Here is a 71,760-nt window from a genome sequence, read left to right as displayed (position 1 = left end):
AAGGAGTCCAAGAGCTGCTTCAGGAGGCCCAGAAGTCCTGATAGCATGGGAGCCTTGGACAGAGACCTTTGTCTCTTCTGGAAGAGGGTGGCAGATGCCCACATAACATTCTTGACCCCCACCCTGATTTCCTTCGAGTTCTTTGAGGACCAGTTGGAATTCCAAATAGGTTAGGACGCTACATCTTTGTCTTGACATTGCTTCTGATATTGTTTCTGGGCGTCTTGTGCGACACACACAAGACTTTGGTTTTATCTTTTCTGCATATGCCTGCTCTTGCTGTCTCATTGTCTTGTACACTTACCCCTTTCTCCTTTGAGCTAACTTATGCACTTTCATTTCATGCAGACACCATGTTGGGTAAGAACATGCTCGCCGATTTAAAGGCGCTCGCCCGCAACCACGGGTTGGCGACCGGCTCCCAGACGGTTCCCAACTCGGTGGTCGAGAAGGCCATCATCCAGGGGCGATCACCGCCTAAGGCGCCCACCCAACGAAAGAAACTGGTCCTTAAGAGGCCAAAGCGGAAAGCCCCCCAAGTTGTCCAAGAGGATGAGGAAGAGGACGACGAGGTCACAGAGGATGGCCTTGTCACGAAAAGGAAGAGGGTGGCACCACCTTCTCCACCTGCCCCGCCCCCTCTTCCAGCTTCAACACCACCATCAACACCCGCTCCTCCTCCTTCATCATCAGCACCACAAGCCCCTTCACCACCAGTCCAAGCAGTTCCATTGGCCACTACGCCACCTGCAACTGAGGCTCCAGAGCCAAATTTCTTGGAGGACCCCCCGAGCACCTCCACACCACATATATCAGCAGGAGGGGGCCCTCCTTCCAACACTTCAGCTGCAGGAATCGTTCCAATCGGGGATGAGGTCGCTCACACCTCTCCAATCCTAATCACCGAGTCCCCGATTGCGTCGCCACGCCAGGAAACAACCACTGAAAATGTTGCTAAGGAAGGTGGCGACGAGAACCCTCAACAAGCCCCCCTGGCGCCTCTCCAAGCCGCGAACCTTTCCCTCGAGGTTACAAGGATGTGGGAACCTCTGACCGCCAAACTCAAAACCATAGCAGAGGATATCCCATCGATCATAACGAGGGCTGTGGAGAGCTCCACCAGGCGGCTCCAAGACGATGTCTACCACCTCAAGACCGAAAACAGCACAATGAAGGTTGAGGTAGAGAAGGTGGCATTCAGCCTGACGCTCGCGGAAATGGAACATTCCCGAGTAGAGGATGCCCTAAGCACCGAGCTTAGGCTTGCGCGCAAGGAAGCTGCTGACCTTCGCCGCAAAGTCCATGAACTTGCCCAAGAAAAAGTTGAACTTGAAAGCAGAATCGTGCCTCTGCGCACCAAGGCGAGCGACCTGGAGGCTCACATTCAAGCTAATGCCGATAAGGTACAAAAACTGGAGCAAAGGTCAATCGACCGCGAGAAGCTGCTTGGGCAAGTTGAAAAAGCAAGGGATGACGCCATGGCTGATCTCACCGAGGCGAACAAGGAAAAAGAGAAGATGGCTGCCGAGTTGACCCAAGCTCGAACAGAATCCAAGAAGGTTACTGACGACCTTCTCCATGCTCAAGAGACTAACAAACAACTCCAAAAACAGATTGAAGAGCAGGGGCAGCAGAACAAGGAGCTCAAGAAACAAGCTGAAGAGCTGGGACAGCAGAACAAGGAGCTCAAGAAACAAGTTGAAGAGCTTCAAGGACAATTTGAAGAACTTAAGCTAAATTCTGCTCAGATTCTGACTGCTGGATTCGAAGCCGCTCGGGAGCAATTTGCATGCCTATTCCCTGATCTCGACCTCAGCATGGTGTCATTAAACAATGAAGTAGTAGATGGAAAGGTCGTTCCCGTCGAAGGCTCAACCAATTCCACCCCATCTGCTTCTTTATAAATTCACCTGTATTTACCTTGTAAAAAACTCTTGCACATGTGTTTTGAACAGTTATTCATTTCAATAGCGAGACTTGGATATTTCTTCTGACTTCTTTTGAGCGCTTTACTTTCCTTGTATGTTTAACTCTGCTGCGTTTAACTTAGCGATTTTGCAAACATGACCTTTGGCGTAACTGCTTCGAGCCGATTCTAACTTAAGCAATAATCGCTTTAAACAACTTGTACCCTTGAGGCATTAACCTGATCATAAGAAAAGTTCCAAGCCACGAACTGTGATTCAATCATCGGTTCAAACAACATCCCACTTGACCCGCTTTATCAAACAAGTCTTTCAACCTTCTCGCCGTGTTTGAACTTTTCGCGATCACCTAGACCTCTTGGTAACACCAGCTTTTCTTAGCCTCAGGCTTTGGCAGTCATTTCTTTATCTGAGGCAGAAATGCCCTTTGGGATCTTCCTTTACCTCCCTGAACCTCAGAGCTAGAGACTGGCTGGCTAGGCGTTCTCTTCGAACCTACCTTAGCCACCTTTCAAGCTTCTTCCACCCTCTTCGCCATACCTGAACTCGTTCAAGACGAGAAGGATTTTATCTTGCCTATACTCGCACACAAGCGAGAAGGTCTTTTAACTCGCCTGAACTCGCTCATCGGCGAGAAGGACTTTAAACGGCCTTAACTCGCTCGACGGCGAGAAGGACTTTGTCTGGTGCCTCAACTTGCCCAGGGTGTACATCTCCTCCCCCCCGGATGCACTGAGGACCTTTTCTTTCTCACGCCTGCACTCGCTCGACGGCGAGGAGGTCTTTGATGGGCCTTAGTTCGCACAACGACGATAAGGACTTTATCCGGTGCCTCAACTTGCCCAGGGCGTACATCTCCTCCCCCCTGGATGCACTGAGGACCTTTCTCGCCTGCGCCCGCACGACGGCGAGGAGGTCTTTAACTTGCCTCTACGTTGCCCCGGGAGTTACATCTTCTCGCTCCCAGAAACACGGAGGACTTTTCCTCTTTCTCACCTGCACTCGCTCGACGGCGAGGAGGTCTTTCATCTGGTGCCTCCGATCGCCGATAAACGATGAGGACTTAAAAACTTAACTGGTGCCTCTAATCGCCGAAAAACGATGAGGACTTTAAAAACTTAACTGGTGCCTCTAATCGCCGAAAAACGATGAGGACTTTAAAAACTTAACTGGTGCCTCTAATCGCCGAAAAACGATGAGGACTTTAAAACTTTAGAAAACACGCGACATATCTTTTCGTGCCTTAAATCATGTACGAATGACAAGGTCTTTCTTTGAAACTTTTGGAAATAACACATATGCAATCTGAAAACACCTTATACTTCGAAAACTCTTCTTTTATTGGGTGGCCTCATTAAAAACCCTCCTTAGGGAAAAAAGAGTGCCCCCTTGAAACTGTTTTAACAGAGACATTGCAATATAACATTTGTGTTTGTCTTTACTTACAAAGCTCTTAGCTATAGTACAACTTCAGGTGTGTGGCGTTCCAGGTACGAGGGATCGCCCCCCCTTCCAGCGTCTCCAAGCGATAGGCTCCGTTCCCGAGTGCCTCGGTTATTCTGAACGGTCCAGTCCACTTGGGTGATAGCTTATTCTCCATCTCGTACTGGTGGGCCTTCCTCATCACCAGATTGCCTTCTCTAAACTGCCTCGGCATCACCTTTGAGTTGTACCTTCGCTCGACCCTTCTCTTCACCGCCTCAGCCTTCAGCCTTGCCTCCTCCCTGACTTCGTCCAGCAGATCCAGGTTCAGCCTTCTCTCTTCATTCGAGTCTTCCTCCACGAAGTTCTGGAATCTCGGCGAGCTTTCCTGGATCTCCACTGGAATCATGGCGTCACACCCATAGACCAAGCTAAACGGGGTCTCATGGGTTCCGGACTGCTCGGTGGTGTGGTACGCCCAGACTATACGGGGCACCTCCTCAGCCCAACTTCCCTTGGCTTTCTCGAGCCTTCTCTTCAAACCTCTCAGCAACACCCGATTAGCTGATTCCACCTGGCCATTAGTCTGAGGGTGCTCGACGGATGCAAACATTGCTGAATTCCAACCCCTTCACAAAGCTTTTTCAACAGGTGGCTTGCAAACTGAGTCCCATTATCTGACACCAGGCGCTTAGGCACTCCAAACCGGCACACGATGTTCTTCCATACAAAGCCTTCGATCTCGTGTGTGGTGATCTGGGCCACTGGTTCCGCTTCAATCCACTTGGTGAAATACTCAATCGCCACCACCAAGTACTTCATCTGCCTGATCGCCAGTGGAAAAGGTCCCAGGATGTCGATTCCCCAAGTATGAAACGGCCAAGGGCTATAGATCGACTTCAACTCCTCGGGAGGTGCCTTGTGACAATCGGCGTGCTGCTGGCATTGTTTGCAGCACTGGGCATACTTCTTGCAATCTTCTCTCATGGATGGCCAATAGTAGCCTGCACGGAGAGTCCTCGCGGCCAGAGCTCGACCCCCGACGTGACTTCCACATATTCCTTCGTGGAGCTCTGCCATAATTCTCGTGCACTTCTCGCCGTGTATACATTCCAGGAGTGGGTGAGTGAATCCAAACCTGTACAGATCGCCATCAATCAATGTATACTTGCTGGAATTTTTCTTTACCTTCCTAGCTTCTGTTGGATCTAGCGGGAGGAGGCCATCCGCCAGGCACCGCTTGTACTGTGTTATCCAAGTGTCTGGCTCATGGGTGGCACAGACCTGCATCACGTCCACTTTCTCTCCTCGACATGCTCTAATTCTCGGCGATCTCAGAGTTTCTTGCGTCAAAGACTTATGGCTTCTCGCTGCTCTCTCCGTCGATTTGCTTATCTGAAGGACCAGGTGATCTGCTACAAATGCCCTCGGCGTCTTCAAAGTTTCTTGAATCACTGTCCTCTGCCTACCCCCCTTGCCTGAGCTGGCGAGCTTAGCAAGCAAGTCAGCTCGGGCATTCTGTTCTCGGGGCACATGCACCACTTCAAAAGAGGCAAAGGAACTCTTCAATTCCTGCACATACGCCAAGTAAGCCGCCATTTGTGGATCTTTAGCCTGGAACTCGCCCGTTACTTGCCCTGTGACTAGCAGCGAGTCACTCTTAGCCATCAGCACTCTGGCTCCCATTTCCTTAGCCAGCAGAATCCCGGCGATCAGCGCCTCATACTCTGCTTGATTGTTGCTGGCTTTGAAGGCGAATCTCAACGATTGTTCGATCAGCACGCCGTTGGGTCCTTCCAATATGACTCCAGCACCGCTACCCTGCTGGTTTGACGATCCATCCACCAAGAGTACCCAACGGAAATCGTCTCCTTCAACCCGCGTCGCCTCTGAAGAGAGCTCGACTACAAAATCTGCAAAGATTTGCCCTTTGATCGGGCCTCGAGGCTCATATTTAATGTCAAACTCTGACAACTCCACTGCCCACTTCACCATTCTTCCTGCAACATCAGGCTTCTTCAAGACCTTCTGGATGGGCAGGTCAGTCATCACCAGTATTGTGAAGCTGTGGAAGTAGTGGCGCAACCTCCTCGCCGAAAACACCACAGCCAGCGCAGCCTTCTCCAGGGCCTGATATCTCATTTCTGGGCCCTGCAACACCTTGCTCACAAAATAGATAGGCTTCTGAGCCTGATCTTGGTCCTGGGCGAGCACCGCACTCACCGCCCTCTCAGTCACAGCAAAATACAATCTGAGAGGGATTCCCGCCAGTGGTTTGCATAGAACCGGCGGGCTCGCCAAATATTCCTTCAGCTTGACGAAGGCTTCCTCGCACTCTTTCGTCCAAGCGAACTTGTTATTGCGCCGTAGACACTGGAAATAGGGATGTCCCTTTTCTCCGCTTGCTGACACGAAGCGAGATAGGGCTGCCATCCGACCTGTCAGCTGCTGGACCTCTTTCACTGTAGCCGGGCTTCTCATCGCCAAGATGGCGGCACACTTGTCCGGATTGGCTTCTATTCCTCTTTCAGTCAAGAGAAAACCCAAAAATTTTCCAGCCTCCACGCCGAAAATGCATTTCTCCGGGTTGAGCTTCAACTTGAACTTGGCGATCGTCGTGAACAATTTTTCCAAGTCTGCAACGTGCTTGCTTTTCTCCTGCGAGGTCACAACCATGTCATCGACGTAAGCTTGCACGTTCCTTCCCAGCATTGGTGCAAGTACTCGGTCCATCAGCCTCTGGTACGTGGCCCCCGCATTCTTCAGCCCAAACGGCATCACCTTATAGCAGTAGCACGACCTCTCCGTCATGAAGGCTGTTTTTTCTTCATCCATGGGATGCATCTTGATCTGATTATAGCCCGAGAAGGCATCCAGGAAACTCAGCAGCTTGCACCCTGCAGCACTATCAACCAGGGCATCGATGCTTGGTAAAGGATACGAATCCTTTGGGCAAGCCTTATTCAGATCGGTGAAATCGACGCACATGCGCCATTTCCCGTTACTCTTCTTCACCAGCACGACATTTGCCAGCCACTCAGGGTACTGGACTTCCCTGATGTGGCCTGCAGCGAGGAGTTTCTGGGTCTCATCCTTGATCGCCTGCCTTCTCTCTTCATTAAATTTCCTCCTTCTTTGCCGCACCGGTCTCACCATGTTGTCCATCGCCAGATGATGGCACAAGAAGTCGGGATCGATCCCGGGCATGTCCGAAGCGGACCAGGCAAACGCGTCCAGATGCCGTTCAATCACCTTGGCGATCTGGTCCTGGAGATCGACATCCAGAGATCTTCCGAGCTTGAAAACTTTCCCCCCGATCTACTTCTCGAGCCACTGCTCGACGGGCTTGGGCCTTGATTCTCTGGCGATCACCGCCTTGGTGATTCCGAGTTCCCTTGCTTCCTCCGGGCGATTCCGCGCCTCTTCTTCCTCCAGGCCAGCATTTCTCTCCCCCAGCTCAGCATCTACCATCTCCACGTCCCTTCCGGCGGCCTCCTCCATTATCGGCGGTCTGGGCTTCACACCGGGAGGTGGGGTGGTTGTAACATAGCTCACTGATCTTTTATTTTTCAGGCTATTTTCATAGCACTTTTTCGCTTCCTTCTGATCAGACTTTATCGTGATCACCACCCCTTCCATGGACGGCAGCTTCACCTTCATGTGCCGAGTCGATGGAATTGCGCCTATCCTGTTAAGAGTGGGCCTTCCCAGCTGGATGTTATATGCTGAAGGGGCGTTTACGATGAGGTACTTGATTTTCTCCGTCCTCGACCCAGCCTCATCGGTAAACGTGGTTCTCAGCTCAATGTACCCCCTGACTTCCACCTGGTCGCCAGCGAACCCATACAAGCACCCTCCATAGGGCCTTAGCTGGTCAAGGGGCAATTCTAGCTGCGTGAAAGTCGGCCAGAACATCACGTCTGCCGAACTTCCTTGGTCCACCAGAACTCGGTGAACCTTCCTCCCCGCCGTGATCAACGAAATAACAATGGGATCGTTGTCGTGAGGCACAACGTCCCGAAGATCCTGCTTGGTGAACGTAATGTCCACTTCGGGCGAGTGATCTTCAAACATGTCCACTGACATCACCGATCGCGCGTACTTTTTCCTCTGCGATGCGGTGCATCCAACACCTGAGAAACCCCCTGCAATGGTGTGGATCTCCCCATGGATAGGTATCTCGTGTTGCTGGGCTTCTCCACCTGCCGGCTGGGAACTCGACGCTCCTCCGGTTCTTCTGTCCAGCAGATAGTCGTTTAGGAACCCGCTCTTAACCAGATCGTCGAGCTGGTACCCTAAAGACAAACACGAGTCCAGGTTGTGGCCAAAGCACTGGTGAAACTCGCACCAGACATCCGGCTTCGACCCTAGCACCTTGTCGCCCACCTTCTCGGGCGCCTTCAATCTAGCCGATATGTTAGGGATAGCGATCAGGTCCGCTAGTCCCATGACGAATTTGTGCTTAGGCGGGCGATTGTATTCCCGGCGTGCTGGTTGTTGGCGTGCTGGCGGTTGGCGCGCTTGGCTCCTTCCCTTATTTCTCCTATCGTAAGGATAGCGAGTCCTTTGGTCCTTTCTGGCCGCCGCTGCCGTTTCCAGCACCCTCTGTGGCTGGATCCTGGTCTGGGCGCGTGGCCTGGCGGGAGCCACGCTGCCTCTCTTTTCGGCGACCTCACTCTCGTCGGCGATGTGGGCCACCGCAAGTCACCTGACTTCAGCAAACGTCGCTGGATGAGCCCTGATCAAGGCTTCGCAGAATGGCCCTGGCTGCACGCCCTTCTTGAAGGCATAGACCAACATTTCTTCATCCTTGGCCGGCGATTTGACCATCTACGCTCCGAAGCGATTAAGGTAGTCTCTGAGGGACTCCCCATGGTACTGCCTTATATCAAACAGATCATAGGACACCCTGGGCGGTGCCTTGTTCACAATATACTGCTCGACAAAGATCTTCGAGAATTGTTGAAAATTAGTTATGTGGCCATTAGGCAGGCTCACAAACCACTCCATCGCCGTTCCCTGGAGCGTGCTCACGAACATTTTACAATAGACGGCGTCCGACCCTCCTGACAGCATCATCTGTGTGTGGAACGTGGTCAGATGAGCCTCTGGATCCTCCACGCCAGTAAAAACAGCTTTAACCGGGACCACGCTCGTGGGAATTGGCGTGTCGGTAATCGCCTGAATGAAAGGCATTGGGAAAACACGAGGCGGCGTCGACGGTGCCACCTCTTCAGCGGAAGAACGAACCTGCTGCTCCTGAAGAGCTCGACGTAGCTCCTCAGCTACCTTGCTGAGCTCCTCGTTCCTGGCGCGAGAGGCGACCAGGTCTTCATGTATCCTTGCCTGCTCGACGCGCGAGGCTTCTACAGTGGCCTGCAATGAGCGCATCATTTCTGCCATCTGCGCCATGGTCATGGCGGCGTCGCCTTCAGCTGCGACGGGAGCCACGGGACTGGAACGATTGCTTCTCATCTTTCTCATTAACTTCAGCGAACCACAGAAATACAGCAAATGACACTTCAACCACGATCGAATCAGCGATCAACCGGAGAAAACTCAAGAAACTGCGCAAGAACTTTAAGAACACCGCAAACCTTCGAAGAAAATCGCAGCTTCACCGAAAACCACCGTTTCCCCGCGAACCAAACAACCAAACGAAAGAACTCGAATCCACCGATCGAAAAGCCAAACGAACGGTTTAAAACACAAACTCCACCGAACGAAACTCAAAGAAAACAAGAACGACGGTTGCACCAGCACACAACCGCGCAGAAAACCTCGAAAACCTCCACGAACTCACGCTGTGGATGGGAGCACGTTTTACACGGCCCCACGGTGGGCGCCTGATGATCCTGCCTGTTGACCGGAGCGCTGGAGAATGCCTCGTCAAAGGATCTACGTGCGCGCCGCTTCTCACCTCCGTTCCTCCTCTGGATCTATCTCAAGAACCTGCAAAGAAACGATACGGCGCCGCTGCGGCCGATCGCACTCCGATGCTCAAGTCAGTGACGGTATCACCAAATACTAAGAACTGGAACCATGCAAATCTCTCTCACAAACAGCTCTGTCACTCGCAAGCGTAAAGTGTATGAACTGAACGTGCGTACCTTAGAAAATTTGTTAGGAACTCTTATATACCTGGTGGTTTTCTCTCTCCTGGCAGTTACAGACTTGGACACGTGGCTCGTATCCAACTGTACACGTGCCATCATCTGGGGCTCCCTGACTTGGCGCTGCTTCTACTCTCATTTTGGCTAAGTTACCTATGCATGGTACTGCCCAGTGCATAGCTAACTCAGGAGTGCAATCTCTACTGAAACTGGCGAGGCAGGGCCTTCATACACCTTCCCTGTGGTCTCGCCGGCCGCCTTCATAATCTGCTTCTCCTTCATCTTCGGCGATGTGCTTGTTCTGGCGATCTCCGACTGCCTGGTCGCCTGAGTCTGCATCTGGCGACTTCATCCCCAACCTGGCGATCGCCTATTCTGGTAAGCTGGAGATCGGAACATGCCAACTTAACTATCGGCGACTACACGTGCCTCCCGACTTCCTTCCCGACTGTCAACCTGGCGCCTTGTCAACACGCCTATACTGTAGCAGGATACCACGTCATCGCACCCGACCACCAGGGCGGTACATATACCAATTTTAGTTTTCTTCAAAGGAATCACATTTCTCAGTTGTTAAACAAATTTTGAAGTATATACATGGGACTAAGGAAGTAGGATTGTGGTATCCTAGTCACGTGTCTTTGAATTTAATTGCTAATGGCACTTGTCACCTACTTGGCTCAAGTTTAAATTCATGAAATTGCAAAAAAACATGCTTGTGTAGCTTTGTCAACTACAGAAATTTAGTACATAGTTACAGGAAGTTATTGTACATAGATTTTGTTCCCGCCGGTTGACCGGGATCGTCTTTGCGCGTGACTTGTCCCTGCGAGCTAGGGCACCTTCTTCTTGCTCCGTCTGTGAGTACCTGAAAGAAGTGAACAAAGGGGCGCCCTCGCGGCCGTTTGCACTCCAACGATCAAGTCAGCTTAGCGAGAAACATCAAAAGGGGACACACCCTTGAGAGGTTGTCGAAAAAACTGTACTGAATGACCGAAATCGTGTGACTAGAACTATGTCGCCCTAATTGCCTTGTGCTCACTGTGAGTGCGCCGCGAAGAAAACTAGGGTTTGCTCTGTGTATCTGTGTGTAATAGGTTAAAATCTTGATCCCTTTCAAATGCTCCCAAGGTCCCTTTTTATACACCTCTCATCTTTAAAGCGCGTTAAAGCGCATTGAAAGCATATAAAAACATTCCTTTGAACATTCGAATCTTAACTGAATTAACGCGTACCTTGGCAAACTTTCACTGAAACCTTTAATGAGCACGTGTGCCTTGCCACGTGCCCTTCTGACTTGATCGTTATTCTGTGCAGAGGGTCCCACAGCGCCGCAACCCAACTTAGGGTTATTCCATCATGTGAGCCCTCTTTCCTGCGAAGTGCTTCTGGCACGTGGGTTGACTTTCTGGGTGCCAACTCATGCGCCCCAATCACTAGTTACTTGCCCTGGGGGTAGATCTACCTTTCCCTCGTACCATGCACGTGGTTCTCCCCTGGTTATGGCCCTCTCATGGGTCGTATCTGTTCCAGGGTCTCCCAGCGGTGGCATGGGTACTTCACGAGTCAGGATATCCCCTTTTGGTGCTAGACTTATGGCCTTGAAGCCACCTTTCTCTTCTCCTTACTACTATTCTGTATGGTCGAGGCTCGAAGTCTCTCGGGCGATGTCTTTACTCGGAGATGTCTCTCTTTAGGCGATGCCTCTCTTGGGCGACACCTCACTTAGGCGACGCCTTTGCGAGGCGATGACTCGAGCGGTCAACCTGTTGACTTCTCTTCCTTGGGTCCCTTGAGGGGCCCCACCATGCGTTGACTCTGACCTTTGGTCAACGCCCGAGGACGGGACGGTACACAAGCCCCCCAGTCTTGAGTTGACACTTGTTTCAGCGAAAATACTAAGGCCTCGCCCCATTATCCATGTGGCATTTCTTGCTGACGTGACATTCCTTTGTTCAGTGTGACTTGACACTCTCTGAACATTTGACGCGACGTTCTCTACGCTTGACGTTTTAAGTTATGCTCCAATCTCTTGACACGTGGCTTGATCGCACGGCTATTACTTAGCGCTTCTCGCACTCCTCAAGTTAATGTTGCATCTTTCAAAAACACACGCTCCAAGCCACTGTTTCATTCACTCTTCGCATTCTCTCCACTGTTCATCTTCCCAAGCTCTCTCTGCAACCCTTGCTTTCTCTCTCGCACTTTCGGTCTTCGAATCTTTCGATACTAAAAAAGGTATGACCTTTCTCCTTCACTGGCTCTCTCTTTAACTTTCGTCTTGCTACAACTGCCTGGGACTGTTTATTTTCCCTGTATTTCTTGTATTCCCTTTCTCATTTCTCTGTCTCCCCCCCCCCCCTTTTGAACTTCTCAAGTGGGTAGGGGTTTTCGTAGGGTTTTTCTCCCCTTTTCTTCTTGACCTTGCTTGTTGAACCCTTGTCTCTTCTTCGTTCTTCAGCTTCGTCAATGGCACGTATAAAAATGACGGTCAATCCCCCTCCCCTCAACATCAACTATAGAGACCTATACTCATGGGCTCCGGTCGAACTGCTCGACGAGTGCTCGAGCCTAGTGTCCACCAAAGCTTGGAGGGACCACATAGGGGAGCCAAGTACTTACGACCATCGTGCCTTCGGGAAAAGGCACGATGACGACATTGCAGTGCTCCCTTGCACTCTAGGGGAGCCTGTGTGCAGGGACGAGCGGGCCAACAACGGGGTCCCCTTTTTCTACTTCTACCAAGTCGTCTTCAAGCATATTGGGATGCGCCTTCCATTCTCCCGATTTGAGAGGGAGTTGTTGACGGAGATTAATATCGCCCCGGCCCAATTGAACCCCAATGGCTGGGCCTTCGTCAAGGCCTTCGGTGTCTTGTGCGGGTTCTTTGGATGCACGCCCTCTGTTGATATTTTCTTGCACTTCTTTGAAGTGAAGAAGCAAGGGAAGAGCCTCTGGGTGAGCCTTAGCAATATCCCTGGAAGGGTCCTCTTATCCCTCTTCCAACAATCCTTCAAGGGGTGGAAGGGCAGATTCTTTAAGGTTTGCTGCTCTAACTACGACCCCTCTGCTCTTGACGGCTTTCCCCTATACTGGGTGAAGGAGGTTAAGACCATGAAGTCTAAATCGCTGGACGAATTGCCCTCGAACGATCGAGAGGCTTGTCAGATCTTGACCAGTGTGGGGGGCTTCGAAACCGCCACTCTGATAAATCTAGAGTTCAATGCCGACGCTCTAGCAAAATATATAAGTACGAATATCCCTCCCTATAACTTTCTGGCCTTTGTTTTTGTTAGATTCTTGTTTGATGCATGATTTGCCTGCTTCTTTGTGCTTCAATTTTAGCCTGTGCCTAACCTCTGCTATGTTTGTCTTCTTGGTGTAGATGGATAGGCAACGACGGTTGCGACTGGTCCAGGTGTTGAAGTCCAAAGATGGGGCTTTGGCGTCTCCGCCCTCAACCTCTTCCGCACCTCCATCTTCTCCTAACCCCCAACCTCAACCTGCAACAACACCAACAACCCAAGCTTCTCCCCATCCACTTCCAAGTTCACCACCACCTATCGCAGCCGTGCCTCTCGCGCTAGTCGAGGCGGGTGCTTCCTCAGCCCCCCTTGACAAGGGTAAGAGGGTGGTGGAGGTCGTTTCTGATGATGAGGACTCTGCTAAGGGGCAAGTCTTCAAGCGACAGAGAACCCAGCATGCCCCTCAGATGGTTGCTTCCGCTACCTCCTCCTCTCATGGGGCTGAGTCCCTAAGGAGGATCCACCGAGCGCCACTTCCTCTCCTCAAGCAGTGCATCAGGAGAGAGGGTCTGAAGCTGAACCCGTAGGCGTTCTTCCACCTGCCCCAGAACTTCTTCTTCCCATGCAAGAGTCATTAAGGGAATTTCTGAGCATGGGATCTCCTGGTAGCCATACTGAAGAGCCCCAGAGGGAGAGCATGTACTATTACATGGGCCTCTTCATGTCTTGCGCCTACACCTGGCATAAACAATCCAGGGCCAAAGCCGCCCAAGCTTCTGCCTTTCGAGCACTGGAGAAGGAGGTTTCTTCTCTAAAAGAGGAGAAGGAGAAGTTGGCTGCCCATTGGGGGCGTCAAGAGGGTGCGTATAAAGAGTCATTGAGGGTGGCGCAGAAGGCGAGGGAGGACGCTAATAAACGGCTGCACGAGGTGGCACAAGCCCAAGCAGGGCTTCTCAACGAAGTGGTCCCCCTTCGCACAAAGATCGTTGATCTTGAGGCGGCTGCAGAAACCTCTAAGGCATATCAGAAGAAACTTGAGGACCGGTGTGTGGATCGGGAGCAGAAGCTGGGGAAGACGGAGGTCGCTCTTACGAACAAAATTGATGAGTGTTCCCGATTAACCACTGAGAATGCCTCCCTCCAAGCCAAAGTCCAAGAGTTGACCTCTGCCCTGGCCTCCAAGGACCAAGAGATGACCGCTCAAGCTACCAACTTCAAAATTGCGGAGGAGAAGCTGATAGGGGAGGCTGCCACCGGTTTCGTCGATGGGTTCGCAGAGGCCCTTGTTCAAGCTGCCTGTGCAAACCCCGACATCGATGTCTCTGGGTGCAACCCCTTCAATGAAGTGGTCGACAGCAAGCTTGTGCCTTTGGAGGCCCCCGAGGAATAACCTCCTCCTTGTTTCAACAAAAACATCTGATGTGTACATAGTTACCTTTTGTTTAACTTGTAATCGTTATGAACCTTGTCTTGTAATTATGACCTTTGATTTACTTTAATGCCTATTTAAACTTTATCTTCACATTCTTGTCCGCTTCTAACTTCTCTTGCACTTTCATCTGTTTCTGCTTTCTTTTCTATGTCAAAGGCCCAACTAGGACTTACCTTTAATTTATTTCTTGGTTGCTTCGCCTTTACTCTTCAGGTAGCGCGTGTCTCTCCCTCTTATCCTTTCTTCTTAATCTTCGAATTTCTTTTTTCCTTTGAACTTGTGAAATCTTCAACCTGCTTCCTACTTACCTTTCTTGGGCGCAAGGCCCTCGTAGCCGAAGGCAGTACTGACTTTCTCATCGATTTAGGATGAAAAGGGGAGTCTCTTCTTTTTTGGCCTCGACATCGCTCAAGGGCGAGGAGGACTTATCTGTTCTTCTGTGGCCTCAACATCGCTCGAAGGCGCGATGGACTTATCTACCTGTGTTGGGTGTCTATGCTCGAGGAGAGACCTGCTCTGGGTGTCCTCAGCGTGTCTAGATACTTTGGGACAAAAGTCGCGCTCTAGTGCCCACGCCTAGGGGGAGGTCTAAACAATAGTACCTTATCGTCCATGGAGTGTCTAAAACACCAGGGCAACTCAGCCCTTATCTTTTTGCGTTTGGTGCCCACGACTGAGGAGAGGCCTGCTACCGCAACACCGTATCGTCCTCAGGGTGTCTGAAAACACCAAGGTGTAACATTCTAAACATCAGACGCTGGGGCTAGCTGATCATACTTGAAGAGGGGGCGTCCCGAAGGAATCCCTTAACCCCTGATCAAGGACTAGGCACCCAGATTTTAGCTTGCATCTATCGCCTGATACTGGGGCCAGCTATTCATACCTGAGGGGGGCATCCCGAAGGAATCCCTTAACCCCTACTCAAGGACCAAGCGCCCGGGTTTCTAACTTATGTCTAACATCTGACACCGGGGCCAGCTGTTCATACCTGAGGAGGGGGCGTCCCGAAGGAATCCCTTGGCCCCTACTCAAGGACTAGGCTTCCGGATTTTAACTCATACTGATATCTGGTAATGGGGCTAGTTGTTCATACTTGAGGAGGGGGCGTCCCGAAGGAATCCCTTAACCCCTGATCAAGGACTAGGCTCCCGGATTTTAACTTATACTGATATCTGGTACCGGGGCTAGCTGTTCATACTTGAGGAGGGGGCCTCCCGAAGGAATCCCTTAACCCCTACTTGAGGACTAGGCTCCCGGATTTTAACTTATACTAATACCTGGTATCTTGCTCTGGGCTTTGACATCTGCTTGACTATCTGGTGGCGACGCCTTGTTCTGGCGACGCCTTGTTCTGGCGACGCCTTATTCTAGTGATATCTTGTTCTGGCGACGCCTTATCTTGGTGACGACTTGTTTTGGTGATACCTTGTTCTGGCCACGCCTCAATTTTGTCTTTGTTTCTTCGATCTTTGATTTTACAAGAAGGGGAAAACTAAGGCAGATATATCTTAAACTTTTCTTTTCTTTATTTGGGTGACCTCATTAAAAAACCCCCGGGAGGGAAAAAGAGTGTCCCCTTTACAAACTTCAACTGGAATAACATCAACTGAAATAAAATTTTAAATTTGCCGCATTCCAACTACGTGGGATGGGGCCCCCTTCTAAAGTTTCTAGTTTATACGAACCATTCCCTTTGGCTTTGGTTATTCTGAACAGTCCGGTCCACTTGGGAGACAATTTATTTTCTAGCTCGTAAGGGTAAGCCTTCCTCATGACCAAATCACCAACCTAGAATTATCGCAGCTTCACTTTGGAGCTATACTTCCGCTCCACTCTTCTCTTCACAGCCTCAGCCTTGATTTTCGCCTCTTCTCTGGCTTCATCTATTAGGTCCAGGTTCACCCTCCTTTCCTCGTTGGATTCTTCTACCACGAAACCTAGGAAGCGGGGCGAGCTCTCGTGGATTTCCACCGGGATCATGGCGTCTGATCCATACACTAAGCTGAAAGGTGCCTCCATGGTGGAGGATTGAGGCGTGGTGTGGTAAGCCCATACGATCCTTGGCACCTCTTCAGCCCACGCCCTTTTAGACTTCTCTAATCTGCGCTTCAAACCTCTCAACAAAACTCTGTTTGCTGACTCGACCTGCCCATTCGTCTAGGGGTGTTCGACGCAAACACCTACTTGATTCCTACTTCCGTGCATAGCTTCCCCAATTGTTAGCTTGCGAACTGGGTGCCATTGTCTGAAATAAGATGCCTTGGTACCCCGAAACGACACACGATGTTCTTCCAAACAAAGTGTTGTACCTTGTGCGCGATGATCTGTGCTACTGGTTCGGCCTCTATCCACTTGGTGAAGTATTCGATGGCAACGATCAAGTACTTCATCTGTCTTATCGCCAATGGGAATGGACCTAGGATGTCAATCCCTCAAGTATGGAAAGGCCATGGGCTGTATATGGATTTCAGTTCCTCTGGCGGCGCCTTGTGCCAATCAGCGTGCATCTGACATTGCTTGCAATGCTGGGCGTATCGCACGCAATCCTTTCTTACTGTTGGCCAGAAAAACCCTGCACGTATCACCTTGGACGCCAAGGACCTTCCTCCCACGTGGCTCCCACAAATACCTTCGTGAAGTTCAGCGATTATCCTGGTTCACTCGTCGCCGCTTACGCACGTCAAGATAGGGTGCGTAAACCCATGCCTGAACAATATCCCATCCACTAAGGTGTACCTGGCGGCGTTCCTCTTGATCTTCTTGCCCTCCTCTGGCTCTGCTGGGAGGATTCCATCCGCTAGGTATCGCCTATAAGGGGTCATCCAAGTGTCACCTTCCTCCAAAGTGCATACCTGTACACCTTTTTCTTCATATGGCGAGGCTGCGTAAGTACTGATGCAGGGTGCCCTCGCTGTGTCTTGACTCAGGGAGCGATGGTTACGTGGATTTCCTCTTGTTGTGCTGACGTGAAGAACATCTACCCTGTTGTCTGCAACAAACTTTCGCGGCGTTTTGAGGGTCTCTTGGATTACAGTCCTCTGCCTTCCCCCCTTGCCTGAGCTGGCCAGCTTGGCAAGCAGGTCAGCTCTGGCATTTTGCTCCCTGGGGACGTGCACCAGCTCAAACGCAGCGAAGGCTCTTTTCAACATCTCGACATACCTTAAGTACGCGGCCATCTGTGGATCCTTCACTTGATATTCTCCCGTTACTTGCCCTGTGACCAATTGTGAGTCACTCTTTGCCAAGAGGCTCTGAGCGCCCATTTCTTTAGCCAAGAGCATCCCAGCAATCAGCGCTTCGTACTCCGCCTGTTTGTTGCTTGCCTTGAAGGCGAAGTAAAGCCTGCTCGATCAATACTCCATTGGGCCCTTCTAAGATAATTTCAGCCCCACTCCCCTACTAGTTGGAAGAGCCATCCACTGAGAGCATCCACTGTGCCCCTACTTCCATTTCTTGAGAGTCTCCTCCTGGTGAAAGTTCTGCCACGAAATCGGCATAGACTTGCCCTTTGATGGACCCCCTGAGCTCATATTGGATATCGAACTCTGACAACTCGACCGCCCAGCGAACCATCCTCCCCGCTACATTTGGCTTTTAAAGCACCTTCTGGATGAGGAGATTTGTCATTACCACCATTGTGAAACTGTGGAAATAGTGGCGGAGCCTTCGTGCTGAGAATACTACTGCTAGTGTTGCCTTCTCTAGTGACTGGTATCTCAATTCTGGGCCTTGCAAGGCCTTGCTTACGAAGTAAATGGGCTTCTGCACCTGGTTTTGTTCCTGGACCAGCACAGAGCTAATGGCCCACTCAGTCACCGCAAAGTACAAGCGGAGGGGGACACCTACTTGTGGCTTGCAAAGCACAGGTGGCGTCGCCAAGTACTCCTTCAACTTGAGAAACGCTGCTTCACACTCGTCTGTCCACGCAAAACGACTATTACTTTTGAGGCATTGGAAGTAAGGGTGGCCCTTCTCTCCTCCAGCTGATACGAATCTCGATAATGTTGCCATTCGTCCTGTCAGTTGTTGAACTTCCTTCACTGAGGTTGGGCTCCTCATGGCGATGATGGCTGCACACTTGTCAGGGTTCGCCTCAATCCCCCTCTCTGTGAGCATGAACCCTAAGAACTTTCCTGCCTCTACGCTGAAGACGCACTTTTCTAGGTTTAACTTGAGGTGGTACTTGGATATGGTAGCGAACAACTCTTCTAGATCAGTTGTGTGCCGCCCTCTCGTGCGAAGTTACCACCATGTCGTCCATGTAGGCCTGTATGTTTCTTCCCAGCATGGGTGCAAGGTGATGGCATTTTCATGTGTTCTTCTTGAATCAAAGTAGAAAATAAGGTGCGGAAGCAATGGGTGAGATGATCAAGACCCTCCTAGGAGTTGTGTTGGCCTTGTAGGTGCATGATGAGTATGGTGTTTGAGTGGTTCGGCCAGCTCAAGGGAGAAGCTGAAAGGATTGAAGTTTAGAGCCTAGATTTCTAGGAGAAGTAAAGCTTGTGCACAAAAATGGCAGCATAACCTTACTCACAATAAACTTGAAAATACAAGGTGTAGGCTCCTCCTTTTATAGGCTAAGGAGGACCATAATGCAACCCTAATGCTAGCCAAATGAAATGTAAATGTGAAGCACATGGGTGCACATGGCACATGGGTGCACAAATGAGCACATGGGGAGGGGTGTGTCTAGTTTTTATGCTCACCCCCTCCATGGGCTTTCTAGACCGGCCTTGGTAAATTTAGAGGATTTTTTAGAAACTCTAAGTTTACCTAGGTTGGTGTTTTAGGTGCCAAAATTAATTCTAAGAAAATTACAAATAAAGTTCCTATGCTAATTTTGACAAGAAGTTAAAGTCTACTCTACACTAGAGTTTATGGCATTTGAACATGTAAAAGAACGTCTTCTTGGATCCTCTTGGCCATAACTCTATGGTTGGCCCAAATCTACCCTTTGGTGGGCTTGCATGTGGGCTTGTGCTTGGGCCTCTTCCATCATCCCCTCCCTCTTGAAAAGGATTTGTCCTCAAATCCATTGCTTCTTCTTCTTCATGGCTAGGGGAATGGATGTGGCTGGATGGTGTCCATCATCTCCTCCTTCTTGAGAAGATCTATCCTCAGATCTACAGACTTGATCTCGGATAGCAACCTTTTGCTTCGCCAAAGCTTGTCCTCCTGGATCAAACGTCCACCTATAGAAATAATCAAATAAGGCATAGGTGTTAGTTTGCAAATTAATTTTACTAGGTTGCCATTTTTGTTTTTCTTTTGGTTTTGGCAACCTTGGACAAAGTTTCTCTTTTAATGGTTGTGTGTGGTCTCTAATCATCTTATGTATTTTAAAATGTTCATTTGTGGTTACTTTCTCTTTAGGCATAAATCCTATAGAAGATGGTAACAACTTAAAAGGAGAAAGATGATTGAACCCACACATAACTTTAAAAGTAGAAATATAAGTAGTTTTGTGAACTACTTTATGGTATGTTTGCTCACCTCTAGAGTTGTGTGTGCACTTCATGATTATTCTAGGCATAGTAGAAAGAGCTAGATTTTCAAATATATTTTGACCATGCGTTTGAGGATGATAAGAATTTAAAGTGTGCAATTTAGTTGCAAGTTTTCCAAAGGAAATCCTCAAATCATGGTTTGCGTAATTTGGAACTCTATTCAACACTATGCTTGAAGATAAACCATGAAGATGTATCACTTCTCTAGAGAAGAGTTTATCCATAACCATGAAGATTGAATCACAACCTTTTGTTGTCCTAGGGAGTTTTAATATGAAATTTATATCTTCCCAAGGATCATTTGCAAAAGGTGAAGGAGTATAGAGTTTATGAGACATTGCCTTGGGCGTAGTTTGAAAACAAGAATTGTACCTAAGGTAATGTATTTGAACTTCTTTTCTCATGGGGGACAAAAGTTTTCCTTTTAAAAGCTCTAGAGTTTTATCAACTCTAATTTGTCCCATGAGTTCTCCTTCATGAAGACTTTTTCTCTTATGTGTAAGGATAGTCTCGTTGTGACAACCATTGTTTATAAGGATTTGTACACTTTGCAATGGTTGTCTCAATAAGACATGACAAGTTTCTTTAGGCACTACTTCACATAAAAAATTGTTTTTGTAGATGCTTATAAAAAAACTTGACATTCACTTGGTGATATCCTAGCACATATGAGAAATAATCTATTTCATTTTTATCTATGCAAGCTTCTTTTAAAGACTCTTCTTTTTCACTTAGGCTTGCAAGTGTTCCTTTACAAAAGGTAAGGCTTTGAGGTTGTTCAACAAGACACATATTTTCAAAGGTATTTTTAAATCTTTGGTCTTGTTGAATGACCTTGTGGGAAGGAACACTCTTCTCCCACGCCTTTTGTTCTTCAAGGGTCTTCTCATGCTTTTCTTTTTCTTCTTTTTCTTTAGCTTCCCTTTCGACTTCCCCTCTCTTCTTTTGTGTTTTTCTTTCCTTTCTTTCTTTATGGGAAGCAAACAATTTTTCTACCCTCATTTCCCAATCTACGCATGCTTCTATATTTTCTTTTCCATGGAAATGGGGTTGGTCTACCCTAACCCCTCTTGGGTTTTCTTGTTCTTTTCTATCTCTTCTATGTCTTCTAGGGGGTGCTTGATAATAATCATTTACTCTAATGCTCCCCTCCCCAAAAGAATCATGATCTTTAGAGATATATGCATGAGAAGGTAATTTTTTTAGAATGTGAGACTTCTCATCCTTTGCTTTAGTCAAAACATTAAGTTTAGTCTCACTCTCCAATTGTCTATAAGCAATTGATTGCACAGTTTGTGAAACTTCTTTCAAAAGAGTTTTTAAAGATTTTAATTCACTTCCAATAGACTTTGTAGAATGAGAACAAGAAGACATGGCTAAAGCTTTGTGTATACAAGTATTTTACCTTGAGAAAACTTAGGAAAGTCAAAGAAGGTAGTTTTCCAGGTAAGGGAGGTGAGTCACAAAGGACTACTTAAATACCAAGCCTTTGCCTTAGCCAAAAACTATCCCTCAATGTCTTCACACAAAACTTTCTCTTAGTAAACCACTTAGAACACAATTAAGTTGAGAAATCAAATTTTCAAAGAAAGAAAACAATGCAAGCTACTAATCAACAAAGCTAGTCGGTTTAACACAAACTTAACAAAATAACCATGCAAAGCGTCACTAACTAAGCAAAAGAAAAGGCAATTACAAACAAGTAACAATTACTAATCAAGAATGCTATACTATTCGGCCCTAGGTGAGGCTTCTTGGACACTTTGAGCCCTTGAAGACACACTCACCGTCTAAACGTAATTAACAAGGTAATTAACAATAAACCAAGTTGCAAAGAAAATAAGAGAAAACTCCCTTTGTTGTTCCTCCTTTTGGTTAGTGCACTTCTTTGTTGTCTTGATTGTTGATCTCCTAAGTGTTTGTAGTGTTTGTTTCAAGAAAGCTTGTTTCGGCTTTGGCTTTGTCTCCTCCTTAGAATGTTGGCTTTAATTCTCCAATTTCCAGCACCTATTCACAAGGGCTAAACCTTAAACCAAGTCAAATTCCATGCACATAAGCACCAAGGGAGAAATTAAATTCCAGCACCCAAAAAGAGAGGTCAAGGAACAAAAGCAAGAAACAAATTTAATTGAAAGAAAACAGTACCGCCAAAAGGATTTATAATATGACAACTTAGAAAGAGATTCAAGAAATTAAAGCAAACAATTAAAGGTACTCAATAAAAGTTGGCACACAAAAGAATTCCTAAAGAAAAGCACTAGATTAGATGACCAAATAAAAAAAACAGCACCACTGGAAAATGTTGTGGGCCAGAAAACGTGTTTGTTCCCCGATTTATGCTTATCTGTATTTTTGGAATTTTGCTCTGAAATTTGTTATGCAAGAGATTCAGGATCTTATCTAAAATCTGGCTTTGGATTCACTCAAAACGGATGCACCATTGTTTTTTAATAAATTTTGCAAAATTGGTGTTCGGTTAGGCCAGCTGGAGCGCTTCAGATTTGCACTCTGATCTTAAAAGATTTATCATTTTTTTTCTGTTGCTTCTTTTGACCTAATTCTTTTTTTGTCTTTTCTATAACACTTTAAACTTGCATTTTCCAGAAAATCAGAATTTTCCTATGGGTGGAAATATTTTTCTGGGTTAAAACAGCCAAAACAGAGAAGGTGTAAACAGGGAATCTGAAAACTGGAAACAAAAACAGCAAGATACCAAAGTTTAGACACAATGGAAATTTGTGAAATAGAATTGTGTATGATCTAAACACAATATGAACTCAAACTAAAAATAAAAAAGGCACCAAAGGATCAAAGAACAGCAGATTCAAACAAATTAAAGAGACCCAAAAGCAAGAAACAATCAAGCCAATAATAGGACTACTAAGAATTGTTGACAAATATGGATTCACATGACTTGACACAACATTTATAGATTCAGAAAATAAAGACTCAAAGCATAAAATGAAGCAAAATTAAGAAAGCAATAAAGGACTCAAATTCCTAAAAGAAAACAGCCACTCAATGGTGTAAGGAATCCTATCACAAGCTGCACAGAATTTGTTCAAGATCAATTGAACAATTGTGCTTTGGTTGGATCTTCCATAAGCACACCAAGAACAATTTAAAAAGTAAAAAACAGCAAGACAAGTATGGAATTTAAATGACAATATGAAGTAAAGAAGAACTGAAAATTTAAAAGACCAAGCTACTCATCTTGAAGAACCAAAAGCTCATGATACCAAATGATGGCATTTTCATGTGTTCTTCTTGAATCAAAGTAGAAAATAAGGTGCGGAAGCAATGGGTGAGATGATCAAGACCCTCCTAGGAGTTGTGTTGGCCTTGTAGGTGCATGATGAGTTTGGTGTTTGAGTGGTTCGGCCAGCTCAAGGGAGAAGGTGAAAGGATTGAAGTTTAGAGCCTAGATTTCTAGGAGAAGTAAAGCTTGTGCACAAAAATGGCAGCATAACCTTACTCACAATAAACTTGAAAATACAAGGTGTAGGCTCCTCCTTTTATAGGCTAAGGAGGACCATAATGCAACCCTAATGCTAGCCAAATGAAATGTAAATGTGAAGCACATGGGTGCACATGGCACATGGGTGCACAAATGAGCACATGGGGAGGGGTGTGTCTAGTTTTTATGCTCACCCCCTCCATGGGCTTTCTAGACCGGCCTTGGTAAATTTAGAGGTTTTTTTAGAAACTCTAAGTTTACCTAGGTTGGTGTTTTAGGTGCCAAAATTAATTCTAAGAAAATTACAAATAAAGTTCCTATGCTAATTTTGACAAGAAGTTAAAGTCTACTCTACACTAGAGTTTATGGCATTTGAACATGTAAAAGAACGTCTTCTTGGATCCTCTTGGCCATAACTCTATGGTTGGCCCAAATTTACCCTTTGGTGGGCTTGCATGTGGGCTTGTGCTTGGGCCTCTTCCATCAGGACCTTGTCCATCAGCCTCTGGTAGGTGGCGCCTGCATTTTTCAAACCAAACGGCATTACCTTATAACAGTAGCTGCATGTCTCCGTCATGAACGCCGTTTTGCTCTCGTCCCTGGGATGCATCTTGATCTGATTGTAGCCTGAGAACGCATCCAAGAAACTCAGCATCTTGCAACCCGAGGCGCTTTCCACTAATGCGTCGATGTTAGGCAGCAGATACGAATCCTTTGGGCACGCCTTGTTCAGATCTGTGAAGTCAACGCACATCCTCCATTTTCCGTTTGCCTTCTTTACTAGAACCACGTTGGCTAGCCACTCAGGGTATTGTATCTCCCTGATGTGCCCAGCGCTGAGCAGCTTCTGTGTTTACTCCTTCACAACGAGGCATCACTCTTCGTTGAACTTCCTCCTTCTTTGTCTCACAGGGCGAACCTTTGCGTCCATGGTGAGATGGTGGCACAAAAAATCTAGGTCGATCCCTGGCATATCCGCCGCAGTCCACGCGAAAGCATCTAGGTGGCGTGAGATTACTGCAGCTACCTCTTCTTGTTCTTCTTGGCTCAGCAAGCGTCCTAATTTGAACACCTTACCCCCTATTTGTCTTTCTACTATGTTATCTTTTGGTCGGGGTCGCTCATTCTGTACATTCTTTGTAAGAGACTCATTCGTGGAGTCTTCTTCCATAGGCGTCGCCCCAACGGATGCATCGGGCATCGCCTCCTCTGGCTCTCCTTCTGTGGGCGAGGCCTCTCCGTGTACTCCTTCCGTCGGCGAGGCATCACCGTTTCTTCCTTCTGTATGTGCTTCTTCTATAGGCGTCGCCCCTGAGGTAGCTTCGACCGGCGTGGGCTTCGCGGGCATCACCTCTTTCAATGGTTCTAACTCCAGTTGCGAATTTGAAACAGATGGTCGCTCAATCACCATGACCACACCTCTCTTTGTCTTTAGGCTATTTACATAGCACTTACGGGCTTCTTCTTGATCCTACTTGATCACAATTACCTTACCACTAAGATTTGGTAGCTTCATCTTCATGTGGCGCGTGGAGGACACCGCCCTCAATCTGTTCAAAGCAGGTCTGCCTAACAAAATGTTGTAGGCTGAGTTGGCGTTGACCACCAAGTACCGGATGTTCTCGGTGCGTGATACCGCTCCATCAGTGAACGTTGTCCTCAGCTCCAAGTAGCCTCGTACCTCTACTGGATTATCTACAAACCTATACAAGCATCCAGTATAGGGTCTCAAAAGGTCGGGGGACAGCTGTAGCTTGTTGAAAGTTGACCAAAACATGACATCTGCGGAACTGCCCTGGTCAACGAGAACCCTATGCACCTTCCTTCCTGCCGTGACTACTGAAATAACCACTGGGTCATTGTCGTGTGGGACCACATCCCGCAGGTCAGCCCTTGTGAAAACGAGATCTGACTCCCATGGGTCGTCTGGAAATTCCTCTGCAACCGTACTCACTGACCTCACTTATTTCTTCCGTTGAGAGGCAGTGGGCCCTCCTCCAGAAAAGCCGCCAGAGATGGTGTGCACTTCTCCGTGAGTTGGGACTTCATGCGCTTGACCTTCCTCTGGCGTCGCCGGGACTGTGGTCGTGGTGGACCCAGCGAGATAATCTTTCAAGAAACCATTCTTCACAAACTCCTCCAACTGATAGCCCAGCACCAAGCAGTTGTTAATATGGTGCCCAAACGCCTCGTGGAATTCGCACCATGATTCCTTGTGAGGCCCTAGAATTTTGTCAGACTTCACTGGTGGCCTCAACCTGTCAGCTATGTTGGGTACAACGATGAGGTCTTTGAGTTCCACCACAAAGTTGTGCCTTAGTGGTCTACTTCCCTCTCTCCTTCCTTCGGCTCGACCCCTTGGCGGGGCCCTCCTTGTCTCGTAAGTGCGCTTCCTGTCTGAGTTCCTTTTCTCTGTGGCAGCTTCGTGGACCCTAGCAGGTTGTGTGCGTATCTGCGCCCTTGGTCGCGCAGGTGCAGCAATCGTGCACTTCTCGTATGCCTCGCCCTCCGAGGCAATGTGCTCTACCGCCCGACGCCTCACTTCAGCAAAAGTTTTGGGGCGGCTGCGGTTGAGCGATTTGCTAAAAGATCCGGGACACTCCCCCTTCCTAAATGCGTACACGATCATGGGCTCTTCTGTGGTACCCACTTTTACCACCTGCGCTCCGAAGCGACTTATGTATTCCTTCAGGGTCTCCCCTTGGAATTGTTTCACGTCGAAAAAGTCGTACGAGACTGGGGTTGGGGCCCTGTTGGCTAAATACTGCTCTCTAAATAGTCGTGAGAGTTGTGCCAAGGACGTGATGTGACCCTCTTGGAGGCTGATGAACCAATCCAGGGCCATCCCAGTCAAAGTGCTCATAAAGAGCTTGCATTTTACGGCATCAGAGTCGCCAACCAGCATCATCTGTGTGTGGAACGCCGTGAGGTGCGCCTCGGGATCCTCCATCCCTGTGAAGGTTACCTTGGGCCCTGTGAACGTGTTGGGGATTGTTGTCCCTAAGATCGCCTGTGAGAACGGTGTGGTGAATTCCCTAGGTGGGGAGGCAGTCTCAGGCCCGTCTACATCGCGCCATCCACGGCGTAACTACTCATTGGCTCGATGGAGTTCATCGTTTCTCGCCTGAGAAGCTGCAAGATCCGCCTGCAAGCGTTCTTGCTCCGCTTTCGAGGCTACCATTGCGTCCTGCAGCCCTTGCATCATGCCCATGAGTTGTTGCATGGTCATCTCTTCACTCCTAGCGCGTGCTGGTCTCGTGGTCATGGCTTTCTGGAAACTCTCTCAACTTATCTAGGTTATAAGAACTGGAACTGAGAAACTTGCGTGGTGGGACTGACGTTTTAGATCGGCCCCACGATGGGCGTCAAATGTTCCCGCCGGTTGACCGGGTTCGTCTTTGCGCGTGGCTTGTCCCTGCGAGCTAGGGCACCTGCGTCTTGCTCCGTCTGTGAGTACTTGAAAGAAGTGAACAAAGGGGCGCCCTCACGGCCATTTGCACTCCGACGATCAAGTCAGCTTAGCGAGAAACATCAAAAGGGGACACACCTTTGAGAGGTGGTCGAAAAAACTGTACTGAATGATTGGAACCGTGTGACTAGAACTATGTCGCCCTAATTGCCTTGTGCTCACTGTGAGTGCGCCGCGAAGACAACTAGGGTTTGCTCTGTGTATCTGTGTGTATTAGGTTAAAATTTCGATCCCTTTCAAATGCTCCCAAGGTCCCTTTTTATACACCTCTCATCTTTAAAGCGCGTTAAAGCGCATTGAAAGTGTATAAAAACATTCCTTGGAACATTCGAATCTTAACTGAATTAACGCGTACCTTGGCAAACTTTCACTAAAACCTTTAATGAGCACGTGTGCATTGCCACGTGCCCTTCTGACTTGATCGTTATTCTGTGCAGAGGGTCCCACAGCGTCGCAACCCTACTTAGGGTTATTCCATCGTGTGAGCCTGCGAAGTGCTTATGGCACGTGGGTTGACTTTCTGGGTGCCAACTCATACGCCCCAATCACTAGTTACTTGCCCTGGGGGTAGATCTACCTTTCCCTCGTACCATGCACGTGGTTCTCCCCTGGTTATGGCCCTCTCATGGACTGTATTTGTTCCAGGGTCTCCCAGCGGTGGCATGGGTACTTCACGAGTCAGGATATCCCCTTCTGGTGCTAGACTTATGGCCTTGAAGCCACCTTTCTCTTCTCCTTACTACTATTCTGTATGGTCGAGGCTCGAAGCCTCTCGGGCGATGTCTCTCTTTAGGCGATGCCTCTCTTGAGCGACGCCTCTCTTGGGCGACGCCTCTGCGAGGCGATGACTCGAGCGGTCTCTTGGGCAACGCCTCACTTAGGCGACGCCTCACTTAGGTGACGCCTCTGCGAGGCGATGACTCGAGCAGTGAACCTGTTGACTTCTCTTCCTTGGGTCCCTTGAGGGGCCCCACCATGCGTTGACTCTGATCTTTGGTCAACGCCCGAGGACGGGACGGTACAGATTTTATGGCTGAAGCAACGAGGTGACTTTGGGGTAAATATGAAATAATAACACCAGTGCTATAAATCTAACAAAAATTCTCATTCTACGTACTAAGTACATTAAACAAGATAATTAACTTATTTGTTTAGTAAACCACTAACACGTGATAGGTTTAATAATCTTAAAATTGAATTAGGCATCATTACCTAAATCATGTTTCTTAAGAAAAATTAATTGATTTAAAATAAAAAAAAATAATTGATTTATTTTGGTAATGTTTGTTACTCAATTAATTTTTCAATTAATTGCAATTTATTTTGACTGATTTTTATTATGTGCTAACAATTTTGTGAAAGTTCGAAAGTAGCTTTTTTTTTCTGCTAACGTGGATGGACATGCAAAAGGAAAGAACTTGTCCATGTGTCATTGTGTGTTTGACTCATTACAGTTTGTTGGGATTTGATTTTGACTAAATCTTTTTTTACAGCTTTTTAATTTGTCTCAATTCCAAGACAATAAACTCAATTTAATTGCACTAATTAAAATCTCATTTTCCCATGAAACTAGTTGGAACATTGCAATTAAAACTGATTAAATATTGTCTTTTCCAGTAAATGTTCTTTCTTCTTTAAATCATCTAATCGCTGCACAACACAAGATAGCATCTCCTCCTTCATCCAAATGGGTTGTTCTTAAAATTGGGTGAGAATTGGCAAAAGCTATTGGAAGTAATGAGTCAAGAAGAGCTTCATTGGAGTCATGGATTTCTTATAATTGTCATGAAGAGTGTGGAGAGTGATTGATTCGACTATATCACTTGGAAGAGGTGAAAAATGAGACAAAAAATGTCTATCCTAAAACGACTACACAAAAGAGTGCTTAGACTTGTAATTTAGCAATATACCACTCATATTTAATCTATTAAAATATAAGCCGAATATCCCAATTTATAGGTTAGAGGACCAACCAAGTTACAAGCAAAAGAGTGGGAAAAATTCAAATGTAAAAGGTTTGAATTAAGTGTCTAAATCAAGTCACAAGACAAGCATGCTCAAGGTGTGCTACATGTGACCTTAGGTCAAATGATCAACCTAAAATTTAATGTGGATCATAATTAAACACAATTATATCCTAGATAGGTTTTACAAACCTAACCCTAATCCTAATTAATTTAAAACAAAAATACAAGCAAAAAGCTTACTCTACTTTTAAACAAAAAAAATTAAATCCTACTCTAGAATTTACATTAGGTTATCACACTTTTGAACAGGTATAAAAGAGTGTATCTGTCATCAGTAACAGTCTTAATCTTCTTGTATTCTCCTTACCATAGCTCTAGTGATTGATTCTAAGTTGAGACATCTGCCATCAGAAAATGAAAGGTTTTCATTGTTAATTAAAGCTAGATTAATAACATTTGTGATTCTTACTGGCCTCTTATATGCAAAAGGTTTCCAAGGAATAATGAACCAAATTTATAGTTCAGACGCTTCAGAATATTTCAATGATAATAATTGCAATAACAAGTACGTAGAAGGTGAAAATAAGGAGGGATAAATCAGTTAATACACCTCGATCTTTGTATAAAAATGTCAAATTCTATATTTCTTCCACTTTTTTCCTTTGCCAAGAACATTAAAGCATTATTTTGTTCACTCTTTTCAAAAAAAAAAGTTATCGGTTTTGTAAACTGTTTATGCCTAAATAACATTTTAAAGAATTTATTCCCTCAGAACATTTCTTTCTCAAAAAATACTGTCCCTTGAGGAATTGAACAAATAATAGAATAAAGAAGATGAAATAACATCTCACAACAGTTTCTATATTTTGGTCTTTTAAAACACTTGGAAATCATTTTGAAACTTAAATAGATTTTAGATGAAAATTTAATTGTTGAATAGTGAGCATATTTTAGAAAACAAATTTTAAAACAAAAACAAAAAGTGAGAACAGAATCAAACAGGTCCTAAATTTTTTCAAATCGGTTTATCCTCATTTTACTCTACTTTTGACCTCCAGCAGCACATCCTAGAACGTGGATGCTACGCCATTAGAATGCCAAATACAAAATTCCAACCTTCTCTATATATTTAACTTCTCTGCATTTTGAATCTGGAAACTGGTTTTGAAGATTGAGAACCAGAACCCTGTGAAAGTCAAATTCGTGATTAGCATAGATTTAAACTAATGATGAAACTGCAAAGCACTATGTAAAACCATGTTTATAAAATCTTTTCATTTATGGGCAATAGTACCACATACATAATCAGTAAATTAAATCTACCTGTGATGAAGCAGAACTTTGTTCTCTTGAAGATCTTTCTATATTCTCAGCATGCTCTATAATAGAACCAGTAAAAGCCTGCAGAAAATATTTACACGAAAAAATATTGGTTGTGCTTGTCGCATGGAAGTAACACTAACGAGTGTAAAAACTACGATGTGTAAACACACCTTGCGACTGTCAAATGATGGTTTAGCAGTTTCGTGTTCAACCTGAAAAGGAAATAGTTGTATACATGTTAAGGATCAATTCTCCTGAAATGCTGTAAGGTAAAAGCATCTGCACAATTTTCCATCAAGTTCTTTGTTAACATTTTTAAATAACTGTTTAAGAATACTGTTCAAAGCACCAGATACAACCTTATTCTAAGTCCAACATACAATGACTAAATTTAAAATATCAAAATTTCAGCCTTCATTTATTCCGAACCATAGCTTTCTCATTAAAGCTTTTAAATGAAACCTAAGTATCCTACAATTAGATAACAGCCTTGAGCCCTTCAGGGCTGTATATTTATGCTATGGTTAAAACAAAAGTTTACACAACTGAATAATTGCAGATTTGTAACGGATCTGGATCCTCTCCTGTTCACAATCATATTTAATAAATCTTAACCATTTATTATTTTTATCATTACATTTAATGGTTAAAATAAAAACCAAATAAAACAACAATGAAAAACATAAAGGCCTAATTTAGTGGGATAATAGGTGGTTAGTTTTTATTTAAATCCTTTATATCAAGTACAAAATAGCTAAAATCTATTTAACATGATTCTCCAGGAGAGGATCCAAGTCCGTTTGTAACCTTGGAAAAATGTGATGCTGTTGTTGATAATCGTGTGGGGCGGGCTCATAAGGAAGAAGGGGATTTAGGGAACCAAGAGGTACTCTGGTATGTATTAATTAAGAGAAAAGTGAACAATAAAACCTCAATACAGTTAAAGGCGTGCTGAAAAATAATAAATTGCATGTTGTTTCTCACTTCAAAATAGACATTAGTCTGTTATCTCAAAGCAAAGCAAGGCAGTACCACCATTTAGTTCAAAAGCAGTATAAAACACGACACAGAAAGTTTCATCACGAGCATCATACCTCAGTTTTCGATGTCATAGTTTCATCACGAGAACCAACAGGAATCTTTTCACTAGGATAAATGGATCCTAAAAGTTTTTCACTCTCTGATAGTTCAGAAAAAATGGAAAAATTAATTTCAAAATGGATGCAAAAAAGCTGACACAACTACTAAACATGCAGAGACAAGAAAATGAGATGTAAGTTATTGAGGACTAACCTCTGACAGTAGATTGCACTCCCAGTCTAGCAAACTGCATTTTTAAAATTAGAATGCAAAAGCATGATTCTTCTATAGCATACTAAACTTTAATGCTGAACTATAATAAAGGAAGATGGTATCTTACATTCAACTGATCAGCTATATCTTCTTTACGATATCGCTTTTCTGGAAGTTCAGCTGTTGTAATTTTATTATTAGTCTGATCCAGTAGTGCACTTTGACGAAAATCCTGTTCGAGCAGTCACAAAAAAGGAGTTATATCAAAGTCTATTGTGCTCGTATCGTAACCTCTAAACAAGATTTTTAAGACAAAATTCAACCAAGTAATAAAAACATTACTTTTAAATTTTGGAGATTGTTATCGATATGTCCTTGATAAGACATCTCATCAAAATCACCAGTACTATCATCATTTTCATCACTGTGATCGCCACTTTGTGCAGCAAGCTCTTCTTTCTCAAGTTCATCCATTATTGCCAGAATACGAGCATATTCCCCATCATTAGGTGCAGCATTTCCCAATTTAGGAACATCTTGCTGTAGTTGACCTGGAAAAGGATATTAACATTTCAATTGATAATTATTTCAAAGTTGCCATCATATTATTTACAAGCATGGTCATTGGTTGATGCATATTTCTACACTAACATGAAATAAAGTTTGAACAGAATAGACATGATCTAAAACACACATTAACATCGGTAACTGTTAAGCTCGGAGAAAGAGCAGGAAAAACTGTGAGCTCTGTCGGAGAAGTCTTCTGCAAATATTGTTTTATACAAGCCAATATTTTTTCCTATAAATTAGCTAAACTACCATACATATATCTAGTCTAATTAAAGGGAAAATAACAGGTTTACAAAGTTACAATTGTACAACAATATAGACTCTTTACTTTAGACATCCAGCTGCTATGCATGAATTTGGTGGTTTTTAAATGACCAGTGAATCCACCTATTCATTCCATTGAAGGAAAGCAGCTATACTGGTATCCAACACATGACAATGGGATGCAAACAGAGATAGGGAAATCAGATTGTGCAGTGTCTGCTTTAGTTTTTGCATGTTTTTCATCACACAATCATTGGACACAGATAAATTATGATATTGACTTCTGAGTTTTTGCCTTGTTAGATATTATTAGATATAATTAGATATTATTTGATATTACGAGATATTATAGATATTATTAGATATTTCATATTTATATAATGAACTTAGTCCATATGTTTCTTTTCCTATATAAACATAACCCTATATATTCAATATACACAAGGATGTCCACTTCCCTTGTATGAGGATCGTCAGAACCCTCACTCAGTCTACTTCCCTTGGCCATTGGGTTCTAGACTCAGGTGCCCCAGATCACATTACTGGTAATAAATCTTTTTTCTATTCCCTATCTAGGACAGGTTATTTACCTTCGGTTACCATGGCCAATGGATATAGGGTATCATCACATGGTGTTGGTACTATTAATCTTTTTCCTTTTTTATCTATGGATAATGTTTTATATGTCCCAAGGTCACCATTTAACTTATTATCCATTAGTCGTCTCACCCGTTCCTTTGATTGTGTTATTTTTTTTACCAAAGATTTTGTTACTTTACAGGACCGGAGTTCGGGACGGATGATTGGCACCGGATGTGAGTCTCATGGACTTTATCAACTACAAATCTCTGCACATGTTGGCCCGATTATGGATTCTCCATCTCTCAGTCATGCTCGGTTGGGTCATCCTAGTCTTGCCAAGATGCAGCAGCTTGTTCCAAGTTTGTCTAATGTGTCTACTTTATCGTGTGAGTCATGTCAGTTAGGGAAACACATTCGTAGTTCTTTTCCTAGTAATGTCTCACAACGTGCTTCATCTCCTTTTTTCCTTAGTTCACTCTGACATTTGGGGACCAAGTCGTATTAAGTCTAATTTAGGATTTCAGTATTTTGTTACTTTTATTGATGATTATTCAAGATGTACTTGGGTAATTTTAATGGAAAACCATTCTGAGTTGTTTTCTATATTTAAAATATTTTACAATAAAATTAAAAATCATTTTGGAATTTCCATTCGAATTTTGCGCAATGATAATGGACGTGAGTATCTTTCTCATTCTTTTAAAAATTTTATGGTTTTTCATGGTATTCTTCATCAAACTTCATGTGCTTATACACCTCAACAAAATGGGGTAGCTGAGCACAAGAATAGACATCTTGTTGAAACAACTCATACTATTTTAATCCATGGTGATGTTCCTCAGCATTTTTGGGGTGATGTTATTCTTAGTGCATGTTATCTCATTAATCGCATGGCATCTTTAGTTTTAGATAACAAAATTCCCCATTCTATTTTATTTCCACATGACCTTCTCCACTCTTTACCTCCCAAAGTTTTTGGGTCCACATGTTTTGTTCATAATTTTAGTCCTGGTCTTGATAAATTATCTCCTAAGTCACACAAATGTGTTTTTTTAGAGTTCACTAGATCAGAAAAAGGATATAAATGTTTCTCACCTTTTAAAACTATTATTTTATTTTAGTAGATGTCACCTTCAATGAATCTTCCCTTTATTTTAAGTCTTTTCCTACTCCTTCAATGTCTTCATAATATTCCTCTTGTTGTCCCTAGTGCACTTAACGATTCACCACCGCCACCAACTCTTCAGGTGTATAGTCGTCGTCAAACGTCTCATCGTCCATCAGCTAACTCTATTCTAGTCCCAACACCTCATCCCCCTCCGGCTCCTACAGTTGAACCTCCGACAGTTGAACTTGATCTTCCTATTGCTATCCGTAAAGGTATACGTTCTACCCGTAATCCCTCTCCACATTATACTGCTTTGAGTTACCATAGACTATCTCAACCCTTTTATACCTGCCTTTCGTCTATTGCTTTTGTATCCATTCCCAAACTGTAGGTGATGCCTTAGCTCATCCTGGTTGGCGTCAGACCATGCTTGATGAAATGAATGCACTTCAGAATAGTGGAACTTGGGAACTTGTTCCTTTACCATCTAGGAAATCTGTTGTTGGTTGTAGGTGGAATTTTCCTATCAAAGTTCGTCTTGTGGCTAAGGGTTATACCCAAATTTTTGGTTTAGATTATGGTGATACTTTTTCTCCAGTGGCAAAGATGGCTTTTGTTCGCTTATTCATAGCTATGACTGCTCTTCAACAATGGTCTCTTTATCAACTGGATGTCAAAAATGCTTTTCTTAATGGAGATTTGCAGGAAGAAATTTATATGGAGCAACCTTTCGATTTTGTTGCTCAAGGGGAGTCTGCTGGATTGGCTTGTCGTCTTCGCAAATCCTTATATGGCCTCAAGCAGTCTCCTAGGGCTTGGTTTGGAAAATTTAGCAATGTTGTTCAACAGTTTGGTATGACTCGCAGTGAAGCAAATCATTCAGTTATTTATCGTCACTCGAGTGCTGGGTGTATCTATCTCGTAGTATATGTTGATGATATTGTTCTTACAGGCAGTGATCACCATGGCATCTCACAAGTAAAACAACACCTTTGTCAACACTTTCAGACCAAAGATCTTGGCAAACTCAGATATTTCTTGGGGATTGAGGTAGCACAATCCAATACTGGTATTGTTCTCTCTCAAATAAAATACGCATTGGATATTTGGAGGAAATTGTGTTGATGAATTCAAAGTCTGTTGACACTCCCATGGATCCCAATGTCAAGCTTCTACCTAATCTGAAAAGTACAGGAGATTAGTTGGAAAATTGAACTATCTCATTGTTACTCGTCCAGATATTTCCTTTGCAGTCAGTGTGGTGAATCAATTTCTTAATTCTCCATGTGAAGAACATTGGAATGCAGTCATTCGTATAGTGAAGTACATTAAAGGCTCTCCAAGAAAAGGTTTGTTATATGGTCATAATAACCATACTAAAGTCGTTTGTTATTCAAATGTTGATTGGGCAATTCGTATAGTGAAGTACATTAAAGGCTCTCCTGGAAAAGGTTTGTTATATGGTCATAATAACCATATTAAAGTCGTTTGCTATTCAGATGCTGATTGGGCAGGATCTCCATCTGATAGAAGATCAACTTCTGGTTATTGTGTCTCCATTGGTGATAACTTGATCTCTTGGAAGAGCAACAAACAAAGTGTTGTGGCAAGATCTAGTGCAGAAGCAAAATATAGAGTTATGGCCTCGGCTACTTGCGAGCTTATTTGGCTTAAACAGTTACTTAAAGAATTGTAATTTGGAGAGATCACTCAAATGACACATGTGATAATCAGGTTGCTCTTCATATTAGCTCAAATCCAGTTTTTCATGAAAGGACCAAACATATTGAGATTGATTGTCATTTCATTCGAGAAAAGATTATATCGGGAGATATCAAGACTGAGTTTGTTAATTCAAATAATCAATTAGCAGATATGATCTGTATGCACCAGCTTGAGGGAGAGTGTTAGATATTATTAGATATTATGAGATATTATAGATATTGTTATATATTTCATATTTATGTAATGGGTTTCTTAGTCCATATGTTTTTTTTTCTATATAAACATAACCCTATGAGTTCAATATACACAGGGGATTGACCCTATTCTTTCTTTTCATTTAATATGCCTGATCTGTAGAGAGAAACAACCTATTGCCTACTGAAAAGATCCTTAATGTCTAATTCATATACTGTTCATAAACTTATCAAAAATAAACTGCAAAAACTGAACTAGACATCATGAACACCCTAACCCCAAAATATAAACTTATTATGTAGACTGGATCAGATTTCAAATGTAATTTTGAAAACTAATTCAATACAATTTGAACCAAAATTATAAATGCTCGTGCATAATTTTATTTATAAAAATATGCCACCTCATATTTGAAGTAGATATTTATGAAATTACTATATCATTTTATTGTCTCCAAGGTCTTATTATCTAATTCGGAATCGGTTTGAGATGTATTCTTTTGTCTTTTTTTATTATTATATAACATTAGTGTTTGATATTGACAAATTTTTTAATAGAGCGAATAATGTTGATCAAGAGTGATCAAGTGCTTTGAAGAATTCAAATCCAAAGTGTTTGATGAAAGGCTGGTGTTGCTGTTGTGTTTGGGTGGAATCTGGGTAGAATAGAATGTGATCCACTCCTTTGTTGAATCTAAAATTGATGTGATTTAAAACCTTTTTGAAATCAAGTGTTTTTCCAACTAAGTGAAAAACAACCTATTGTTTTGTCGAATCAACTAGTTGTTTTACTAGGAGTTTTGAAAAAGTTGAAAACTGTTTTAGTTTGGTTGACTTAACTGTCAAACCAAACAATCGGTTGTTTCGTGGTTTCAACCGATTGTTTCTTTGAAAATCCTAATAGAATTCAGTTTTGAATGTTGAATATGCCTTAAATGTTTTTCAACTGAATACACTCCTTCATTAATTACTTTGACCAATCTTTGAGTTTTTGAATAATTAGTTTGTTTATGTTTTCAAACAAGTAAAAGAAACAGATTTGAGTTTTTGAATTGTGTCAAAGTTGATTCTAAGATTTGAACATTCATATCAAGCTTTGGGTTTTCAAAGAGAGTGGAATAGGATTACAATTGTATTGATTTTAGTTTGTACTGTGAACAAGTGTAATCCCTTCTAAATCTACTGTATTTCTGGTGTTGTGTAGCCAAGGAGTGTTGTGTGTTCTTGAGGGGGTCAAGATCAATACTCCTGGTGTGTTTTGTCAAAGGAAGGGTTCAAGGTCACTACTTTGGTGGTTTGTGTTTTGTAATCTGGTTTGATTGCTTAGTGGATTACCCAGTGGTTTTTTGGGGACTGGATGTAGCGTTTGGCTTAAGAGTGAACCAATATAAACTATTGGTGTATCTCTCTCTTACTTTGAACTCATTTAAATTCTGTTTTAAGTTTTGTTTATATAAACAACCGATTGTTTTTCTGTTGCTTTACTGTTTAATTGCTTATATTATTGGCTAACTTGATTCATGTTCTGGATTCACACAAAAAAAATTTGTTAAATCTGAAAAAGTTTCCAAAAACCCCTCTTAAACAATTCACTCCCCTCTCATTTAAGACCATATATTCTAACAAATAAAAGATACAAATTTATTTTTAACAAAGTCACAAAATAAACTAAAACTAAAACAATTAACTTTGCTTGCAACTTAAATTCTAAGCATTTTTTTTTTCTGAGTAGCTCAATAAAATGGGATATACCGATTTTAAAGTTCTAGCATTTAGCTTATGAGATGAGATTTTCTATACTTCAAATTAATTTTGTATCACAGTTATTGTGTATATCTAGGTTTATTTACTTCCAACAAAAGTAAAACAAAAACAAAAAATTGATTTATTCCAAACATCTTTTGACTAGTGTTGCATGATCAGGAGAATTATTCTGTAATTAAGTGCAAATTTTATTCTTTATTAGGACAAATTTGTTAGTGATTTGATTAGATTTATACAGTTTTAATCATTCATTATTTCTTGCTTTCATTGCCTATTATTTTCTTCCTTAATTAGGTTGTAAATCGTCTATAAATTGAGACTGTAATCACATCATAAATAAATTTCATCTATTTTTTTCAACTTGGTATCAGAGCTCCTGATCTGGGAGACTCTGCTTCTGCAATCCTTTTTTAGCAGCCTTCATTGCTGCAATTACTTTTCTGGGCAGCCTTCATTGTTGAAATTACTTTTCTGGACAACCTTCATTGCTGTAATTTTTTTTCTCCTCCATTGACTACTACCACTTTGTGTCGTTGACCGTCACTACAACCGCTGGTCGCCGACCACTGCCGACCGCCACCAACCACTGTCGACTGCCGCTGACCGTCGTTGACCGGCGTTATTTTCCAAACAGAACCACCACCAGTTTTTTTTTCCTGCAAAGCCCAATCAGTTTTGTCTTATTGCTGTCAACTCTTACCAATGTCGGCTAAAAATACAACCCCTCTTAACTCCATTGATTTGCAGGTGTTGCAAAGCAACTATCGTCTTGATGAAAACAACTACCTACAATGGGCCCTGTTGGTTCGTGCTACTCTCAAGGGAAGGAAGAAATTGAATCACCTAGATGGAAACCCTCCAGCCAAAACGGATTCTAAATATGAAGATTGGGACGATGAAGACTTTGTTTATCATGACCTGGTTATGGAATTCTATGACACCAGCAATTAGCTGAAATTGTATGTTCTTCTCCACTGCTAAGGAGATTTGGGAAAACCTTTGTCAAACATACTCTATGAAGAAAGATATTGCAGCATGTTACAAGATAGAAAACAAGATCTTCCATACCAGCCAAGGGAGCCTGTCAGTAACAAGCTATTATGGTATGTTGAATGGTTCATGGATCGAATTAGATCAATATCAAAATTTGAAAATGAAGTGCACAGATGACTCTATCGCACTAGCACAATTCCTTGAAAGGATGAGAATATTTAAATTTCTTTCTGGATTGAACTCTGAATTTGATCCAATTAGGATTCAGATCTTGGGTAAGGAAAAACTCCCTTCTGTCTCAAAAGTTTTTCACATTGTACGAGGGGAAGAAACTCGAAGATCAGTAATGTTGGATGGGGGTAAATCCGTTGATAATTCAGCTCTGGCTGCTGGCAACTCTGTTTATAATTCATCTCTGGTTGCAGGCAACTCTGTTGATAATTCAACTCTGGCTACTGGCAAGGCCCCTAAAGAGGTCCATTTTCTTCATTTGGAAAGCCTAATTGTGATGATCGTTGGTGCAACTATTGTAAGAAGACGGGTCATACTAAGGAAAGGTGCTTCAAACTTTATGGAAAGGAGAAGGACTTTGAACGTATTGGAGAATTCAAAGGTACCATACAAAGGCATGCTAATCAGACATCATCTGACTCTGAAACTCAAATAGCAGAGGAAGTCATGTCACTCAGCAAAGAAGAATTGGAACGTTTACGAGCTCTCATGAACTCTCTTAGTAAGACTAGCTCTTGTTCTTTAACCATGAGTGGTAAGAGTTCTAGCTTCTTATCATTTAATGCTTTTAGTACTGAGAATATCTGGATTATAGACTCAGATTCTACTGATCATATGACACATCATTCCTCTTGTTTTTCATCCTACAATGCCTTGTAACCGACATATTACAGTTGCTAATGGTTCCAATACCCCCATTACTGGTCGTGGTAACATCCACCTTCAACCTTCTTTTCCGTTAGATATTATTAGATATTATTAGATATAAATAGATATTGTACAAGGGGAAGAAACTCGGAGTTAGTAATGTTGGATGGGGGCAACTCCATTGATAGTTCAGCTCTAAGTACTAACAACTCTGTTGATAGTTCAGTTGTGGCGATTGGCAAGGGCCCTATAAAAGGTTCATTTCCTTCATTTAGAAAGCCTCCCACAAAGCCTCCCACAAGATCGTTGGTGCAGTTATTGTAAAAAGATAGGTCATACTAAGGAAAGGTGCTTTAAACTTCATGGAAAGGAGAAGGTCTTGGAACGTACTGGAGGATTCAAAGGTACCATACAAAGGCATGCTAATCAAGCATCATCTGACTCTGAAAGTACGACCTTACCTTTCCCTCAAAAAGCAGAGGAGGTCCCCTCACTCAGCAAAGAAGAGTTGGAACGTTTATGAGCTCTCATGAACTCTCTTAGTAAGACTAGCTCTTGTTCTTTAACCATGAGTGGTAAGAGTTCTAGTTTCTTATCCTTTAATGTTTCTGGTACTGAGAATATCTGGATTATAGACTCTGGTGCTACTGATCATATGACACCTCATTCCTCTTATTTTTCATCCTACAATGCCTTATCTTATAACCAACATATTACTGTAGCTAATGGTTCCAATACCCCCATTACTGGTCGTGGTAATATCTACCTTCAACCTTCCTTCCCTTTAAAAAATGTGCTTCATGTTCCCAACCTATCTAATAACCTTTTGTCTATTCATAAGATTACCCAAGATTTAAATTGTGCAGTGACATTTTTTCCTTCCCATTGTGTTTTTCAGGATCTTGCCACGAGGAAGACAATTCGACTTGCTAAAGAGCAGGGCGGGTTATATTACTTATAGCAGGAAGAAACTAAAAAATGTGCTAAACTACAAGCACACACTTCTAGTCTTCAGCAAGGCACTGAATCTTGGTCATCTTCTCAGATATGGCTTCAACACAGACGTCTTGGACATCCTCCTTTTAGTACCCTAAAATCCTTATTTCCTGTTTTATTTACAAAATTATCGGTTGAGTCTTTTCATTGTGATGTTTGTCAGTTTGCTCAACACCATAGAATAACTTTTCCTTCAAATAATAATAGAAGTTCAAAACCTTTTGATCTTATTCATTCTGATGTATGGGGACCTTCATTTATTCCTAATATCTCAGGTGCAAAATGGTTTGTTTCATTTATTGATGATTGTACTCGCGTTACCTGGATATTCCTCGTGAAAGATAAGTCTGAAGTTTTTCACCTGTTTGTAAATTTTTACAAAATGGTTCAAACACAATTTGAAAGTCCAATTAAGAGATTACGTTCTGATAATGGAAGAGAATATGTGAACCAGAACCTTTCAAAGTTTCTTCAGGAAAATGGAGTTGCTCATGAATTAACCTGTGTGGACACTCCTCAACAAAATGGGGTTGCTGAAAGAAAAAATCGTCATCTCCTTGAGGTAACTAGAGCTTTACTTTTCCAAATGTCTGTTCCAAAATCTTACTGGGGGAAGCCGTCCTGACTACCACTTATTTTATTAATAGATTACCCTCTCGGGTTCTAGAGGGTGTTACTCCTATTCAGCTTATGACCATATTCTATCCTTTTATTCCCATGTTAACTAGTCTTCAGAGTCGTGTCTTTGGTTGTCCAGCTTTTGTCCATGTTCATAGTCCGTATCGAGGTAAGTTAGATCCTCGCACCATCAAATGTGTCTTCATTGGTTATGCCCCCAACAAAAAGGGGTACAAATGTTATCATCCTCAAAGTCGTAAAGTTTATATTTCCAAAGATGTCACCTTCCATGAAAAAGAGTCTTTCTTTCCTAGTTCTCAGCTTCAGGGGGAGAGTATTCAAGAAGTTGAGGACCTTGAGTTGTCACCTTTTCCTTTGTTGCAGGATTTCGTTCTTAGGGAGAATGACAAAGACCATATACCAACATCATTACCAAAGAAGAATAATGAGGACAGATACTTTGGGAAACAATACCAACGAAGGCAACAAGAACCCGTCCTGATCGAACAGCAATTTCAATTGTCCGAACCGGAGGTAAGAACTCATACTTATGAGACTTTTGAGGATACTTTAAATGAAACTAACCTAGATGATTTACCTATTGCCTTGAGAAAAGAAAAAAGATCTTGTGCCAAATATCCTATATCTCAATTTGTGTCTACAGAAAAACTTTCTATGCAGCACCAGAGTTTTCTTTCAGTTATTGATTCTATTAGAATCCCTACATCAGTACAAGAAGCCTTAAAGGATGAAAACTGGGTTCGAGCCATGAATGAAGAAATGAAGGCATTAGAAAAGAATGAGACCTGGGAGATTGTAGAGAGACCAAAGGATAAGAAGGCAGTGGGTTGTTGGTGGATATACACAGTGAAGTATCAGTCTAATGGCACGTTGGATCAATATAAAGCAAGGTTGGTTGCAAAAGGGTACACTCAAACCTATGGGATCGATTATGAGGAAACTTTTGCTCCAGTAGAAAAAATGAATACAGTCAGAATTATTCTCTCCTTGACAGCGCACTTTCATTGGGAGATGCATCAGTTTGATGTTAAGAATGCCTTCTTGCATGGAAGCTTGGAGGAAGAAGTATACATGGAGATTCCATCGAGCTATGGTAATGTTAATGAAGAGAATAAGGTGTGCAGACTTAAGAAGGCCTTGCATGGTCTTAAACAATCACCTCGTGCTTGGTTTGGAAGGTTTACTCAAGCTATGGTATCTTTGGGGTACCGACAAAGCCAAGGTGACCATACTCTGTTTATAAAACATTCTCATAATGGTAAACTCACTCTACTTTTGGTCTATGTAGATGATATATGATTATTACAGGTGATGATGAGATTGAAAAACAAAATTTGAGGGAGAAACTGGCTGCTCAATTTGAGATGAAGGATCTTGGGAAGCTGAAGTACTTCCTTGGAATAGAAGTTGCTTACTAGACAGGGCATCTTTATTTCTCAAAGGAAATACATCCTTGATCTTCTCAAAAAGACAGGTAAGTTGGGTTGTAAGACCAGAGGAGTGTCAATAGTGCAAAATCATAGGATTGGGAATGATGAGGAAAACCCAAAAGTGGAGAAGACACAATATCAAAGACTTGTGGGAAAACTCATTTATCTATCACACACTAGGCCAGACATAACCTATGTAGTTAGTGTGGTTAGCCAATTTATGCATGATCCAAGAGAAAGACAGTTGCAGGCAGTAAATAGAATTATTCAGTACTTCAAAGCCTCTCCAAGGAAAGGATTGCTATTCAAAAAGGGAGAAAACTTATCCATGAAAGTATATACTGATGTTGATTATGCAAGATCAATTGTTGATAGGAGAACCACCACAAGCTATTGCATGTTCTTGGGTGGAAATCTGGTGACATGGAGGAGCAAGAAACAAAATGTAGTTGCAAGATCAAGTGCAGAGGTAGAATTTAGAGTCATGGCTCAAGGGGTTTGTGAACTATTATGGATGAAGATCATACTTGATGACCTCAAAATAAATTATGAAGCTCCTATGGGTTTGGCGTGTGATAATAAGTCCACTATCAGTATTGCAGTCAATCCAATTCAACATGATCGAACAAAGCACGTAGAGATAGACCGACATTTTATTAAGGAAAAGTTGGATAATGGTCTTATAGCCACCGAGTACATCCCTTCAAGACTCCAATTGACAGATATGTTAACTAAGGGACTTCCCATAAAACAGTTCAAAGATCTTACTTGCAAGCTGGGAATGATAGATATACATTCACCAGCTTGAGTGGGTGTGTTGCATAATCAAGAGAATTATTTAGTAATTAAGTGCAGATTTTATTCTTTATTATGACAAATTTGTTAGTGATTTGATTTGTACAGCTTTAATCACTCATTATTTCTTGTTTTCATTACCTATTATTTCCTTTCTTAATTAGTAAAGAGTCTATAAATTGAGACTGTAATCATATTTGTAAATCACATCAGAAATAACCATTATTTCTTTCAACTACTAGTATTCAGAAAGTGAAAGAAAAAAAATGAAACAAAACAAAGGAGAGAAGTACTCAGCATTATATGAATTACTTGAATAAAATAAGTAGTATCTGAAAGCTGATAGCTTGGAGATAAGTAAGAAATGAGGAAAAAAAACTATAAGTAGCTCTACAATTTGTTTATCATAAAATAGAAAACAAAAGTGCAGAAATTAAGATGAATGATACAAAAATTCAAGTCTTCCATGCAAATCCAAACAAAATATCAGCACACCCATCAAAATAATAAATCATAAATGCTACTGCCAACAAATCGTAGTAGAATGTAAAAGTCAAAGTAATGCATAAATGATATCTGATTTGTTAGAGGATGGGAATTACTGTTATTTGTATAATCTTAATAAATATAAATCTAAGACAAAAGACTTCAATTTATCCAGACATTCCAGCCTTCTCTCTACCCGTTTCTATTTATCATGAACTTTAACTATCATCTTATATCAACCTTGAATAATGGGAAAATTAAAAACAATATATATATATATAAGGCTAGAACATGCCTGATTTGGATTCCCCTTCATTAAAGTCTTTCTCCACATAATCTTCCCTTATCTCCACAAGACCCTCCTGTGTGAAATTAAACCACCACAGCAATTAATAATTTATACAAACATCAAAATATCAAGATCAAGAGCTAACAAAAGCATACAAACACAAAAGGAGAATATCATAAAAGAAATGTAGCATAGTGTGAGGATAGAGTAAAACACCTTATAATTAAAGAAATAAGCAGTTGATCCTATGTAACGAGATATATTGTTCTAAGTACAGAAATAGGGAGGTGATCCTATATAATCACAAATATCTAGATTATATATGTATTATTAAAAACATTTTATTTTCATATCATATCTTTGTTATTAGAGGATATCAAATTTCCTCTATTTATTGTATTGATTCCTTTTTCTCAATATAAATAAAAAAACTCGTGTTGTCTAATAAACACATGGTTTCAGCTCAACACTCTAGGGAAAACAGAAACACTCATGCTAATTGGTTCCTTTTTCTCGTGTCATATCTTTGTTATTAGAGGATATAAAATCTCCTTTATTATTGTATTGGTTCCTATTTCTTAATGCAAATAAAGCACTCGTGTTGTCTTAGAAACACATGGTTTTAGCTCAATGTTTCTGTCTTTGGTAGAGTTTAACAACACCCTAATTGGTTTGTTAAAAAAAAACTAAACTTCTAATATCATAATATATGATGTGTTTGGGTAAACAACTTGACTAAGCACTTATTATAAAAGTACTCATAATAGAAGCATTTAAACAAGCACTTATAGGAGAAGAAAATAAGTAAAACAAATTAAGTTTTTTTTCATAATCTAAAACTATACACTAATTCTTTTAGAAACTATCTCATTTCTTATGAGAAAAGCTCAATTCATTTTAAATTCTTACTTCCTTCTCTTGCAAGTGCAGGTGCTTACACATAAATTTATCCTAACAGGGTCTAAATGGTTACAACAATCAAACCACAACCTACTTCTAAAACAGAAAACAGTGTCACTCACCGTAAAAATTGCCTAAACACAAATCAAATTCAACTTATCATTAAAGTGAAGAGCAAAACAAAGAAGTGAACCCTCACCGCTACTTGAGAAGCTGTGGCATTGAAAAACGAAGCCTCTGCTTCAAGGTCCTTGATATTAGCCTCAAGGGAATCAACCTGCGAATCCAAGGACTTCCCTCTTCGCTGCAAAATATCAACTGTTTGTTTCGAAGTTCTCTCTGCATAATACCCTTCTCCCAAAAGAACCTAACAACCAAAACAAAACAAAACCTTTTGCCACTGAGAAAGCGCAGATTCAATCAAGGAATCGAAAGGGGAAGACACGTACCAGGAACTCATTGGTATGAATCAAACGACCAGGGAAGAACGCTGCTTTGCCAAACGGAACCTAAGAACCCCATAATTTTGAAACGGTTTAGCAAAAGAAAAACATAAGAGTTGAAACACGAAAAGGGTGAAATTAACCATAAGAACTAAACTCGATAAAATACTTCAGGATTATTTCTGTTATTCTTCAAACAAAAATATAATTATAACTCGACAAAATGTCGAATAAAACATGCATTAAAAGATTGATAAAATTATCGAGATAAAACATCAATTCTAATGATAACTCTAAAAACAGTACCTAAAGTTTTCTGCTTTTACTCACTCTTCCTCCTAAATTGAAAAGAAAAAACTCAGTTATCTTGGATTACATATTAATTTCCCGTGAAAAAGGGTTTGTTTTTTGGTTACCATGATATCGTGGGAGAGTTCTTCAGGTAGTTTGTGGACAAGGTTGACGAGGTTGTTATTGTCGGCGATGAAACCTCGTACGCAATCGAGCTCGCTGTGCTTGCTGGCAATGGCTTCTTCGACGCGCTTCGCCGCCTTCTGCGCCTCCTCTACTGGGAACAGGGACGCCAGTGAGGTCACAGTGCCTTTCTTCACGGATTCTTCCATATCTCTCTCAGTTCTTCGTTTAGTTGATTTGATCCGTGTTTTTATTATAAAGGATCTCTCCTAACTTTTTGTTAATTTTTTTTTCCTAATTTATCTTTATATTAATATTTAATTTATTATTGTGTTATTTTTTATTCCCACTTTAACTGCTCTAAATTGTTTTCCTACTTTATCCTTACTTAATATTTTGTTTTATCAATTTATTTTGGTTATTTGAACATTTTGGATACTTTTCTGTTTTAAACTAATATTCTTCCTTATTAAATAAGCGTTTTTTAACTTACAATTTTATTTTATTTGTTCTAGGCAGGTGAGTGGAGAAATTAGTTACTTTTCTGTTTTAAAACTAATATTCTTCTTTATTAAATAAAGATTTTTTAATTTTAAAATTTTATTTTATTTGTTCTCACTTAATGGACAGGAGAGTGGAGAAATTGATATTCGGCCTGATTGTTTGAATCTTTGAAGTCGAATTTGAGGGCTTGCTCGATGACAATCTCGCCGGGGCCTTCCAAAACAACTCCAGCGCCGCACGACCTCTCGTTGGAGGAGCCATCAACATATAAGATCCATGATGAATGTTCGGTCTCGGCTGAAGAAGTAGTGAGTTCAGCTGCGAAGTCGGCGAGAGCTTGCGACTTGATCGCTCCGCGTGGTTGGTACTGAATATGGAATTCGGATAGTTCGATCGTCCAACCGATCATTCGTCCGGCTAAATCTGGCTTAGTGAGGATCTTTACAATAGGGTAATTTGTCCGAACAATAATCCGATGATTCTGAAAATACATACGCATTCGTCGGGCGGTAATGATGAGGGCCATTGCTACCTTTTCGATCGTCTGGTATCGGATTTCGGCGCCATGAAGGGCGCGGCTGACGAAGTAAACCGGCCGTTCTTCAAAATTAATTTCTTGCACTAAGACTGAGCTGACGGCTTCGTGTGAAACGGCGAGGTAGACTATGATGGGTTCTCGTGCGTCCGGTTTCTGGATGACCGGCGTGGTTGATAAAAAAGTTTTCAAATCGAGGAAAATTTCCTCACATTCGGTCGACCACTCGAAGCGGGATGCTTTTTTCAGTAGTCGGACGATGGGCCTCGTTCGTTCGGCGAGTTTAGGAACAAATCTGGATAGTGCGGTGAGTCGGCCGATAAGTCTCTGAATTTCCTGAATGGAGTTGGGACTTCGCATTTCGGAGATAGCTCTGCACTTCTCGGGGTTAGCTTCTATGCCTCTATGAGTTAGCATAAAACCTAAGAACTTCCCCCCCTCGACGCCGAACGCACACTTGTCCGGATTGAGTCGCATCTGGTGTTGGCGGAGGGCCTGAAAAACTTCTTTTAGGTCGGCAATATGTTGTTTGCATGAGTCGGACTTGACGACGATGTCATCGACATAGACTTCAACATTCCTACCAATCATGTCGTGGAATACGTGGTCCATTAGTCTTTGATAAGTGGCTCCGGCATTTTTGAGTCCGAAGGGCATCACTTCATAGTAGAAATTGCCGGAATCAGTCATGAAGGCCGTCTTCTTCCGGTCGGCCGGGTGCATTTGGATTTGATTATAGCCAGAGTAGGCATCAAGGAAGCTGAGGATGTGATGCCCGGCTGCACCGTCGACGAGACGATCAATGGTAGGCAGAGGATACGAGTCTTTTGGGCAAGCTTTATTGAGGTCTGTGTAGTCAACACACATACGCCATTTTCCGTTTGCTTTCTTCACCATAACCACGTTGGCTAGCCATGTGGTGTAATGGGCCTTCCGAATGAATCCAGCCTGTAACAATTTGTCGGCTTCCTCACGTGCGGCTTGACGTCGTTCCTCGCCTATATGTCTTTTCTTTTGAGCTATTGGCTTAGCTTCTCTATACAGTGATAATCGGTGAGTGATAACTTGTGGGTCTACGCCAGGCATATCAGCGGCCGTCCAGGCGAAAAGATCGGCATTTTTAACAAGTGTCGTCCCGATGGCCATTCGGTCGTCCGGTTTCAGCGAAGTACCGATGTGCGTAGTGTGGCGATCATCGCGAAGCGGGAATGGATGCAAGTCTTCTCCTGCTTCCATACGGGGATCGTCCATGCGAGGGTCGAGGTCAACAAGGGCTATCATTTGACGACGGGACATGTGTCGTCCGGAACGCCGTGTGGGGGAACGTCCTCGTTTTTGCGGGACTCGGTCGTCCGTATTGGTTGTATAGAGTCGTCGAGTTGGCTCACTTTTCAAACTTGCTACATAGCATTCCCTAGCAGTTTTTTGATCGACATGGATGGTTGCAATGTCGTTAGTGGCCGAAGGGAATTTCATGGCTAAGTGTGGGGTGGAAACAATGGCTTTTAATCTGTTGATAGACGGCCGGCCGAGCAGGATGTTGTAAGAAGTCTGGGCGTTAACCAGCAGATATCGTACGTTTATTGTTTTGTGGAGACCATCTTCCTCACCGAAGGTTGTATACAAGTCTATATACCCCTTAGTGTCGACCCGTTCACCTGAGAACCCTACAATTTGTTCGTTATAGGGTTGAATTTCTGATTCTGGAATGCGCATTTTTTTGAAGATTTCCCAGTATAATATGTCGACTGAGCTACCTTGGTCGACCAAGGTCTTGGCAATTGCGAACTTGTCAATTTCGACAGTGATTACCATAGGGTCGTCCTGGGCTGGATCTATAGCTGTAAAGTCATCGTCAGTGAAGGTGATCGGAGGTATGTGTGGACGCCTCCTTGTGGTAGCATGAGCGGATTGGATGTCTCGGAGATGTTTCTTTCGGGCGGAATTTGAGCACCCGCCACCGGCAAAGCCTCCAGCTATATAATTAACTTCATGGTTCGGTTCGCCCAAGTTAACGGGTCCAGCAATCATGTTGATGACTTCGCGGACTCGTTGGCGAGGTCGGGCGCTTCGGTCGGGACTTGTGCTACGGGCGCGTGTACGCCGAACGGGGCTTTCGCTGCGTTTTCGTGAAGTCTGGCTACGGTCAGTGTGGTGTTTGTAATCGTTACGGTACGACCGGTCGACACCACGGGAAGGACGGTCAGTATTCCGTGGTGGGGATCTTGAACTCCTTGTCCTCTTGACGAACTGCCGTAAATGGCCAGCTTGGATGAGTTCTTCAATTTTATCCTTCAAAGCTTGACATCCTTCGGTCGTGTGACCGAAATTCTGATGGTATTGACAACGCTTAGCAGTATCTGCATTCGGTGGTGTTTGATACTGCTTCAATGTCGGGATTAGGTCCGTTTGTAGTGCTTCATCTAGGGCTCGTCCCCTCGGCACAGTTAAAGGGGTGTAACTGTTAAACCTGGGGATTCGGCCTCCCCTATTCCGGTCGGACCTCAGAGTGGTTCGGACGGTTCGTTCGGTTTCGACTTCTCTTTCTTTACTTTGAGTTTGGTCTTTAAGGGCTCCGAATCCGACAGCTTTGAACCGTTGATGGTAATCAATGTGTTCTTCGATTTGCATGAATTTGGTTGCTCGAGTTCGAAGGTCCTCCATGTCTTGAGGTGGTTTCTTGATGAGACTTTCAGTGAAACGGCTCGGTCGGATGGCCGAGACCAAATGGTGCAATGCAACCTCTTGTTTGAGCCCTCGGATGTTCATGCATGCTTTGTTGAACCTATCTAGAAAGGTTCTAAGAGATTCACCTTTTTCTTGTTGTACCGCTAGGAGAGACATGGAGGACATGTGATGCGGTCGGCTAGTGGCATATTGAGTGGAGAATTTTGCGGCTAGGATGTCAAAATCGTTAATGGAGTTTGGAGGCAGCTCTGTGAACCAGGTAAGAGGTTCTCCCTGGAGCGACGTGGGAAATACTTTACACCACACATTGTTATCTGTGGTATACAAAGTCATTTGCGTCTTGTAGACATTTAAGTGTTCGTCCGGGTCGGTCGAGCCGTCATAGAGTTTAATGACGAGGCCTCTCCATTTGTCAGGAAGTGGAGTGGTGATAATTTCGTCTGTAAAAGGATGACCCCTTTTACTTGACTTTCTTTCGACTGTTTCAGCTCTGGAAGCAGGATTGGTATTGGCAGGTGTAGGTATGCGAGAGGCGGTTCGGTCGGCCATATGGGATTGGCCTTCTCGTTCGGGATTATCGACCTGTTGTTGGAGTCGTGCATTCTGCTATCTTAATAAGGCGATTTCTTCTTCTTGGCGGCGTCTATCTTCTTCTTGGAGGCGTCTATCTTCTTCATGTTGACGATGGTCTTCCATCCCCTTTTGTCGCAGTTCCTCCATCTGAGCTTGGAGGATTTGAATCATAGTCATCTGTTCTGCCATAGCGTCGTTGTTGTTTCTTGTCGCAACCATTATAGCTTCAAAAATTGAAGACTTGCCTCGGCCCCACGGTGGGCGCCAATTGTACCTGAGTGGAGAGATGGGGCCCAGGCACGGTCGGTTGACGTGGTGTAATTGCTGACGTGTTGATCTTCTTCTCCTCTGGTCGATTGTCCTTTCTTGCTGTCTCCTTTGGTCGTGCTATCCACTTCGGTCGGGCGGGGGAGGGTACCTGCGAAGGCACTCTGACGCTCAAGTAAGTATGAGATTCTAAGCGCAGTTTCGTAAGTGAATGAAAACGTACCTTTCTCTGGCTTGAGCACAGTATTTATAGGATTGCCTAATGGGCTTTCTATCCCTTGGGCTCAGGGTGGTTATGGATATGTCTTCTCAGTCGTGCTCCGGAATACCCGGGGAACATATCTTCTCTAAACGCATATTCCTTATTCTTCGGAGGTTGGGTGGTTATGGATATGTCTTGTCAGTTGTGCTCCGGAATACCCGGGGAACATATCTTCTCTAAACGCATATTCCTTATTCTTCGGAGGTGTATCTAAACCACCTTAGCTTGTCACATAAATGCCCTTACATTTATTGTGTATACGGCCGGTCGGAAAGTGCGTTCGTTTCCATTTATTGTGTATACGGCCGGTCGGCCACGTGCATTCGTTTCCATTTATTGTGTATAAGGCCGGTCGGCCACATGCGTTCGTCCGGTGCCTACCAGTACAGTATCAGAGAGTGTGATGATGTTCACGTTAAGGTTTTAGGATTGACTTAATGGTAGAAACAAAAGTGTTCCCCGCCGGTTGACCTAATGTCTTCGTGCGTTTCTGTTGACTTCGCTTCCAAGAACCCTTCGCTCCTACGTTCCCTTCCTTCAATGGAATCACCTGAAAAGATAGAGAAACAAAGGGCGCCCTCGTGGCCGTTTACACTCCGACGACCAAGTCAATCTCTTGGGCAATGAACACCAAACTCTAACTCTGAGATCACTGTGTGTGTTCTCTCTCGCTCTATTCTTCTCTCAGAAATGCGTAACTTGCACTAATGAAGGCGTAATGTGTTCTGTCACGTCAAAACGTACCTGATTATGTTTATTGTTGCCCTTATATACCTTTCAGTGTTACTGCCCTTCTCTTTAGCTGTGACTTAGGCATTCTGTAGGTGCGTCTTAGCGACACTAGCACCAAGACTTAGGGCCATCCAGTGTGTAAGACTACCCTGCCGAAGTGCAACTGGTGCGGGATGACTGCTTGGATGTATTGCTAATTTTCTTTATATTTCATCTCTTTTATTTATCTTATTTTGCTTTTCCTATTTCTTTAATATATACATTTTATTTTTTCCAATAGAGATGTTTAGTTTATTTTATAAATTAATAACTTCAATTTCTTTACTCATTAAGAATCACATTATTAAAATAATATTACATTTGATTTATTGTGATAAAAAAATATAATTATTTAATTATTTTTAACATATTTAATTATATATATATACCTATATATAAAGGGATTCTCCTATTTAATCGCTCTTAATTCTTTCCCTATTTTATCCTTATATAAATATTTGATTATATTATGGACATTGTTGTCATTTCTTATTTTCTCTAAAATATGTAATATATGTGGAGGAACAATTTTAAATTGAAATAGAGGTTGGAGACTTTTTTGAATTGAAAAAGTGGTTACTTTTCAAACAGTTACATAGAAAGAAGAATGCCTCTTCAAAATTGAGAGAAAGAAAAATATTAGTGGAAATACGGGAGAAGATGAACGGTTTTGAATTGCAAAAATGGTTAATGTGTGTGACATTCTTAGGAAATAAAATTTGTAAAGAATAAAACACTTAGAATGATGATCAATTACTCGCATTGGTTAAGCCAATTCACACAAAGTATAATAATTTTACATAATAATGATAATGTCATTTTTATTTATAATATACTATAAATTTATATTGTTAAGATGAATGTGCAAATAATAATATTATTTATTTAAATTTTAATATTAAACATAAATATATATAAATGAAAAAATAAGAAATGCGGAAACACAGGCACTCCCAGTACTAAAATAATATGATTTTCAAATAATTTTAAAAATGTAATTTTACAAAAATGATTTTGAAAAAACTGTAGAGAAGAAGAAAAATAGTTAATATTGTGAGAGAGAGTGTTTTAATTTTAAATCAAGATTTGTTGTTACGAGTTACCAGTTTCAAAAGTTAATAAACCAGCTTTTCTTAAAATTTTATTTTTATTTTAATTTGTATTAACATAATAAAATAAATTCTTTTTTAGTAAAGTATAAAATAGTATAATAAAAATTTATACTAATATATAAAAGAGAATTTTCCACTTTAACTGCTCTAATTTTTATTATTTTATCTTTATTTAATATTTTATTTTATTAATTTATTTTGGTTTTTTGGATATTTATAATTTAAAAAATTAATAAAGCAGTTTTTTAATTTTAAAATTTTATTTATTTGTTATCATTAACTAGCAAAAGAGTAAAGAGATTTGTATGAAAGTAGAGAGATTGATTCGTTACTTTTCTGTTTTAAACTAATTTTCTTCTCAATACACTTCTTTAAAGATATTTGTTATGTCCATTTGAAAAAAACAAGTAAAACTTTATTCTCTAATAAATAAAAAATTAAAGATATTTGTTGTGTCCATTTAAAAATATTGAGTCAAATAAAACTTTTAATTGAAAGTACATACTTAAATATTATTGGATGAGTAGAAATTGAAAAGCAAAAAATAATATATCAAAAAATGATAAATTGATTAAATAACCTTTTTTTTTCTTCTCTGATATGAGTCTCTCTACCTCTTCAATTTTTTTTCTTCTTCCATTAGTAATTTTGGTATCAGAGAGTGTGATGATGTTCACGTTAAGGTTTTAGGATTGACTTAATGGTAGAAACAAAAGTGTTCCCCGCCGGTTGACCTAATGTCTTTGTGCGTTTATGTTGACTTCACTTCCAAGAACCCTTCGCTCCCACGTTCCCTTCCTTCGATGGAATCACCTGAAAAGATAGAGAAACAAAGGGCGCCCTCGCGGCCGTTTACACTCCGACGACCAAGTCAATCTCTTTGGCAATGAACACCAAACTCTAACTCTGAGATCACTGTGTGTGTTCTCTCTCGCTCTATTCTTCTCTCAGAAATGCGTAACTTGCACTAATGAAAGCGTAATGTGTTATGTCACGTCAAAACGTACCTGATAATGTTTATTGTTGCCCTTATATACCTTTCAGTGTTATTGCCCTTCTGTTTAGCTGTGACTTAGGCATTCTGTAGGTGCGTCTTAGCGACACTAGCACCAAGACTTAGGGCCATCCAGTGTGTAAGACTACCCTGCCGAAGTGCAACTGGTGCGGGATGACTGCTTGGATGCCAGCTCGTGCATCCAATCTTTGAGTCCTCTGCCCTGGGAGTTCCCTGTCTTACTCACGTGCCATGCATGCAGATCACCCCTGGGACGTGACCCTCATGAGTCGTCTCTGTCTTAGTGGCTCTTTAACGATGATGCGTACTGTCGCGTCCTTACACCCCATGCACGGATCCCTCCTGATATGGGCCTCTCCCTACTGGCAACTGGGGTGTGGCTTGAAAACCACCTTGTTTGTTCATCTTTACTGTTGAGACGCCGAGGCCCGAGAACTTTACGCCCTGCCTCGATGTCGCCCCCTCCTCGGCCATCCTTTCCTGTGAGCTTAAGGAGACTCTGATGGAGATCAAGTAAGAGAGGATTTCACTAATGGAGGAAGAGGCCATCCACCCAAGCATTTAAAGTTCTTCCTTCTAGTCTTCTAAAAAATTAAAGAAGAATTAAATAAAGAGAGGACCAAGCCTAAAGCCAACAAGAAGACTACAAGCATTCAAGAATGGGCTCCAATTAATATCTCTCTTTATAGTTTCTTTTGTATAAATTTGTAAATAATATGAATAGCTTTAGGATGTGCTAAAGAGGGAAACCTTAAAGACACCTCCATTGTATAGCACTTTAGGCGCTAGTTTTAGGAAAAATCTAGAAACTTGTCTCTTCACACTCCTTTAGGTGCTATAATAGAAGGAGTTAGAAGGTGACCTTTCAAAAGCTTCTCTTGTAAGCTTCTCTTATACTGAACGCATGTACCAACATGTCCTCGTCCTTGCTGGGTAGCCTTACCACCTGAGCTCCAAAACGGTAAAGGTAGTCCCGGAGGGACTCACCTTGGTTCTGGCGCACGTCAAAGAGATCGTACGACACCACAGAGGGTGCCCGGTTGACAATATACTGCTCCATGAACAGCTTCGAAAATTGTTGAAACGAAGTGATGTGGCCCTCTGGCAAGCTTACGAACCACTCCATCGCAATCCCGCTGAGGGTGCTCATGAACAGTTTGCAGTATACGGCGTCCGAGCCTCCAAAGAGCATCATCTGGGTATGAAACGCCGTCAGGTGCGCCTCAGGGTCCTCCACCCCTGTAAAAGAGGCCTTCACCCCCACCAAGCCTGGTGGTACCGCTGCACCCATGATCTCAGACGAAAATGGCATGGTGAAGGTCTTGGGGGGAGATGGTGGCGGCGCCGCCCCTTCCTCCGCCATTCCCTCCCTCTGCGCCCGTAAAGACTTGCGCAACTCCTTATTAACCCGGTTCAAATCTTCATTCCGGCCTTGTGATGCAGCCAAGTCCACTTGTGATGGAGGAGGGCCCAAGCTCACCACACTATGAAAGCCAAGCTTCCAAGACTAAGACCGTCTAGCCATGATGGGAGCGTCTAGCCTCAAAAAGGAGCGTCTAGCCATGATGAGGAGCGTCTAGGCCATGAAGAGGAGCGGCTACATAAGGAGCATCTACGAAGAGTCCTAGACCGTCTAGCTTCACATATACATGGGCCAAGCTACGGTTTGTGAAGAGAAGGCTTTGTTACATAAAGGCCCATTAGGGGTGCTTAGTAATTAGAGTAGTGTAGAAAGCATATTTGTACATTCTAGAAAGACCATAGAGGGGGTGAGCATAAAAACTAGACACACCCCTCCCCATGTGCTCATTTGTGCACCCATGTGCCATGTGCACCCATGTGCTTCACATTTACATTTCATTTGGCTAGCATTAGGGTTGCATTATGGTCCTCCTTAGCCTATAAAAGGAGGAGCCTACACCTTGTATTTTCAAGTTTATTGTGAGTAAAGTTATGCTGCCCATTTGTGCTCAACTTTGCTTCTCCCTAGAATCCTAGGCTCTAAACTTCAATTCCTTCATCTTTTCCCTTGAGCTGGCCGAACCACTCAATACCCACACTTATATACACAAAGTTTTATAAAGTTTTAGAAGTAAAACTTCTAAGGAGGTAGAAAACTTGAAAACTACCTTCTCTAACTTTCCTAAACTTTCTCAAAGTAAAACACCTATATACACAAAGTTTTAGCCATGTCTTCTTCTTCTCACTCTCCAAAGTCTATAGAAAGTGAAGTAAAAGCTTTGAAAACTCTTTTAAAAGAAGTATCCCAAGCGGTATAATTAATCTCTTTTAGACAATTGGAGAATGAGAAGAAAATCAATGAGTTAGCTAAAGCTCAAGAAGAGAAATCACAAAAATCACAAAAATAAAAAAAAACTCATGCATCCCATTCTCAAAGTATTGAGTCTCTAGGGGAGGGAAGCCGTAGAATCAATGATTATTACCAACCACCCCCTAGAAGAACTAGGCAAAGGGAACAAGAGGTGCCAAGGGAAACTAGAGTAGACCTACCTCATTTTCATGGAAAGGAAAATGTAGAAGTATATCTAGATTGGGAGATGAAGGTAGAGCAACTCTTTGCTTGCCATAGGGTAAGTGAGGAACGAAAAGTACCCTTAGCCACCCTTAGTTTCCAAGGGAACGCCATGTATTGGTGGACCTCTCTCGAAAGAGATAGACGTCTTCATAGGGAACCTTCCATTACATATTGGAATGACGTTAGGGGAGCCCTAAGACGTCGACATATACCTTCCTACTACCATAGGGAGTTGATGGACAAGCTCCAAAGACTCCAACAAAAGAACATGAGTGTGGAAGAGTATAGGCAAAAAATGGAGCTCTACATGATGAGAGCATCCATTAGAGAAGAGGAGGAAACCACCATAGCTAGGTTCCTGAGTGGCCTATCACTTGAGATAAGAGATAGAGTAGAGCTCTTACCTTATTAAGACTTGAATGATTTGGTTCAACTTTGCATTAAAGTTGAGCAACAAAACTTGCGCAAAACCTCAAGTCAAAAGGTGAGCCCCTATTCTAGCTTTTATCCCAAGAAAGAGTTTAGAAGGGAGGGTAGTACATCCAAGGAAAAACCAAAAGAGCCTACCAAACCCTTCACCAAAGAAACCTCAACCCCACCCATCCGAGCTAGAGATGTTAAGTGTTTTAAGTGCTATGGTAGGGGGCATGTGCAAGCACAATGTCCAGATCAAAGGACTTTGTTTCTTAAAGGTGTAGATGAGTACACTAGCGGCAAGGATGAGCCTAGTGAGAGAGAGGAAGGGGGAGAGGATGAGAGGGTAGCTCCACTAGAAGGAGAATTGCTTATGATTAGGAGAACCCTCAACAATCACCCTAGCACATCCATTGAGACACAAAGAGAGAACATATTTCATACAAGATGCAATGTTTTAGAAAACATATGCTCTCTCATTGTGGACAGTGGTTCTAGTTGTAATTATTGTAGTGATAGGATGGTTGAAAAGCTTAAGCTACAAGTGGTTCCCCACCCAAAACCTTACAAACTTCAATGGCTTAATGAAAATGGGGAACTACATGTAGACAAGCAAGTGGAAATCAAGTTTTCCATAGGGAACTACAAAGACAAAGTTTTATGTGATGTAGTACCTATGGAAGCTTGTCATATTTTATTAGGGAGGCCATGGCAATTTGATAAGAAAACCTTGCATGATGGTCTCACTAACGAAATTTCCTTCACCCATAAGTATAAAAAGTTTGTACTTAGTCCTTTACCACATTCTCAAGTGGTAAAAGACCAAATACAAATGAAGCAAAAGAGGGATGAGGAAAACAAAAAAAAAAGAGCGCTAGAAAAAGAGAAAATCCTTAGGAATAGGAAGGCGTGGGAGAAGAGTGTTCCTTCCCACAAGGTTGGTCAACAAGCAAAGCCTCTTGAAAACGTCTTTGAAAACTTGCTTCTTGTTGAACAACCAAGCCTTATCTTGTGTAAAGGAGCACTTACATGCACTGCCACAAGTAGTGAACTTATGAATTTACCTCCTCAAATCGAAAATCTTTTGAGTGAATTTGAAGATCTATTCTCACAAGAAGGACCCATTGGGCTTCCTCCTCTAAGGGGAATAGAACATCAAATTGACTTTATCCCGGGGGCAAGCCTACCAAATAGGCCTGCTTATAGAACCAACCCCGAGGAAACTAAGGAGATAGAATCACAAGTTCAAGACTTGTTGGAGAAGGGTTGGGTTCAAAAGAGCCTAAGCCCTTGTGCTGTACCTGTCTTGTTGGTGCCAAAAAAAGATGGAAAATGGCGCATGTGTTGTGATTGTCGAGCAATCAACAACATCACCATCAAGTATAGGTATCCAATTCCAAGGCTTGATGAATTGCATGGGTCAACTCTATTCTCCAAAATTGACCTTAAAAGTGGATATCACCAAATTCGAATCAATGAGGGTGATGAGTGGAAAACCGCTTTTAAGACCAAATTTGGATTATACGAGTGGTTGGTGATGCCCTTTGGGCTTACTAATGCCCCAAGTACATTCATGAGGCTTATGAATCACACCTTGAGGGATTGTATAGGTAAATATGTAGTAGTTTACTTTGATGATATTTTAATATATAGTAAAACCCTAGAAGACCATCTAAGTCACCTTAGGGAAGTTCTTCTAGTTCTTAGGAAAAATAGTCTTTTTGCAAATAGGGATAAGTGTACCTTTTGTGTAGATAGTGTAGTCTTTTTAGGCTTCATAGTAAACAATAAGGGGGTGCATGTAGATCCCGAGAAAATCAAAGCCATCCGAGAGTGGCCAACTCCACAAAATGTAAGTGATGTAAGAAGTTTTCATGGGTTAGCTAGCTTCTATAGAAGGTTTGTGCCTAATTTTTCTAGCCTAGCATCTCCTTTGAATGAACTTGTTAAAAAAGATGTTGCATTTTGTTGGAATGAAAAGCATGAGCAAGCCTTCCAAAGGCTAAAAGCTCAACTCACCAATGCACCCATCCTATCTCTTCCAAATTTTTCCAAAACCTTTGAGATAGAATGTGATGCATCGGGGGTAGGCATAGGTGCGGTTTTGTTGCAAGGTGGACACCCCATTGCTTATTTTAGTGAAAAACTCCATGGTGCCACCCTCAACTACCCCACCTATGACAAAGAGCTCTATGCTCTTGTGCGAGCCCTAAAGACTTGGGAACACTACCTTGTGTTTAAAGAATTCGTCATACATAGTGATCACGAGTCTTTAAAATATTTAAAGGGCCAACACAAGCTCAACAAGAGACATGCTAAATGGATGGAATTTCTTGAACAATTTCCTTATGTAATCAAATACAAGAAAGGGAGCACCAATATAGTGGCCGATGCTCTTTCAAGACGGCATACACTCCTTTCAAAATTGGGTGCCCAAATTCTTGGATTTGACCACATAAGAGAGCTTTACCAAGATGATCAAGAACTCTCATCCATATATGCCCAATGTCTACATAGAGCGCAAGGAGGTTATTATGTGTCCGAGGGATATCTTTTTAAAGAGGGAAAACTTTGCATTCCCCAAGGAACACATAGGAAACTCCTTGTCAAAGAATCACATGAGGGGGGACTCATGGGCCATTTTGGAGTTGATAAAACTCTAGATCTTTTAAAAGCAAAATTTTGTTGGCCACACATGAGGAAAGATGTTCAACGACATTGTTCTAGATGCATCTCATGTTTAAAAGCAAAGTCTAGAACAATGCCGCATGGACTCTATACCCCTTTGCCGATTGCAAATGCTCCTTGGGAAGACATTAGCATGGATTTCATTTTAGGACTTCCTAGGACTGCAAGAGGCCATGACTCTATCTTTGTGGTAGTGGACCGTTTTAGCAAAATGTCCCATTTTATTCCATGCCACAAAGTAGATGATGCTCAAAATATTTCTAAACTCTTCTTTAGAGAAGTGGTGAGACTCCATGGTCTCCCTAGAAGTATAGTGTCCGATAGAGATCCCAAGTTTATCAGCCACTTTTGGAAAACTCTTTGGGGTAAACTTGGAACAAGACTACAATTTTCAACTTCTTGTCACCCTCAAACGGATGGACAAACCGAAGTAGTCAATAGATCTCTTGGAACTATGCTTAGGGCTATCATGAAGGGCAGCCACAAATCTTGGGATGAGTACCTTCCCCATATTGAGTTTGCTTACAATAGAGTAGTTCACAAGACTACTAATGCTTCTCCTTTTGAAGTAGTATATGGCTTTAATCCTCTCACACCCATGGATTTGATACCCCTTCCTAATCCACAAGATTTTGTGCATAAGGAAGGCGTAATCAAAGCTGATTTTGTAAAGAAAATGCATGAGAAGATTAAACTCCAAATACAACAACAAAATGAAAAGTACACAAAATACAACAATAAAGGGAAGAGAGAAATAATTTTTGAGGAAGGAGACTTAGTTTGGCTTCACCTTCGCAAAGATCGATTTCCAACTCAAAGGAAGTCCAAACTAAGTCCCCGAGGAGATGGACCTTTCCAAGTTCTCAAGCGAGTCAACAACAATGCATATAAATTGGACCTACCTCTTGAGTATGGAGTACATGACACTTTTAATGTAATTGATCTTTCTCCATTTGTAGGTACCAATGACGATGACGAGCTGGATTTGAGGACAAATCCTTTCCAAGGGGGAGGGGATGATGGAGGAGGGCCAAGCACATCTAGCCATGGGAGCCAAAGCCCACACCATGAAGAGCGTCTAGACCAAGGAGAGCGTCTAGCTCCAAGGAATGAGCGTCTAGACCGTGAAGAAGGGAAGCGTCTAGCCATGGAGCGTCTAGGTGAGCCATTAGACCGTCTAGGTCCTCTCACAAGATCAATGGCCAAGCATGTACAAGCACAAGTGGAAGAAGCCACGGATGGAAGAGAGAAAGCCTTGTATATGTTTCATCAAGGCCCAATAGGGGTATTTAGTAGATAGGGTAGTGTAGAAAGTATTTTGAAATGAAACCTTCTAGAACTTTGCTAGGTGTGACCGGTCATGGCACATGGCATAGCTTTGCATTTCATTTGGTTTACATTTCATTAAGCATTAGCTTATGATTTACGTCCCAAATAGCCTATAAATAGGGAGGCTATCTCATGTATTTGGCAAGTTTATTGTGAGTAAAGTTATGCTGCCAATTTGTGCTCAACTTTGCTTCTCCCTAGAATCCTAGGCTCTAAACTTCAATTCCTTCATTTTTTCCCTTGAGCTGGCCGAACCACTCAATACCCACACTTATCATGCACCTACAAGATCAACACCACTCTTAGGAGGATCTTGCTCACTCTCATTCATTGCTTCCGCCCCATACTCTACATTGATTCAAGAAGAACTTCATGAAAATGGCATAAAAAAGCGTCCCTATAAATGAGCGTGGCACCCCTTTATATACCTTGTCACCCCCCTAAGTTATCCGCATACAAAGTAACTTAGTGTGTTTCATATGTTGGGTGTCTCGGGCAACCTCAATGTGAGTACCAGGTGCGGTTTGGACCAGCGCGCATAGCAGGTATTCCCTGTCGCGTGAACGATCGTCCCTTCTGCCCACGCACGCCATGGGCTACAGTGCGCCGACCGACTACCAGCTTCCTCAGACCACTCTTGTGCACGGTACTTGATCCTGTCCCCAACTCTAACGTGGAGGAATTGCTTTGTCGCTTCCTTACCCCGCCTATGCAACTGTGCTATCTGCAAGAATGCTCTTAGAACCTTCTCCGGGAACTTCAAACGCAACCTGCAAAACACACAGACGGCGCCTCTAGCGGCCGTTTGCACTCCGACGCTCAAGTTAGGTCACATAATCACTAACAAAGATAATGTGTGTTTGAATTTCTCTCTGATTCTCTTTTTATCTCTCTCTGTGTCTGTGCCTAACAGAATTCTGTTACGCTATTCTCTGCGCGTGTCAGAATTCTGTTACGCTATTCTCTGCGCGTGTCAGAATTCTGTTACGCTTTTGTACGAAAACGTACCACAATCAGTAAAGACGTGGGTGTCTGTGTTTTCTGTGTGTACCTTTCACGACGCGGAGTGCACCTTTATCTTGGCCGCGCCCCTCTCAGATGGTGACACGTGGAGGCATGCAACTCACATCTAACCGTACACGTGCCACTACCTGAAGGGCTCTAGCGCATCTCTCTGTGCGCCTAAGTTATTCCCTTGCGAAGTAACTTAGCGCGTTTCTTCCATCTGGGTGAATCGCACGCTCCCAGGAGAACGCCAGGTGTGGCTGGACTAGGCACACTCACCAAGCATTGCTCCCTGCCTACACGATTTCCCCTTCACGGAATCATGCACGTAATGGGTTAAGAGAGTCACCAATCACTGACTGGTTTACTAACTCTCTCAGGCCACCCTCGTGCACGATTCTTCCGGCGAGCAGCTCCTCTTTCTCTGAGATGTGATCATGCGAAGTCCATGCGTAACGCTCTCGCTGGGAATCTCAATCCCAGTTTAACTGCGTGTAACACGAAACCATGATGACCATGCACCCGATGACTGATCGGTGCTCTATTGCTTCTCGCCTTCTCCCCCGGGTGTTTATCTTGGAACTGATCTATCGGTGGCCACTCGGTTACTGACCACCGATCTCCATACCGGGTGATCTCCTCCCTGATTCCTCTGAGATATGATCCACGTGTCACCCTGCAAGTGGTCCACGTGGTTATCTGCTGCTGACGTCATCGACTATCGATGACCGACCGGATCACCACCCTTCTTGGATTCTTCAGCCACAAAATTCTGGTAACGTGGCGAGCTCTCGTGAATCTCTACGGGGATCATCGCGTCTGACCCATATACTAGACTGAAAGGCGTCTCCATGGTGGAAGATTGGGGCGTGGTGTGGTATGCCCATACAATCCTTGACACTTTTTCCGCCCACGCCCCTTTAGCTTTTTCTAGCCTTCTCTTTAGTCCTCTCAGCAAAACTCTATTCGCTGACTCTACTTGTCCATTCGTCTGAGGGTGTTCGACTGATGCGAACACCTGCTTGGTGCCTACCTCTGCGCACAGGTTTCTCAGCTGTTGGCTTGCAAACTGGGTGCCATTGTCGGACACTAATCGCCTGGGCACACCGAAGCGACATACGATGTTCTTCCAGACAAAGTGCTGTACTTTGTGCGCAGTAATTTAGGCCACGGGGTCCGCCTCTATCCATTTGGTGAAGTATTCAATGGCGACGATCAGATACTTCATCTGTGTTATGTAGTGGGAACGGGCCTAGGATGTCGATTCCCCACGTATGAAAAGGCCATGGGCTGTATATGGATCTCAACTCCTCTGGCGGCGCCTTGTGCCAGTCAGCGTGCCTCTGACACTGCTTGCAGCGCTGGGCGTGCCGCACGCAATCCTCTTTCACTGTCGGTTAGTAGAAACCGGCGCGTATCACTTTGGAAGCTAAAGATCTTCCTCCCACGTGACTCCCGCAGATACCTTCGTGGAGTTCAGCCATTATCCTGGTGCACTCGTCGCTGCTTACGCACGTCAGGATGGGGTGGGTGAACCCGTGTCTGAACAATATCCCGTCTACCAGGGTATATATTGCAGCGTTCCTTTTAATCTTCTTGCCTTCTTCTGGTTCTATTAGGAGAACCCCATCCGCCAGGTATCGTCTGTATGGCGTCATCCAAGTGTCTCCCTCGGCTAAGGCATATATCTGTGTATGCTTTCCCCCCTCGGGTGCGTCCGCGTATGTGCTGATGTGGGGTGTCTTTATTGTATCTTGAGTCAAAGAACGATGACTCCTTGGTCTCCCTCTCGCTGTACAAATATGGAGGACGTCCACCCTGTTATCTTCCACGAATTTTCGCGGAGCTTTGAGCGTCTCTTGGATTACTGTCCTCTGTCTGCCCCCCTTGCCTGAGCTGGCCAGCTTGGCAAGCAGGTCAGCTCTGGCATTCTGCTCTCTTGGGACATGCACTAGCTCAAGAGCGCTAAATGCTCCCTTCAGCAGCTGGACGTACCTTAAATACACCGCCATTTGTGGGTCCTTAGCTTGAAATTCTCCCGAGACTTGCCCTGTGATCAGCTGTGAATCACTCTTCACCAGGAGGTTTTGCGCACCCATCTCCTTGGCCAGGAGCATCCCTGCGATCAGTGCCTCGTACTCAGCCTGGTTATTGCTCGCTTTGAAAGCGAAGCGCAAAGCTTGCTCGATCATCACACCATTGGGTCCCTCCAAGACTATTCCTGCTCCACTTCCTTGTTGATTGGAGGAGCCATCGACTGAGAGTGACCACTGCGATCCTGACTCCACCTCTTGGTCGCCTCCGGGTGAGAGCTCTGCAACGAAATCCGCATATACCTGTCCTTTGATAGATCCTCTGGGCTCGTACTGCATGTCGAACTCTGACAGCTCCACCACCCAGCGAACCATCCTTCCAGCAACATCAGGCTTCTGCAGTACCTTCTGGATGGGGAGGTTCGTCATCACCACTACAGTAAAACTGTGAAAGTAGTGGCGAAGCCTCCTGGCCGAGAATACCAGGACCAATACTGCCTTTTCCAACGACTGATACCTCGTCTCTGGGCCTTGTAAGGCCTTACTCACGAAATAGATGGGCTTCTGTACTTGGTCCTGCTCCTGGACTAGCACAGAACTGATGGCCCGTTCTGTTACCGCAAAGTATAATTGGAGGGGCACGCCTGCCACTGGTTTGCAAAGGACGGGTGGCGTCGCCAAGTACTCTTTCAACTTGATGAAAGTTGCTTCACACTCGTCGGTCCATGCAAAGCGACTATTTCTTTTGAGGCACTGGAAATTGGGGTGTCCCTTCTCTCCTCCTGCAGAAACGAACCTTGATAATGCTGCCATTCGCCCTGTCAGTTGTTGCACTTCCTTCACTGATGTCGGGCTCCTCATGGCGATGATGGCTGCGCACTTATCAAGGTTTGCCTCAATTCCTCTTTCTGTGAGCATGAAGCCTAAGAACTTCCCTGCCTCAACCCCAAAGACACACTTCTCAGGGTTCAGCTTGAGGCGATATTTTGAGATGGTGGCAAACAACTCTTCCAGGTCTGTTGTATGTCGGCTTCTATCGCGCGAAGTTACCACCATGTCGTCTACATAGGCTTGCACGTTCCTTCCCAACATGGGCGCCAGGACCTTGTCCATTAGCCTCTGATAGGTGGCGCCCGCATTCTTTAACCCAAACGGCATCACTTTGTAGCAGTAGCTACACGTCTCTGTCATGAAGGATGTTTTACCCTCGTCCCTCGGGTGCATCTTGATCTGATTATACCCCGAAAAAGCGTCCAAGAAACTCAGCATCTCACAGCCCGAGGCACTATCCACCAGGGCGTCAATGTTGGGTAGTGGATACGAGTCCTTGGGGCACGCCTTGTTCAAGTCCGTGAAGTCCACACACATCCTCCACTTCCCGTTTGCTTTCTTCACCAGGACTACGTTGGCCAGCCACTCGGGGTATTGGATTTCCCGGATGTGTCCGGCGCTCAACAATTTCTGTGTCTCTTCTCTCACCACGAGCCGCCTTTCTTCATTAAACTTTCTCCTTCTCTGTCGCACAGGGCATCGACCCTGACTTTTTCGCCTTTCTTCCAGCCGTGACAACCGAAATAGCCACGGGGTCATTGTCGTGGGGGACAACATCTCGTAGGTCTGCCCTCGTGAACACGAGGTCTGACTCCCACGGGTCACCTGAGATTCTTTCATCATTCGAATTTACTCCCCTCGCATATTTCCTGCGTTGGGATGCTCTGGGCCCCCCTCCCGAAAAACCACCAGAAATGGTGTGGACTTCGCCGTGAATCGGCATCTCGTGCGCTTGATCCTCCACTGGTTCCGGCAGGGCCGCGGTCGTGGCGGGTTCAGCGAGATAATCCTTCAAGAAATCGTTTTTTACTGACTCGTCCAACTGGTACCCCAGTGACAGGTAGTTGTTGATGTGGTGACCGAAAGCTTCGTGGAACTCGCACTAAGAGTCCTTGCGAGGCCCTAGCACCTTGTCAGTCTTCGCCGGTCGCCTCAACCTTTCAGCTATATTAGGCACGGGGATTAGGTCCTTCAATTCCACCGCAAAGTCGTACCTCGCTGGTCTGGCTCTTTCTTTGACCGGACGATTTCCTCCCGTTTGACCCCTGGGCTGGGGTTTTCTGGCCTCATAGGGGCGTCTCCCTTCCTGCTTCTTCCTCCCTGTCGTGGTCTCGTTGACCCTGACGGGTTGAGCCCGTGTCTGCGCCCTCGGGCGTGAGGGTACGACGCTCATGCGCTTCTCACACACCTCCCCCTCAGAGGCGATATGCTCCATCGCGGGACGCCTTATTTCAGCGAAGGTCCTGGGGCGATTGCGAATGATGGATTCGCAAAAGGGGTCGGGACATACGCCTTTCCTGAACGCGTACACGATCATGGGCTCTTCCGTAGTACCAACCTTTACTACTTGGGCCCTGAAACGGTTGATGTACTCCTTCAAAGTCTCACCCTGATACTGTTTCACGTCGAACAGGTCATACGAAACGGGCGGTGGGGCCCTGTTCGCTAGGTATTGCTCCCTGAACAATCGCGACAGCTGCAGGAAGGAGGTGATATGGCCGTTTGGAAGGCTAATGAACCAATCCATGGCCATTCCCTTCAGGGTGCTCATAAAAAGCTTGCACCTCACGGCATCGAAGCCGCCTACCAGCACCATCTGTGTGTGGAACGCAGTGAGATGTGCTTCGGGATCTTGCATCCTGGTGAAGATCACCTTGGGCCCAGCGAACGTGTTGGGGACCACTGCTTCCAGAATCTCCTGCGAGAATGGTGTAGAAAACTCCCTTGGTGGGGTGAGACGTTCAACCTCATCTAGGTCGCGTTGCCCTTGGTTATTTCCCAAACCACGGCGCAACTCCTCATTCATACGATGGAGCTCTCCGTTTCTCGCGTGAGAGGCCGCGAGATCCGCCTGCATGTGTTCTTGCTCCGCCCTTGATTCTGCCATTTCCTCCTGCAGCCCTTGCATCATGTCAATGACCTGCTGCATGGTCATTTCCTCACTCGCAGCGCGCGCGGAACCTTGTCTCGTGGCCCTCATGCTTCAACGCAGAACGTCGAATAGGGCCAAGTGAAGAACTGAATAGAACTGTCGACTGAACTTGTGATGGGACTGATTTTTTAAATCGACCCCACGGTGGGCGCCAAATGTTCCTGTCGGTTGACCTGGGTATGTCTTTGTGCACGACCTTGCCCGTCAGCTAGGGACACCTTCCTTCTGGCAATCTGTGAGTACCTGCAAAGAAGTGGACAAATGGGCGCCCTAGCGACCGTTTGCACTCCGACGCATAAGTCAGCTAATAAGAAACACCAAAACTCTGCACCTTCGTATCAAAGCACCGTCCAAGGCACTCTGAAGGTGGTAATGAACTGTATCTCGTGTATCGTTTTCTGGTTCTGGCAAACAATCCTTCTCTAGTCCCTTGTGCATAACCTCGAGGCTCGAGCAAGCAACTAGAGTGTGTTCTGGGGAAAATTTGCCAAAAGTCCGATCCGATCCCTGCTTCGAACGTTCCAAAACCCTTTTAATGCCACCCTGCATTAAACATGTCTTAAAGTGCATTTAAGGAGCTTTAAGACGCATTTAACACGTTTCCTTAAAGCCTTTAATGGCGGCATTTAAAGTGTTTTAAAGCGTTTAAAGCGTTAACTGAAATAAAACATACTTGATGAGGAAACATTTATTGTTTCCTCATTTACCATATTTGCTAACTTCTCGCTGACTCACTAACCTTTCACTGATTTGATTACTATCACACGTGGAGGGCCTCACGACGCCATATCCCAATCTTAGGGACATTCTGTTGCGTGAGTTCCTCCCTTCCTTGGAGTGCATCTGGCGCAAGGGGTGACTTTTTGGGTGCCAACTCATGCGCCCCAACCTCTAGTCACTCGCTCTGAGAGCGTATCTACCTTCCTCTCGCACCCTCTCATGAGTCGTATCTATCCCAAGGGTCTCCCTGAGGTGGCACGGGCACTTCACGAGTCGGGTTGCTCCCTACTCACGCTAGTATTATGGCCTTGAAGCCACCTTTCTCTTCTCTTTATTACTATTTCTGAGCTAGGCGGGCCCGAAGCCCCCGTGGCGTCACTCCCTCCATGGTCTTTCCTACCCATGGGTATCGGGGAGTAACACTACTGATGGCTTGCTTGGCGACGCCTTGTTTAGGCGACGCCCTTTTTTTGGCGACACCTTGTCTTGGCGACGCCTTATGTAGTCACTCTGTTGACTTCCTTTCTTTGACCCCTTCGCGTGGTCCCACCATATGTTGACCTTGGCCCCGACGTTGACTTTGACTTTGGTCAACGCCCGTGGACGGGACGGTAGAGATGTCAACTCTCTTAGACGCTCCTTGTGTGGCCTAGACGCTTCTTGTGGGTGCCCTCTATGCAAGGTTGGTCCTAGACGCTCTCTTGGTTGCCTTTCATGCAAGGTTGGTCCTAGACGCTCTTTAGGGTGCTGAGGCCTCTTCCATCATCTCCCATCTTGGTGTTTCTATCTTGGGTGAACGGCTCTTGCCAACCTCATCCTTGCTATACAAAGTCAAGGGGCAGGTCAGAATATCTGCTCACAACATTGCTTGTAAAAGTCAAAGGACAAGTTTCAACTTGTGAACCATGGTATTCCCAGCCTTGGTAAACTTGCGTAGGGGGGAGGTTCATGATTGAACCATACTATTCTTATTCTAAACAAATTACTTAAAGGGGGAGGTTCGTTTCATCGGTGAACCATACTGACCTTCCCCTTATTGAACTTACACGAGAGGGGTTCATTGGGAGAACCAAACTTCCTCTACTCTCCGTGTATCACTTCAAGGGAAAGGTTCATTTAACTGTCGAACCATACTATTCTCGGCCTTGGTGAACTCACTAAGAGGGAGGTTCGCTGGGGAACCATGTTGAATCAAGTGTGATCAAAAGCTTTGAAGAATCCAAATCCTAGTGTTCGATGAAAGGCTGAAGTTGCTGCTGTGTTTAGAGTAGGATCTGGGTAGTTTATCTGTGTAATCCACTCTTTATTGAATCTAAAGCTAAAGTGTTTTCAAATCTTTTAAGTTTAAAGTGTTTTTCAAACTAAGTGAAAAACAACTTGTTGTTTTGTCGAAACAACCGATTGTTTTACTCTTAAGTGTTTTTGAAAAGGTTGAAAACTGTTTTGGTTGGTTGAATTTCTGACAAACCAAAACTCGTGCTTTCAATTGATTGTTTGTTTGAAAATCCTAACAGAATCTGTTTTGTTAGTTGAGTGTTCTTTAAATGATTTTCAAACTGAATACGTGTTAAAATGTATGGCTTTAAACTAGAGGGGTGGTGAATGGTTTAAAGAGGGTTTTCGCAAACTTTTAAGTCTAGAATAAAATTACTTCGAGAAATACTTGAGTAAGAAATCAGTTTGCCAAAACACAAAGCAAATAAGCACAACACCAGAAAAACAATTGGTTGTTTCGCAGAAACAATCGGTTGTTTATACTAGTTCACAAAATATAAAACTGAATTTAAAGAGTTTAAGGATAAAGAGAATGCACACAGAGGTTTATACTGGTTCACTCTTAACCAAGAGCTACATCCAGTCTTCCCAGAAACCACTGGGGAATCCACTAAGCAATCAACCCTAGATTAATTACAACACCACCAAAGAAGTGACCTTGATCCCCTCAAGACACACACTTCCTTTGGCTCAGCACAACACCACTAAGAATGCTGATCTTGACAACCTTAAGAACACACAACACTTCTCAGCTATACACACAAAGTTTCTTTCAAAGTACAAAGGATTACACTTGTTACAGAAAAGATCTGAAATCAATACAAGATGAAAATCCTATATCACACTCTCTTTGATCCAAAGCAATCTCAAAGCAATCTCTAACACTTTCAAAAGCAAAATCAGTGAAAAACTCAAATATGTTTTTCTTTGATTAAATCTCGGTTGTTGTTTGTTACAAAATCTGAACAAACTATTTATTGCATTCAAAGCTTGGTCAAAGCATTTAAAATTGAAGCGTATTCAGTTATAAAGTCATTTAATGCTCAGTCAAAGAACAAAATAGTTTTCTGTTATGGTCCCAAAACAAACAATCGGTTGTTTTCACGAATCAATCGATTGTTTTGGTTTGACAGCAAGTCAACCATCAAAAACAGTTTTCAACCTTTCTAAAAACACCTAAGTATAAAACAATTGGTTGTTTCGACAAAACAACAGGTTGTTTTTCACTTAGTTTGAAAAACATTTTTCAATTAAAAGGTTTGAGAATGCTTATGCTTTGGATTCAATCAAGAGTGGATTTACACATAAAATCTACCCCAGATCCTATCTAATAGACAACTCAGCAACAACAAGCACATCCAGCCTTTCATCAACCTTCAAAGGGTTTTGGATTCTTCAAAGCTTGAACACACTTGATTCAACAATACGCTCTTGTTTTAAATTCTTTGACAAATCTTTGAAAGCTATAAATAGTTTGTTTATGTTTTATAACAAACAAGAAAGAAGAAAAATAGATTTGAGTTTTTCAGAGATTGCTTTCAAGATTTGATCATTCACAATTCAACTTTGGTTTTCTCAAGAGAGAGTGGAATAGGATTACATCTATATTGATTTCAGTTCATTCTGCAACAAGTGTAATTCGTTCTGAATACTTTGTAAATTCTGGTGTTGTAAGCCAAGGAGTGTTGTGTGCTCTTGAGGTTGTCAAGATCAACATTCTTGGTGTGTGCTGTGCCAAAGGAAGTGTGTTTCTTGAGGGGTTTAATGTCACTTCTTTGGTGGTTTTGTGTGTAATCTGTAATTGATTGCTTAGTGGATTGCCAGTGGATTCTGGGGATTGGATGTAGCTCTTGGTTTAAGAGTGAACCAGTATAAACTGTTTGTGTATCTCTTTCTTCCCTTAAACTCATTTAAATTCAATTGTTGTTGATTTGATGGTATAAACAATCGATTATTTCGAAGAAACAACCGATTGTTTTTCTGGTGCTTTGCTGTTTTGTGCTTTGTTTCTTGGCTAACTAAATTCCTAATCTGCTTTCTTGCAAAGAATTTCATTCTAGCTAAAAAGGTTTTCGAAAACCCCCTTTAAACAATTCACCCCCCTCTCATTTAAGGCCATATATTCTAACATACCATACTACTTTCGCTCTTGGCTTAATCACTACAAGGGAGAGGTTCATTTAACTGTCGAACCATACTATTCTCGGCCTTGGTGAACCCACCTAAGAAGGAGGTTCACTGAGGAACCATACTACTTCTGCTCTTGGCTTAATCACTACAAAGGAGAGGTTCATTCAACTGCAATGCACATTTCTTAACTGGATAACTGGAATTTTATTCGGGCAACCTCATTAAAAAAACCCTTATGAGGGAAAAAGAGTGCCCCCTTAAACATGTACAATGCAAAAATTAACTAAAATAAAACTTCAGGTTGGTGGCGTTCCAAGTATGAGGGATCGCACCACCCTCCAATGTTTCGAGCCTGTATGCTCCATTCCCAAGGGCCTCCATTACTCTGAAAGGACCGATCCACTGGGGAGATAGCTTGTTTTCTAACTAGTACGGGTGGGCCTTCCGCATCACCAGGTCGGCGACCTGGAACTGCCGAGGTCTCAGCTTGGAGTTGTACTTGTACTCCACCCTCCTTTTCAAGGCTTCACCCTTAATCCTTGCTTCCTCCCTAACTTCATACAGTAGGCCCATGTTCACCTTTCTCTCTTCGTTGGACTCTTCGACCACGAAATTTTGGAAACACGGTGAGTTCTCCTAGATTTCCACTGAAATCATTGCGTCCGAACCATACACCAAGCTTAAGGGTGTTTCCCTGGTTGTGGATTGGGGAGTAGTGTGGTAGGCCCACATGATTCTAGGAACTTCTTCCGCCCAGGTCCCTTTGGCTTTGTCAAGCCTTCTCTTAGACCTTGGAGCAGAACTTGGTTGGCCGACTCGACCTGTCCATTCGTCTGGGGTGTTCTACTGATGCGAACACCTGTTTCACTCCCAACTTCTTACATAGCTTGCCCAGCTGCTGGCTTGCAAATTGGGTACCATTATCAGATACCAACCTCTTCGGGATTCCGAAGCGGCACACTATGGTTTTCCACACAAAGTGTTGGATTTTATGAGCTGTGATCTGTGCCACCGGCTCAGCCTCGATCCACTTCGTGAAATACTCTATGGCAACCACGAGGTACTTCATTTGCCATACTGCCAAAGGGAAAGACCCCAGGATATCAATTCCCCAGTTATGAAATGGCCATGGGCTGTAGATCGATCTCAACTCCTCTAGGGCGCCTTATGCCAATCAGCATGGTGTTGGCACTGCTTGCACCGCTGGGCGTATCTCGTGCAATCTTCCCTCATGGTTGGCCAGTAATACCCTGCACAAATGGCCTTTGACGAGAGAGATCGACCACCGATGTGGCT

General features: G+C 43.4%; 2 protein-coding genes and 1 pseudogene across 5 annotated transcripts; 1 reads left to right on the top strand and 2 right to left on the bottom strand.

Annotated features, from left to right (window-relative positions):
* Nucleotides 1-28,562: 28,562 nt before the first annotated feature.
* Nucleotides 28,563-45,879, bottom strand: LOC137823179 (Prefoldin chaperone subunit family protein). 4 transcript variants are annotated; one of them, XM_090297174.1, is made up of 13 exons: nucleotides 45,627-45,879; nucleotides 45,517-45,548; nucleotides 45,217-45,276; nucleotides 44,967-45,134; nucleotides 43,874-43,940; nucleotides 31,496-31,704; nucleotides 31,281-31,385; nucleotides 31,154-31,187; nucleotides 30,955-31,040; nucleotides 30,031-30,072; nucleotides 29,861-29,938; nucleotides 29,654-29,723; nucleotides 28,563-28,938 (listed from the first exon to the last, which is right to left on the bottom strand). In XM_090297174.1, the coding sequence occupies exons 6-12, from the start codon at nucleotides 31,625-31,627 to the stop codon at nucleotides 29,667-29,669; spliced, it is 534 nt and encodes a 177-aa protein (XP_090153300.1). In that variant the 5' UTR covers nucleotides 31,628-31,704; nucleotides 43,874-43,940; nucleotides 44,967-45,134; nucleotides 45,217-45,276; nucleotides 45,517-45,548; nucleotides 45,627-45,879; the 3' UTR covers nucleotides 28,563-28,938; nucleotides 29,654-29,666. The 4 variants fall into 4 exon arrangements, with proteins under 4 accessions (XP_090153300.1, XP_068484448.2, XP_090153301.1 ...); XM_068628347.2 differs by lacking the exon at nucleotides 45,517-45,548 and having other exon boundaries at nucleotides 45,627-45,875; XM_090297175.1 differs by lacking the exon at nucleotides 28,563-28,938 and having other exon boundaries at nucleotides 29,424-29,723.
* On the top strand, nucleotides 38,063-39,020 carry LOC150023096 (uncharacterized; annotated as a pseudogene).
* Nucleotides 45,880-47,243: 1,364 nt separating the features above from the next.
* LOC150023095 (uncharacterized) lies at nucleotides 47,244-49,900 on the bottom strand. The gene is made up of 2 exons (XM_090297710.1): nucleotides 47,439-49,900; nucleotides 47,244-47,322 (listed from the first exon to the last, which is right to left on the bottom strand). Exons 1-2 carry the CDS (start codon nucleotides 49,898-49,900, stop codon nucleotides 47,244-47,246), a joined length of 2,541 nt encoding a protein of 846 aa, XP_090153836.1.
* Nucleotides 49,901-71,760: the final 21,860 nt, after the last annotated feature.

The sequence above is a fragment of the Phaseolus vulgaris genome, chromosome 11 (genome assembly GCF_051622355.1).
Source record: "Phaseolus vulgaris cultivar YP4 chromosome 11, ASM5162235v1, whole genome shotgun sequence".
Classification (NCBI taxonomy): domain Eukaryota; kingdom Viridiplantae; phylum Streptophyta; class Magnoliopsida; order Fabales; family Fabaceae; genus Phaseolus; species Phaseolus vulgaris.
This window is presented reverse-complemented; position numbering and strand designations above follow the sequence as displayed.

Excerpts from the sequence above, each read along its gene's own strand:
- LOC137823179 (XM_068628347.2), bottom strand. The coding sequence starts at position 45,833 with ATGGAAGAATCCGTGAAGAAAGGCACTGTGACCTCACTGGCGTCCCTG. Across the intron at positions 31,705-43,873 it reads TGAAGGGGAATCCAAATCAG|GTCAACTACAGCAAGATGTT; the intron begins GCATGTTCTAGC and ends ATCCTTTTCCAG. Across the intron at positions 29,939-30,030 it reads CATCATTTGACAGTCGCAAG|GCTTTTACTGGTTCTATTAT; the intron begins GTGTGTTTACAC and ends TATTTTCTGCAG.
- LOC150023095 (XM_090297710.1), bottom strand. The coding sequence starts at position 49,900 with ATGGCCGACCGAACCGCCTCTCGCATACCTACACCTGCCAATACCAAT. Across the intron at positions 47,323-47,438 it reads CTCGTCGACGGTGCAGCCGG|TGATGCCCTTCGGACTCAAA; the intron begins GCATCACATCCT and ends TCTACTATGAAG.